The following is a 60,948-nucleotide window of genomic DNA, read 5'->3' as shown; positions in this document are numbered from 1 at the left end:
GAATCAAAGAGGTGCTTAAAATACTCAGATTTTCTTTGGTTTATCCCTCCAGGACAGGACTAGAAATTGGTGGCATGCCAGCAACACATTTCAACCAGCAGAAGTAGATCAGGTGATTACCCCTCCACCCAGCTCGAGTCTCAGGCCAGTGTCTCCAAAGGGGTATCCCCCTAGTTTGGGGAGGTTGGGACTAAGCATCCCAAGGCACCCAGCTTGGCTTGGGATGGCAGAAGTCTCCCATTCCCAATTGTGAGGCCCCACCAAGCCCAGGACCCATTCTACTCCACAAAACTATCAACTTGCTAACACTGTCCTGCAGTGGAGGGGAAGAGACTAAGAACAGATAGAAATAGATTCTTGAGTTCAGGCTTTGACCTCTCCTTCCTCTGGAACCCAGGAATTCCCTCCTGGCCTGACTCCCCAGAAAAATCTGCCTGAAGGCCAAGCAGAAAGGAGGACCCATACCCAATTGGTTTAATTAAAAAAAAAAAAAAAAAAACTGGGGTCAAATTGATTTGTTATCTTTTCTGGCCATGTTTCAAAAGGCGTTGATATGAAAACTCTCAAATTACCTTTTTTTCTGGCAGGACAAACACCCAGAGAGCACCTCCAATATGAAATGCTTAGAAGAGAACGATGACATCTCATAATGCAACAAACAGTCATCTAAAGATCCTAAATAAGCATATGTCCTGGTGTTATAATTACAGTGTCTCTAAGCGGTATACTTATGAGCTAAGCCCAATGCATAGATTCAAAGTTCATTTCAGGTCGCCAGTTAGAAAGATCTCTGTGAGGCCATTCAGTATTTTTCCTTCTCATTTTCCCTCCCTCCTTGAAACAGGAAGAGAGGCATTCTGAAAGAACACACAAGTGTAGGTTTGGGAGAGAGTGAGAGAATTAAGGTAACCTTCTTTCAATATCCAACTGCTTAAACTCAAGCACTTTGCAAGGAGGGATAGGAGTTTTTAAACTCCCTCTAGTCCTGGCCCATGGTTACTGGACTCCAACTGCCTGGACCCCACCTGAGGGTTAGGAATCCCTGAAAAACTAGCCTGCCTGGAGGGAGAAGGAGCTGGGGGATCCAGCTATTTTGCCCCTTTAGAGGAAGCCTGATGGGGCTGGTGTGGGTGGGAATCAGGAAGCCTTGGAAGGCTTCCTTGGCCCCACCAAACGTCCTACAAGGACGTGTGGGTAATTGGATTTTTAAAACGTGTGCGGCTGGGTAGGTTTTAATTAAATTTTATATGGCGACTCAAAGGTTATCTTTAGGAAAGAATATTGCGTAGAGGATTGGCCATGCCCAGAGCGCTTTATTTTGTGCATCTCCCTAGCCCACCAGAGCCAGTCTGGGGAGGAGGACTTCTTCCTTCCGTTCTCCTTCCCCAGATATCTGCCTCTCCGCTCTCAGCGCCGCTACCCCACTCCCCGAGCCCACGAGTCTTCCTTACCTCGAGCATCCCCAGCTTGCTCTCTTCTCTCTTCACACACACACAGCCTCCTCCCCTCTCCCACCCCGCCCCCGCCGCGGCCGGCTCACGCACGCTGTAAACTTTTGACCCTCCAACTTTGCGACCCCTCCGGCAATAACACTGGCCTCTCCGCCCAGGGTCTCATTCTGCCGCTCCGGGTGCAGAAACCCAAGCGCAAACCATTTTCCCTGCCCTTCCCCCGTCGCCCCCTACCCCCGGACTCCCCTTCCGCCGCCCCCCGCCCCCCCCCCTCCCCGCCTACTACCCCCACTAAGGGCCTTAGACCTGGGAAAAAGGAGTCAATCTTTTTCCATTATTAAATAACTCCTCGGGAAAAGATGCCAACTGCACTTCCGACTTTTTTTCACCACTTCCCGCATTTTCACCATCTCTCATGGTAGATGCCTGGAAGAGCTTCTGACGACCCACCCCTCTCCATTCTTGTGTCCCCTAGAGTGGGGGCGCCATGGCTTTTGCCAGGCGAAAGGACATACGGCAGCCATAGAGTGGGCTGACCGAGAAGGGTGTTTCTGGGCCGAGGAGTGGATAGAGCTTGGAGGAAGGGTTCCTTGGGACCGGAGGGGGCCCAGGCCCCAGAAGGCTGGAGAGAGAGCTCAGGGTCCAGGCTCTGCAAGACCCAGCGGGCCCCGGGCCACCTTGCCGGACCGCTCGCTGGCGCCTGGAAGGCTCCAGCCTGGCTGTGAACTTGGTCTAAGGCGGACTCTGCTGGCAGCTCGGGGACGTTACAGCCTCTGCCTCAGCTAATGCAGCGGCCGCGTAGCGACCTGCCCTCTTTCGCTTTCCTTTGCTCCCAAATATCACCTCCCAAGCCCCCAACTCCCACAGAGAAGGATTTTGTTCCTCCTTCCCTAGGGACCCTTGGGGATCTGTAAACAGAAAAGAGAGAGTTAAGACACATATACGGAGAAAAAGAGACTAGGACAACCAGAAGCTCCGATATATCGGGTTTATGCTCCATCGTGTCCCCAAGGCCCCAAAAGGAGATGTTTCCACATGCAAGGACTTTCCCCCTTCTGCTCCCCTAAACGCTCCTTTTTCAGGCTGAATCCACACTCCCCTCCACCGGGCCTTCCTGGGTCATCTCTTGACTAGGCAAGCGGTGTTGGGGCCTTCGAAGTACCTTCCTCTCTAGACACATTCGTCCCTATCCTACTCGGCTCCGGCTCCGGGGGTCAGGCATGGTCAGCCGCTGCGTTCAGAGGCCGCAGCGGGGCCGCAGCTAGGGAGGCTCAGACCAGAGCGTGGCTGTGCAGCGGGGGCCGGGGGGTGGGGGTGGGGGTGGGGGGAAGCTAGAGGAGGCCAAGAGGAGATTTAGGGAGAGAACAGATAGGACAGAGGACGCCTGAAGCATCGAAGGAGAAAGAAGCGGGAGAGAAAGAGATTAAAACTTGGGAACGTGCTGATCTATTCGGGGTCCGACAGGTCCAGAATGGCCCGAAGTCCAATCCTCTCCAGTCTCCTGAATCCCCCACTTCCTCTTGAAGCCCGAAATCTAGGTCTCAGTAAATTCGCCAAAAGGAGGAAAAAATCGGCCTAAACCTGTAGGAGCGCTGAAGGTGACGGCGGTGCGGCCGGCGGCGCTAATGTATGCGGCAGCGGCTCGGAGCCCCAAGTAGGCCGGCGCTCGGCCCGTCTGCTGACCTCTGCGTGATCCCGGACTCTATGAATTATTGATGAGATATGAGCGTTGATTTCCCCTTTCAGGATGCAAACTCCATTATATTGTTAAAATGGCGATTTAATCGTTGAGAATAGCTTTGGTGTGGGTTTTTTCCCCCAACTCATTTGCGCCTCCTTCCTTTTCATTTAATTCTCTTAATTAAATCCTTTAACAGATTTTAATCACTTTTTGGAGGGAGGGATAGGAGGAAGGAGAAGGCCATCACTACCACCACCAACAAACACTAAACACAACCCGGAAAGCCATAAAAAGCTTCTACCTTGGGGAAGTTGAAAGGAAGGTGGAGAGGGGATGTTAACCCCTCTAAAAATGTCCTGCTGGAAACAACGACCATCGGAGTGCTGGGGCAAGGTAACTCTGAAGTGTTTGGGCCTGGGAAGTGTTTAATTCCACCCTGAAGAAGTGTGTAGTCCGACTGTGAAGAGTAAGTCAGGCTTACCCTTCTTGCTGAGAAGTCAAGGGACACGCAGCTTGGGGAAGACACGTGTTTCTTGTGGGGAAGTGATTCTCCAATCTGAGCCCCAGGGCATGAATTACTGATAAATGTCCATTTTCCTTAAAGGCCCCCAATTTCTCCCCTCCCCCATCCCAAACAGCTTGGTTTCCAGGCGGTGTCTGGGTTAATTAATATGGATGTGTAACAGCGCTGCAGCAATCGATAAATCCCGCTGTGGGCAGATCCCAGCCTCGAAATCTGATTATTCCGAGAAACTCCAAAAAATGGAGACAGTGACCAGTGGGCTCTGCTCTAAAAGAGGGGAAGTGTTCTTGCTAGCCCTGTTCTCCTTGCTTGGATGGGCTGATCCCAAGCTGTGAAACCCATACAGGCAATTGCCTTCTCTGCTCTGTCCCAAAAGGGACTGAGTTTGGGGGACTCTGCTGAGCGGTCTGCTTCTCCCTCATTTGGAATCCTTGGCATCCACCTCAGCATTCAAACCCCAGGATAAAGGAGCCATCCTAAGAGAGGAGCTTACTCTTGGATCCCGCCCCCCCCCCACCCCCCCCACCAGACCCCAGTGAATACTTGTCACAGCCAGGGAAGAGTTAAGTGTCCCTGCAGCAGTTACAGAGAGGAAGCTGCCAATGAAATATGGGCGCTTGGAACTCCAGGCCCGGCTGGCTTTCCTGTTTACACTTCTTTATACTTCCTCCCACACCACAGCCTCAGAGAAACAAAACAAAAATAATAATAAAAAATAACCAAGTAAAACAAAAAACTAAATTGTCTATTGAGTGGTGGTCAAGCTGGCCTCAGAGGGAAAAGGGAATCTATAGCCTTACCCTCCGACTGCCAGTTTCCTCTATCCTGCCCCAGGTGGAAAGTACCACAGATGGGCATGAGGATTGGGCTAGTAAGTTCCAGCCTGCAGCTCAAAAGGTTGGGGCCTGAATGCAGCCGGGGAGAGGAGAGAGAGGAACAGCTTTCTTGGAGAGTGTCTTGGGGAAGGCTGGAGAGCAAGACACGGCCTGGGGCAGAGAGAGCTCCTTTGCATGAGAAATCCCTGGGAAGCTCTCATCTTCTCCCCCAACAGATCCTTGCTGGGGTTCAGGGAAGACAGTTACCCAGAGAACCTGAAGTGGGGAAGAGGAAAGCCCAGCTAGGATGGGATCTTCCCCAGATAGGATCTGCTCAGAGCAAGAGGAGATCCTCCAAGAGTTTTGGCTATTGTGGCAGAAGTGGGCACCCTCTCCAGAGCTGCCCTTTGCCATTCCGGAAAATCTCTCTAGATATGCGGAACAGATGTCCCTGGGCTGCTGGCCCCATACATTCTTTATCAGAATTTGCAGAACTGATGTGGAACGGGGCCAAAAAATCTTTAGCAGCAGGCCTGGTGGTCTGGGGTTTCTGAGAGGGTGGCTGGTGGCATCAGAGTGAGACCAAGGGTACCATAGGAATGGGGTCCCCTCATCAGATTCTGTGCCCACTACACTCTTCCTTTGCATCTTTATTTAACTCATTTGCCTTGTCCAGAGTGGAAACCTGTGGAAGTCATGCCTCCGGATTTTACTAGTATTTTAAATGGTGCTTGATGTCCTCTGGGAACTGAGCAGAATCTCCTTTCCATGGGACACAGATGCCCCAACATTCTGGGAGAGATGTGTCTTCACACCAAGGGGAGGACACCTTTGCACTCAAAGCCTCTGTCCTCTGTCCTCTTTGCACTCAAAGCCCATGAAGGGTGACCAGTAAGTTAGGCCTGATCTGAGAGCTCAGGGAATAGGGAGCAGCTGCTGGAGAGAGTGTAGATGTTCTTTAATGTGAAAAGGGGAGGATCTTGTGAACCTCTCCTGGTCCCAAAGATCAGAAACCCCTTAAGTTGTCACAGATCCAATTCCAGGGACAACAGGAGTTGGCGAGCTATATCTAGAGATGGCAAAAGCAGGCATGAGGGGATGGTTGATCCGCATGTGTCTTAAAAAATGGAGAGGTCGATTTGGTGAGGAAGAGGCCTCTAGCTTTCAGAAAGAGGGTGACTTATCCTTAGAAAATAACGGGCCCCCTGGGGGTCAAATAAGGCAATCCTTCTGGTTTGTGGTGCCACAAAACAAAGGGCCTCTAGGCTCTGGTAGGGAGAGAAGAAGAAAGGAGAGGAAAGAGAACACCTTTCCAATGTTCTCTCGCAGCTCCTGAGACCCTTTTACTCTCCCGACAGTTGGGAATCTGCGTTCTTCAGCAACTTTTATTTTTGGAGGGATCGCTAGGGATCTGCTTAAACACACAGATCCTCTAGACATAAAAAGAAGCTCTCCCCTTCTCCCCACTCCTGGCCAGGAATTAGGTTTTGGATTTGAGGGAAATGCCCTCCTCTGCTCCCCATTGGGACCTCAGGACCCTACATAGAGTCAAGTCAGCAGGTTGGCTTGGAACCAAAAGTCTGAAGTTGGGTGCAAAGGCAGGCAGGCGCGGCACACCCCATTCCAGATAGCCCTGATGAAGGCATGGAGAACTCAGGTACCCCCTTTCATGGGTTCAAAGATCTAAAAGCCAGAGAGTGCGCCAGTGCAAGGCAGCCCACAGCAGCTGCTTAGCCTTCCCCAAGCTTTTTCTCAGCTCAGATGTATCCAGATAAAAGTGCCTAACGGCGCGCCCCCACACACCCCTGACAAATGAATGTCATAAAGTTTCTTTCCTAGGGGTGGGGAGGCGTCTGTTTGAAGATGGCCAGTAGTGGAGTGCCCCCCGCAACATGGGGCCCTCCTATCAGCAGTACACACCCCTCATTTTTGCCCCCTAAATTTCCAAGAGGACTGAAGGAACCCACACAAGCCTTTTGCCCACAAAAAGTCAGGCACTCCTGCAAATAAAACCAGGCACCCAACGACTGCGGAGGCCTTATCACATTGAACTAGATGCCCCACTTCAGACACCCAGCTGGTCAGAACTTGGTGCAAAACCAGGCTAAATTTCTCCCACTTATTACCCTATAGCCCTGCTGGAGGCACGGTTTCCTTCCCCTAGTTTCAAGCCCCACAGTTTCAAGGGGAAAAGCGAAAGCTGGAAGCAACTTACTGCGGGAGAGCTGGGCCTGGGCTGCCGCCACACCACCGCCTTCTGGGCCCGGAGAGCGCTCACCTACCTCTGCCCCCTTCCCCACCACAGCGAGCAGTTAAAGTGTCACTTAACATTCTGGAGAATGTGAAATATACCGCGCGGTGTCAACTCCCCAAAACCATAAAACTAACTTTATGGACCTCACGTGACTTTCTCGAGCCAGTGAGGGGTATCTGTCTGACTTCTCCGCGATTTTTACGATCTAACTTCAAGATAAAACCCCTATCCATTTGACATCTAAATGTCATAGCGACTTTTGGGATAGTTTGCTATGGACAAAGGGGGACAAAGTCAAGGGGGAAGGGGGAAAGAGGGCCCAATAGAGCCTCCAAGACCCTCGGCTGCCTCCTCACCAGCTCCCCCTCCCCTCCCCCAGCCCTGTAAGAAGTTGGGCCAAGCTGGAAGGGACGGACTGGGTAAGTGTCCAGACTTGACTCTTGTACTCAGGGTGGAGGCTGACTTGGATGGAAGAGGACTGGGCCCGGGCCCTGGGCCAGTTCGGCTGAAGGGGAAACCAAGGGCCTTCTAGGAGGGAACCCAGCTCCTAATCAAGAGGGCAGGTCAGTTGGGCCCCTGGAGAGAGGAAGCCCTTGATAAATGTAGAGAAGACTGAGGGTAAGAGGAAACCTTTGAAATTGAGCTGATTTTTTTTGGAGGGGGTGGGGGTTGCCTACTGGGTAACAGGGTTGAATTGGGATTTAGACTAGGGGGCCAGGGGGCTGGGCAGGCCTGTATCTCTTCCAAGACCAGGAGCCTCCTGCTTAGGGCTTAGGCCCAAATTACTTTTCCTGAAGAGGTTTCCAGAGACTTTTCTGGCCAGCTGGTGGAAGACCAGGGTGGAGTCCAGCTCAGCCTTTCCCTTGTCCCTTGCTTCAGCTTCAGGTGGGATTTCTGGGCCTCTCAGTCCCCCAGGCATGAAAGCCTGTCCCCTGGCCCAAGTACCGCTGGACTAAGCAGAGACTTAGGAGGCTGAGAGGGGCTGCTGGGGAGCATCCTACTCTCCCTTCCCCACACCCCAGATCTATCAAGAATGGTCTAGGGTGTGCCTGGTGATGGGAGAAGCAGGTCCCCAGAGAAAAGACAAGTGGAAGGGCAGTGGAGGAGGGGAGACATTTATTTGACTTCAAGGAAAGCTACAAACAAATACCAAAAGCGAATCACTGAGACAGGCCCGGCAAAGACAGATTTCACACGTAGCACAGCATCCACTCGCTCACTACAAATGGTCTTGGAATCGAAATGGGTAGGGAAGAGGGGATAGGTCTGACCCAGACTATCCCCATATTTACAAGCTTTGGGCCCTCTATACCAGACCCATGGATTCACAGAGAAATACACAAGACATTTTACACTGAGGATTATTTTTGTTTTCTGAGGCTCCCAGACCAGGCCTTGTGGGGCCTACCCAGGCGGCAGGAACTTAAATCTCACTATGTACCTTTCCTCTTTTCAACATCACCCCTTTGGTCCCCCTTAGCTCCCTCCCACCTCAGGACCAAGCCTCAGGAAACTTGGGCCTGGGAGTGGGGAGAGAGGAGGAAGAGGAAGGAGGAAAGAGACACAGTCATGGACTCCCGGTCTCCGAGGCCAGCTCAGCTGGGCCCCGCGCTGCGGCACTATCCCACCTCAACTGCTGCCCCTTTTAGAGAAGTTTCCAGCTGAAACTCAAAATACAGCGATCATCCTTTTATAAATAAGTTATAACACAGATGGGGAGGGGAAAGTTCACATTAAACATGCGAGTTTCTTTTTTTCCTGGGGGAAGGAGTGCAACCACAGACACGAACATTCAGAAACACTGGCGGATTGGGGGTGAACGCAGGGGAGTGGGGAGCATGGAGGGAAAATAATAATTATCATTATTATTACAATAATAACAAGATTAACCAGTCCAGGAGAGAGGGAGCCACAGGAAGACCTAAGACCAAACGAAAAATCGTAACACAAGGCCCGGGCTGAGGCAGGCTCGTGGGAACCGGTTCCCAGCGGGCGGCGGCAGCGCGAGGAGGCTTGGAGGGGCCAGGGCTGGGGGCGGCATGAACTCTTGGGCCGCCCGGGCTCCTCCCGGCGGGCTCAGGGCTGGAAGGCGCTGCCGGCTGTAGCCAGGCTCATACTTTTCAGTTTGTTGTCTTTCTTCCACTTCATGCGCCGGTTCTGGAACCAGATCTTGATCTGGCGCTCGGACAGGCAGAGCGCGTGGGCGATCTCGATGCGCCGCCGCCGCGTCAGGTAGCGGTTGAAGTGGAACTCCTTTTCCAGCTCCAGGGTCTGGTAGCGGGTGTACGCGGTTCGGGCCCTTTTCCCGTCCGGCCCGGTCATGTCTGGAGCAGACAGAGCAGAGCGGCGAGGCCGCGTTATTCTGGTTAAGGGAGGGGGCACTGGGTGGGAGGGGGGCGTGGAGCAGGACCCAGGCGTCCCCGGCACCCAGCTCACCGCAGCTCCGATCCTCCCCACTCCAGATGCCCGCATCCGAGCCTGTTTCCTGATGCCCCCTTCTCCTACAGCCCCCACTTCTGCCCGCAGCGAATGCGCCCGGCTTTGTCTCTTGCTCCCTCCCTGTGCCTCACCCTTCGCTGGGCTCAGGCGGCCGCTCACCCCGGGAGGGAGGAGAACGGTTGCACTTTTGCCCTGGAAAGCTCGTTTTACTGCTCGCCCCTCCTCTGCTAAAAGCAGTCTCAAAATTTCGGGGGCAAGCAGGACCCTTCCCCATGTTACATAAACCCCATCCTTCATCCTAAAGCTAGTACAGCTGGGCAAATAAAACCTAAGGCGAATCTGTGAACAAATTATTAAAAATACTCCTCTTCAACCCCCCAGCTAAGCCCTCTTTTGGCTCTGTCCCTCCGAGCTTTTTCTCCCCCTCCGAAAAAGAGAAATCTATATTTGAGGAAAAGCCAAGCTCTCCTCGCCGACTCCCCCCACCCCCAAACGTGGAGAAGGAAAAGCCGAGAAGACAAAAAGGGGAGCGAGAGCGAGAATTACCATGGCTGATGTGAAGCTTCCTCATCCAGGGGAATATCTGCGGAGTCTGCCCCTCGGGCGCGGCTGTGGAGGTGGCCATGGGCTCTGGCTGCGCCCGAGCTAGGCTTGGGCTGCTTAGCTGGCTCGCCGCTTCCTCAGGCTCCGAGGACGCGCTGGCCTCGTCTATTTCGGTGAAATTGGCGCTGGAGCTGGCCGGGGTCGCCTGGTCGGAGGGGGACGAAGCAGAGGGCTTGGCGCCGTGGCTGTCGCCGTTGGTGCAGGGCAAGGACTCGGGCGAGGACAGGGAGCAGCTCGACGCCGCTTGCCTGAAGCGGGGCTCCTGGGCGGGCGCAGGGAAGGCGCGCGAGCTCTCGCCCACCGCCCCAAAGTGGCTGGAGGAGGCCGAGGAGCGGTTGACGCTGAGGTCCATCCCATTGTAATTGTAGCCGTAAGAGCCGGTGTGCATGGCAGCGGGATCCCTGTAAGAGCCGCTCAGAGAGCTGCCACTGCCATAATTTAGCAACTGATAGTCCGGGCCATTTGGATAACGCCCCGAGAAGGAGTTTACAAAGTACGAGCTCATTTGGGTGATTTTGGAGGGCTTGATTTGTGGATCGTGGTCGTTATAACCCTGTGCTTCACGATTTATGATGTATTAATGAATTATAGCGATGCACTGTACTTCGTTTTGCTATGTATGCGGCCAAATATGGGGGGGGGGTTGGAAGGGGGATGGGGGGGCGTTAGGGAATCACGTGCTTTTGTTGACCAGTCGTAAATTCTCGCTGATGACCTCAAGAGGTAATTCATGCTCTATGGTTACAAATAATGACGATCCGAGAATCGTTAGGGCCGATTCAATGCGAGCCTCCGAGAGAGGGGGAAAAAGGAGAAGGGGGAGAAACAGGGAGAAGGTTGGTGGCGGCCTCTGAGCAGAGCGCGCCACCTCCCGGCGAACGGCGGGAGCGCGGGCCGCTGACTGGCATGGCGGCGACGACTGCCTCCCTGCTGGCTCCGTGCAACCGCCGGGCTAGAAAGAAACCCGGCCTAGGCTCACCCGAAGGGTTGAGTCTTTTAGAAGAGAAACCCGATTAAGCCTTTACCCACTTTCTCGTAAGTGGAGTTTGTCTATCGTTCGGTACTTCTCCCTGTCGTCGTCGTTATTATTATTATTATTTTAACTGAAGGTGACCAAAGCTTGATTTGCTCTTCCTTTACTCGGGCCTTGCAAGTCTCCGAGTTGGGGGCAGAAATGGGGGAGAGGTTGGAAGATGTGTGTGAAAAACAATTATTGCAAAGGGTTTCCCTTGTGAGCCCGGCCTGGTCTGCTTCCTGACCCGGCTGCAGTGGTCCATCCACAACATCCAGGCCAAGCCCGTGGGGCAAAGCCAAGGGTTCGAAGGAGAAACTTTCGCTTCTCCGGGTCCCCTGAGAACTTTGAAATACTCTTCCTCATCCTTAGCCCAGGACGGAAGGATGGCAGAACAGGATAGGGACCCCAAAAGAAGAGCCCAGCTGGGGCCAAGTGGCTTAGATGGGAGAAAAACGGTAGAGGCCACCGCATCAGGGACTCGGGTTTGGCTATAAATGTGGTCCTGAGATTCTGGGATCAAGGAAGAATCCTTCCGCTTTCTCACCAACTGCCTGCTATTGCCTTGGGAATCCCTACTTGAGACCCCTTGCTGGCATGTGGGTAGTTTCAGAATTTGCCGGGCGGCTCACGCCTTCCCGGGAAAGGAGTTCGGAGGACCAGCAGCGCCTTGCTGAGCGCGCTTGGCGGCCAGAGACCGCCACAGCTGGGCCCCCTCTGCCGGACGGCTATTTTCTTTAAAAATAAAAAAAGGGAAAGAGAGGGAGGAGGAAGAAAGGAAAACAGTCTCCTCATCTTGTCGCCTGGGTGAGGGTGGGGGTGGGGGGTGGGATGGGGTGGGGACAGAATGGGTCCGTTATAGTTGATGGGATGTGACCAAACTGCCCCATCACCTGGCTTCCTGCCCTCAGGTCTCCAAAGAGCAGGGGAAAGTCTTGCCCTTCGCCCAGGCGCCTGCCGGCGGCTTCACATCCCCCTACTTGTCGCTAAGCCGCTACTTGAGGCAGGAAGGGACGCCTGGAGACTGCAGCTGTGGGCAGGGAGACAGACACCCGGTGGCCCCAATTTAGGCCAGGAGCCGAGGGCCAAGGCCGGCGGAAATCAGGCCATGTGGGCAGGCCAAAGATCATCGGCCTCAGGGATCCTGCGGACATAACCCAGCGCTGAGGCACAGAGACCCGCCTAGCTCAGTCTCTGCAGGAGCTCCCGGCTAGGGGGCCTCGGTGGCGTTCCCTCCTGCCACGGACAAACGAAGAAAAGCTAGAGAATAAAAGGGGAACGACTCTTCTCCGTCCCCCAGTTCTGCACGAGAAGAGGCTGTTGTGAGCCTCAGCACCGGCGAGGCGCGGCGTTGGAACCTGGGCCGGACCGCTGCAGCCTTTATCTCAACTGTAACTTCCGAGTCGCCTCTGGCCCTCTGGGGCCGACCAGAGCTCCGGCCTTCGCTGCAGAGTTTCCGGCACCGGGACGCAGGGGTGGCGGTGGGGGTGGGGGAGTGGCAGGGGAGGAGCAGAGGTGACTGAGCAGCGAGGTTTTACGTCTTTATTATTATTATCATTATTAATAATATTAATATTATTACCGAAGTATTTCACGTCCAGAGCTAAGACACGACTACAAACACAACACATAGAAAATTAATAAAATAGAACTTTGTTTTCTTCTGAGGCTCCTCTTCTTACTTCTAGGTAGTATGTGCTCCTTCCAGTGGCTTTGGGGAGGGGCTGGGAGAGAGGTCTGGGGTCAGGGAGTCTTCGAGGCCCCCGCTGAGGGGACTGCGAATCTACCATTGAACCGTGCACGGGCGACATGGACGAAATGAGACGCGACACGGACAAGAGCATTTTGCTCTGCTTCCAGGAAACATCAAGTGAGTCCGGTCCTCAGTTCTCACGCGGGAGCCTGTTCGGGCGGAGGCGGTTGTGCGGGCATGGAGGCGGCGCTGGGGTGCCGGCTGGGCTCAGGCAGCACGGCCTCCCAGCGCCCAGGGAGCGCTCTGCGGGCGGGGGCGTCCAGGAGAGCGCGGGGCCCCGCCTGTCGCGCTCTGGAGAGCAGGTCCCCAGGCTCCCCCGCCCGCAGAGCCTTTCCCGGAGCTCTTCGCTGCCCTCCGTTCCCCGCAGGCCTCTCCCTTCGCGTCCCCCCGCCCCCTGCCAGCGCCTTCATTCGGCCGGTTTTTCTTCTTCCTCCTCGGCACTGAGCTGAGACGCGCTGAGCAGTTTGCTCTCCTTTTTCCACTTCATGCGCCGGTTCTGGAACCAGATCTTGATCTGCCGTTCCGTCAGGCACAGGGCGTGCGCGATCTCAATGCGCCGCCGCCGCGTCAAGTAGCGATTGTAGTGAAACTCCTTCTCCAGCTCCAGCGTCTGGTAGCGCGTGTAGGTCTGGCGGCCGCGGCGGCCGCTGGGCCCAAAGGATGAACCTGTTACGCAGAGAGGAGATGTTGAGGCCTGGGGTTACCAAGGCCAGAACCCCCCTCCCCCATTCGACCCTCAAATGGGGACTCTAGCCTGTCCCGGGATGCCCTCCACTCTCCCTGGTTCCTTGCCCACCCCCTCCTTTCCTCACTCCTCCAGCGCCCCCTCCAGATTCCCTCCGGGTCTCCTAGGCTTTTGCCTTCTGTCTAGATTCTTGGTGGGGGGATGGGAGGAGCAGTTTTAAATCCCACCTGAGCCTAGGGGGAGGGGCTGGAGAAGCACTGGCCAGGTGTGTCTCTTCCTAGACGCATCTTTTTTTTCCATCTGGCTCCCCCACCACCCCGTGATAGATTCCGGCCCTTAATCTGTAATGACGTGGATCGATCCGTAGTCAGCATTAAGGGCTCCTCACTTTCGTGTCCCGTTAATGGACATCAATTTGGGATTTAAGACCGACAAATAATCCAACCTGAGACCCCGGCGCCTGCTTCTCCCTCTCTCCGACTCCGCCCGCTCCCTCTCTTTCTTCCCCTTATTCTCCCCCCCTCCTCTGACTACCACCCCTTTCCGGGTGCCTCCTCTTTCCCCAGCCCCCGACCCCCAGGGAAAACCAGTCCGGGACAGACTCAACTCTCCCTCGCCAGCGTCACGCCGCCCCCCTTCCCATGACGTACTCCGTTTTTAATGAACAGTCTTGGGGTGGGGGACCGGGCCAGAGCTGGGGGCGCCAGGGAGAGCCCAACCAGTGGCTGCGCGGACTCTGCCTGCCTCCCTGACCCGGATCTCGGTTGCGGCCTGGCCCTCGCAGAGAACCCACTCGCTCCCCCTGGCTCGGAGTGCATCTGGGACTTTGCAAACTTTGCAACTCTTGAGGGCGTGAGGGCAGCGCGGGAGATCGAGGCAGGCGCCCAATCTTCCCTAAGCTCCAACCCGAGATGCTTTCTCCGTGGAAAAATTGGGGCTCTCTAGTTCTGACGCTGGTGGGGGGGGGGGGGAGCCCGCGGGGGTCGCGGCGGTCGCAGCAAGTCTCACTCACTGTTGCATGAATTCATCCGCTGCATCCAGGGGTAGACCGGGGTGGAGCACTTTTGCTCCTCGGCCTCGCCGAACACGCTCTTGTCCTGCGCACAGTCGGACTTCCGCGGCTCCGGGTGGAACGGGGGCGGCTCGTCGGCGCCCGAGAGCGCGCAGGCCGACTCCTTCTCGCGGTAGAAGGCCGGCGCCGGCCCGTAGTCGCAGGGCGCCGCCCGGCCGTAGCCGCCGCCGGCCGGCGGGTAATAGGAGGAAGCGGCAAAGCCCTTGTCTTGGCCGGGCCCAGGCCCGTAGGGCGCGGGGTAGTGCCTCAGAGGGTCCGCATACCCCGACGAGTAGAGAGGGAGCTGGCCCAGGAAGGACTCCTGCCCGCTGGCCAGAGTGACGGGGAAGGTGGAGTTCACGAAATAGGAACTCATTGGGAGGGGAGGCGCGCGCGGCCGCTGCTGCTCCGCCGGGTTTATGATTTGTTGTGTTTTATAGTCCGAGCGCCGCGCCTATTAGTAGTATATCTGAGATTGGGTTTTAGCTGAGGGGGGATGGCGAGGTGCCAGTGAGGGCCAGAAGGAAATACAACCATCTGATCCAACACTGACCAATGGCAGAGGCAGGAATTGTCAAATAGCACCCAGGAGGAGCGCAGCCCGCGCGAGGGACCCGCGCACAAACCTATCAACCTTTTTTCCTCCTTCTCCTTCTGCTTTCTCTCTCTCTCTCCCCAACAGCACAACGCGTCCCGTTCCACCTACGTAGGATCTGCGAAAGAGGCGTCTGTGCCTTTGAGGGAGGAGGGAGCACTTGGATTGAGACCACCCCATCCTCCAGTGATTAAATAAATATATCCCTCCCCTCCCCACGCAGAATAGGAAAAAGTTAATTGTGTTTTCAGAAAAGTTAACCCCTGACTTGCTTGAGCCCCATTCCCTCAAGGGAAGGTGGATAAATATCTCGGAATCTGGAATCTCAGTCTCCCTAGAAGAGAACTAAAGGAGAAGGCTGGTTTCTCGGGTTTTGTGTTGGTAGGAGGGGAGAAGAGTTCTCCGCTGATTAGCATCGCTTTCAGAAATCGAGAAGCAAAACAAGAAGAAACCATCTCCTTCCCAGGTTTTGAAAACCGTTTTTCCTGTTTCTCAGACCTACTCCATCTCCTCCAAGCCTGGGCTTATTATTCCTGCCTCTTTACAGCTCTTGTAGTCTGAGAGGCAGGCCAGAGGACCCAGAAGACTGGGAATTGGGAGGAGGGTCTGAGCCTAAAAGCTTCTCCCTTTTGCTGTGCGGTTAGGCTAGGAGCTTCTTGGAAGGCTACCGCTGCCGCTGCCCAAGATATCTTGCCTGGTTCTAGTATGTACTGCTTGCTCTTGGCACAGGAAGGGGCACTGGGAAGAAGGGGATAGGGAGAGGAGGGGTGAGAGGATTGTCTGATCCCTATCCTGCCTGAAACCCTCCCTCCACCCCACTTCCTACCCCAAAAGACGTTAGAATATCCTGGGCTACAAATTCTTAGGTATCAAAGGTGCCTCAGTAAGTACAGGAAAGAAAATTTTTCCTCCTCCAGTTCCAGGTCTGCAGACCCTCCTGATTTTGGAGACAATGAGAAACCACTGGGAAGAGAGGAGCCATCGCTCCTTTTCCAGGTCTCTCCAGAAGCTGACAGTTCTTTTTTAATTAATTCTTTCTCAAGACAGTTTTTGTTTCATTTTATAAAGGGGAGGGTTGGGTCCTCCTGGGGCCGCAGCAGGCAGCTTACCACTATCATTCCGTATCCCCTCTCCAGATGCTCACTACCCTTCTGTCTCTCAGCATCTCTACAATCCCTCCCACCTCTCATATATGTATCACCAGCCTGCTGCCTACAAGCTTTGGTGTGAAAGAGTGTGTACATCTCTGACTCTTATTTTAGGAAAATGAGCATTGGAACCAGCCTGGAAGACTGAACCACAGTGTATTTTCAACATTCTAATGCGCATAAAGGATGACAAGCTTTGGACCTGGGGCCAGGAATGGGCCAGAATGTGGGACAAAACCTGATGATGAAGGGACCAGGCTGACCCTTCTCTGACTTGTTCTCTGGACTCCTTTTTGTAGGCCAAATCTGCCCACTGAAGATGGCACAAGACACTAGGAAAAGTGGTAAAGGATTGAGGTTAGTGACCAGGGATGGAACTGGGTTGTTGCAAAGCGGCCCACAAGGCTCCCTAAACTTAGGACAACTTCTCTGCTGTGCCTTTATGGTTAAGTGGCTATTCCTGGTTGTCCCATCAACCACTTCCTAGCCCCTCTTTGGAGGTGGGGGTTGTCAGATTTTAAAAGATAAACTCTAGCCTCCTAATGATGCAGTCATAAGTGCTCAAATCCAGCTGTGATTAGGCCCACTCCTGGAAAGGAATGGAGAACATTTGGGCTGGAGGAGCAAGGTGGAGAGAGTGCCTTGTGTACCTCCCTCCTCCTTGCTACTGAGGCTGGGCCTTGGGCCTCAGCCCTCCCTTCCTCCTTTCTGGTCACAGTGTCCTCAGACTAGGACTGTTTGGTATGGCCTTTCCCATGAAGCCTGGATAACATAAGATTCAGTAAGAGATGAAGACTTCCCCTATGATAGAAGCACGAAAACAATCGCCTTATCCTTAGAGTCATAGCCCCAAATTAACCTCACCTCTGCAGGTTGCCTGTCGTGAGATGGAGCCGCAAAGGCAGGGCCTGGGCGCCTGGAGTCGGGCATGAAAGGAAATAGCGCCTCATCGCTCTTATCTAAGCCCAGAGGTATTTATGAGCGTTTATTCGTCTGATCCGTTTGTTTGGGAGAAAGAGCAGGCAGGCAGGGCTGGGCCAGAGGCTGCCTGACTTCTGGAGTCAGATCTCTATGAATCTGTCTGTGGTTGCATCCACCGTCGTCGGTCTGTCTCCAAGAGGGAACATATAAATACACAGTGGGCACAGCCATCTGCTGGTCTGGGATGTCTCTCCCTGCTCAAGGAGGAGGTGTGTGTACGGAGAGGTGGATGTAAATGTGTTTTAAGTCTTGCGTACACAACAGAAGGATTGTATAGAAATCCCATTGGCAGGACTTATAATTGTAATTTCCTGAGCTGTGAATCTGTGGTCCTGTGGACATACACACATTCCAGCTCCCCGGTAAATGTCGAAGTTGTGTTCAGCTCCAGAGTAGAATTCTCCTGCACTGGTAATCTCAGGGAGGGTATGTGCCAGTAGGTGTTTGGAGGGGATGGGTATTAAGACATTGTCCAGGCTTCCCACTTCCTCTTAGCTGCAAAGCTCCCTCCCACTCCCAGCTCTTAAGAGTTGTGGGCAACTTCCCCCACCCCAATCTCAACTCTGATTGGGGTGGGGTGAATTCAAACATCTCAACCCAATTCTTCCTCTAGATTCCACGATTCTCTGGGCTTGGGGAACATATATGTTCCCAGAGGAGCCGTGTGGCCTCTCCCAATCTTTGAGAGCAGTTTACAGGGAACACTGCCTTAAAATTGGCTCCTCCAAAGCAAGGTACAAAGACATTTCCATTATGCAAATGAATGGCATCTTCTCTGTTGGAGAGGGGAGCAGTGGCCCTCAGCTCCCTCTCCCCAGGCCCATGGGCACCCTAAGAGCCCTTAAAGGTTTCAACCCTCTGTACAGCTGCCTTCCCCTCTCCATCTGTCCTTCCGATTGTCCGCAAGAAAAACCTCCGAGGGGCCCAAGACTTTCAGGGAGCACTCCCTTGGGGGCTCCTGCACTGGGCCGGGCCTTCCAGCCGCCAGAAAGTCACTCTCTGCTGAAAAGCTGAAAGGGCTGCTCCTGCGAGGCAGACTCGCAAGGCGCCAGAGCCTCGGGCCGCAGAGACCCCGCGTTTGCCCCTAGTACCGCTGGGCCCCTCCACTTCGGCAGCTCCTCCAGCTCCAGACCCCGTAACACCTAGGCCTGACTGGCACCAGAGGCAATTTCCTGGAGCCCCCCGCCCAGGAACTGGGGCCACAGCACCTTGAAAGGAGCGGCCAGAGCTTCCTCCTGCGGCTTGAAAGCCCGAGCTAATCAGTAACCCGTGAGACGGGCCAATATTCAAACTCGGCGGCAGCGGCGCGTACCCTCGCCCTCGCCACCCCCTCCTGGGAAAGCAGTCGGCTTCAGCGGGTGTGAGGAGTCGGGCAGGAACGGAAATTACAATGGTTTGCTTCCTTAATGATTGATCCCCTCTCCCCGCTTTTTCCCAAAGCATGTTTGTGTCGATTTCGCTTGAAATGATTGGGAATGGGGAAGGGGACACACACTCGCTCACTTGCAGACACCAACAATTTCCAGAAAGCTCGGTTCAGTTCTTTCACCATACACTCAACCGGCCAAGGAACTGGCAAGACCCACCAGTCAACCCGGAGAACACAGACTCGGTTTGTCTTTTGACAACCGAGTGGAACTGCCCGGGCCGGCGCCTCCCTTGCAGGACCCCTCCCTTGGCCGAAAAGAAAACCAAATAAACCTTGAACAGCCTTGGCCTCGGATGGATCTCCCTAGCGGCCCTGGTGATCCCCTCTTGAGTTTGTCGGGGACGTCGGGGAGAGGGCTCTCGACTCTGATCCCCCAACCCTTTGATTCAGGGCCCCATTCCCGCCAGATGCAGTATTAGTCCTTTTAAAATATGCCCTAGAAAAAAGCCGCTTCCCCCAGCCAGCCGCCAGGTTTGGAGCTGGGATGGGCCTGACAGAGAGAGGGATCCTCGTTTTCCAATCCACATGTGGGCGAGCTGGAACCAAGATCCAGCGGAAGGTGATAATCTGGCCCGAAAGTCCCCGGAATCCCGCCGAACCTGAGCGGCTGGGGGCTCCGGGCGTGGGGCCGGGTTCAGGCAGCGTCGCCGAGCTTGCGGCGCCGAAGCCGCATGTCTCCAAACCGACGGTAGATGGCAGCAAACCGCATAATTTGGGTCAGAGCGAAGTGTCTAAGGGATGATTTATACCCCGGCAAGACTACAGGAGAAAAAGACCTTTAGTCTGGCTAGGTTTGGGGAATTTTTCCTTTGAGAATAGGCTCCGAGTGCCGCGGGTGCTGGCCGAGAACTTCTCTGACTTCGCAGCCGAGGGGTCCCTTCAGGCACCCATAACTGGGCCTGCTTCCAGGGCATCTACCTGTGCCACCAGGGGCCCCCTCCCGCGCCACAAGTGGCTCTCTCTCTTCTCAGCTCAGTATTGAGAAGGCCAATATTCCCCTATGCGCATCCAGACCCTGCAATCCCTGGGCCACCAGAGACCCGAGATTGAAATCTCTGCATCTGGTCCTTAAAAAGAGGAAAGCAATCACCCATTTCTGCAAACCAAACTAAATCACAGTCTCTCCTGCTCTACGAGCCCTAAGTCCCTTATCTCTCAGCTGGCAGCTTCCCCAGAACCCCTCTCTATTTTTAAGTCTTCACCTAGCGACTGGCGCCTTCTTCAACCCCACCAGCTACTTTAGGAATCTAGGCTTCCCGCCCCACGGTTTTTCTCCCGGCTCCCCCCACCCCCTACCCCCTACCCCCTACCCCAGGCCTGGCTCAGGAATGGAATCAGGCGCCGGAGGGACAAGACTAGCTGTCTGAGCTCAGTGCCAGGCAGCTTTCTAGTCCAGACACTATCAAATCCCCTAATGGGAATTTCTTTTAATTTTCTTCTCTTTATTTTTCTTTTTTGTTTCCATACCTAAAACAACAACGTTTTAAACAGCTTCTTCACAATCACCACATTTGGATCCAGGAAAGTTTGAAACGTTTCCACATCAGACACACATGGCAATTTTCTCCTCCACAGAAATCCACACATCCCATACCAATACAGAACCAGTATTACACAGAAACCAACACGCTGTAACCTACCGCGTTAAAAAACACAAAATTGTCTCCTTGCAGAGCGAGCCTCCCTCCTACGGGAGTGGCCAAAGAACTGAGCATTTTCAGGCAGGCTTCTTGGGAGGAGGGGGTTTCCCTCAATTTGGGTGCCTCCACCCACAGCCCTTTAATTTCAGAAATGTTTCCGAAGGGAGATAATGAGTATTTCTCCGTGAATTGTTCTTTCTGTATCTCTCTAGCCGCCTGCTCACCCTCGCTGGCCTCAACGGAGATTCCAGGCCCTCCAGAGACCAGGACGTCTCTCAGCGCCACCGCCCCTCGTGCCAACGGTGCCGGAAAGCCACGGAGACCCGTACCCGCACCGGGCAAGAGAACTGCGCCGGGGCAATTGGGGGAGGCCGGAACAAGGGAGAGATGGTGGGAGGGGGAGGGGGCGCAAACCCACAGAGGCCGTAGCAACCGGCTTTATGCCGGCACCCCAAGTCCAGACACCCCCTATCTTTTCTTTCGCAGCCCTCTAGCTTAAACGTCTTCTCCCAGCTTAAAAAGGCCACTTAGAGCTCGCCTCCCGTGGCCCCTTTCGGTTCCTCCGACCGTCTTCCCTGCCTTGCTTCTCCTCCAGGAAGCAACCACCCCTCTCTCAGCCACCGAATTTCCTAGGAAGCCTCTCCCTGCAGCGCCCAGAGGTGGGGTTCAGCCCTGTCTTGGAAGAGGGGGGAGAGAGACAAACCCAAGCCCCACCCCCTACAAAACCGATGCAAAAGAATAAGAAGAAAATTGTAGAATCTCCCTTACCTTTGCAGACCTTGGGGTTTCTTTCCTCCGATTGAAAGGGGTGGGAGAAAGGGGGGCGGGGAAGAGCGTTCGGTTTCTTCTTCATCTTCCAGATAATATTGTCCCAACCTGAGAGCCGTTGCTTCCCCTTCTCTGACTTGGGAGAGAGGGTGTTTCGCTTTTCTGATATTTGCATAGAAAATGGAGTAAGTTCTGGCTTTGAAAAATGGTATCAGGCTGCAGTCCTGGGCAGATTGTCCATTTACTCTCCATGATGACTAAAATCCCAGATCAGCAAGCAAATTAACTTAGAAATTAAAATTATTTTTGGTTCTCTCTTTTGTGTAATTCCCACCCCTCCTTCTCTCTCTCTCCCCCGCTCTCTCTTCTTTTCTCTCCCCCTCGGTTTTCCTCTCTCTCTTTTGCTTTATCGAGCTGATACTGAAGTATAAAAATATCAAGAGGCTGGAGCCCTGAAGGACGACAGTGCTCCGACCTAGGTGTGGTGTCCAAAAGAATGCTGCATTATAACCACCAGGGAAATGATAAAAAGTTCATGTTCACGATCGCCTGGCCACATGACCGGCGCTGGCCAATCGCTGGATTCAACCACTCATAAACTTCTATCACAAAGTTGTAAATTTTCATAAAACAACAAGGAATTTATTGCATTTCTTCATGGCTGCTCCACCAGCAACCCTTTTCTCAGTCGCCATCTTCTTTTCTTCTCCTTCTCGATTTTTGGGGAAACCCCAATCTGAGAAGGTGTGAGTTTTGGGGTGTGGGGAATCAGACAGAGGAGGCACAAGCATCCATCTGGGAAGGGGGTTCTTTTTGGAACCTCCCTATTCTCACTGGAGCTCTGTCCTTCTTTTCTAGTAAAAATTCACCCCAAAACCTCCACACAGGGTCTTTTCTAAGGCAATTTGGGGGTGAGTTGGGAGCAACAGCCAATGCCCAGAGCTGCCACTAGCCTCGGGGCAAAATGAAAGCGTCAAAGCCCCCTTTCCCCCTCTGAATGCCCCCCTCACTCCCAGCCCTATAGATGGCAGGACCCCACCTGTGAGGGCTTGTAGCACTGCGGGTGTGGGGGCCGTAGATTCCCCTAGGGCCTAGCTTTTGTCCCAAGTAAGGTGGCCCTAATGGAGGCCAAGGCAGACACTCTAGCCACCGAATGATTGCCTCTGCATCCCAGGAATTGGAGGAGAGCAAAGCCGGACCCAGACACTTGGCTCTCTCGTCCAAATGTGCACTTGCCCAGGTTCCCAAGGACAACTCCCCATGCTCTCTGCGGGGGGAGGGGGTGGTCTGCGGTCCTTAATGTGGGTACCGCAGGCTTAGGAGCCTTTTACTTACAAATTTAGAGTAAACAGATTCTCCTAAACCTTGCTTCCTTCCAATCCTCTTACCCTTTCAGTGCCCGACGCCTGTTTTTTAAATTTAAATAAGCCAGGATTTATAATCGAATAAATACTAAAAATCAGCTCCGAAGGTCTAGACGGCATCCTCCGGTATTTCTCAATCAAGGGGATGTTTTGGAGCCAAACAACCCAAATTCACCCCGGGTTTTCCCAGGTCCTCTGATATACGCCGGTATTTTGAATTGAGCTACCAGCGCCCAAATTCAGGAAAGGAAATAACCTCCCTCGCAAATTGTTCTTCTTTTTCTCTTTCTCTGTACCCCGGAGATTTCCAGGTTGCCGGCAGCGCGGACAGCGGGCAGAAAAGCGCGGAGGCAGCCGGCGGAGCCCGGGAGGCCCGGCGGCCAGGCGGCCGGGCTCAGAGCGACCGGGATGCGGCCACAGCAGCCGGCTAACTCGCACTGCTCGGCCTCTCGCTCCCGGCGCTCATTTTTTTCTCCCCCAGTTTTAAGTTTTATTTGGGTCCGTGGATCAATTTAAAATGAGGTAAATTAAATGAAAGTAAAATAAATTGAAATAAAATAACCGAATAGCTCTTGCAGAAAATATTTGCGGGCTGAGCGGAAAGCCGGGAGCATCTCGAGGTTGGAGGCCTGTCTGGGCGGTCGGGAGGTTTCTGCTTGCCCGCCCGGCCTGTGCCCAACGCCGCCTGCCCACCCACTCGCCGGCCGGAGAAGGAGTGGATTTGGGTGGTCACCTTCCCTTTCCTTCTGCTCTTCCTTAGCTTGGGGCCTAGAACTTTGGATTTCAGCTCTGTATGTTTGTGCCCCGTGGCGGTGCCGAGTCACAGCCTGGTGTGAAGGCTTGGACGAGGAAAGGTCTGTGGAACTCTGGGGTTTGGTTTGGCTTGGTTTTGTGAATGTGTGTGACTGAGCCTGTGGACTCAAGGACGTGTTTACTAGGGGGCAAATGTGAGTCTGTGTGTTTATAAGCCAATGTGTGAGTGTTATCCTGGTATGTATAAATGTGTCCGTGAGTGAGTGTGAATGTAGGTTTACTTGTGTGAGTGAATGTGAATACATGTGTTCTGGAAAGGGTTTAGGATGTGTGAATGCTTGTATATTTATTTGTGAACATAATGAATATGGGTGTTTGTGACTCTGTATGACAAGGTATATATTTATGTGCAATGTCTGCCTGTAACTAAGTGTGATTGTGTGCATTTGTGTGTCAATATGTGTAAAAAAAAAGGGGGGCTACATATGTGTGGTATCTGGCCAGAGCAAGGAACCCAAGGAAAAAGAGAGCAGATACCAGCACATTAAGAAATGAGCCGCAGCAGAAGCTGGGCGCAGGTATGCATGACTATCTCTCACCTACTCCCAGCCTTAGAGACACAGAAAATAGGACATATGTTTATTTTTAATTTTTTATTTCTCCATCTTTCAGATATACATAGAATGGAAAGAGGATCACAGGGCTGGCAGGAGCAAGGAGCAGTGGGCAGACCAGTTGCACAGAGGGTACACTTGAGCTGGTTGGTGGGTCCTTGGGGCTCCCTAAGGCCCCTTCAGTGCCACTACTGGGAACGCAGGGTGCTCAGGAAGACAGGGAACCACACACAGTCCAGACCCACAGACCACAAAGACAGCATCAAAGAGGGGGCTTACAAAACAACAAGATTTTACCAAAGACCTTACAATTAGCGACATAAAAAAGGGGGAGGCAAATTCCAGAAAGCTACAGAACAGGTAGATGATGTCCTTTCCATATAGTACAAAACAAACCTGATGGACTTTCCTATAGGTAGTATTTTTTTTCAGTGTTAAGAAACCAAAATTTCACCTTCTCTTCTTAAAAAAAAATTAACTGCTTTCCATTTAAATAGTTTTGTTTTTTGCTTTTTTTCCCTCTCTATTTGACTTGAGTTTCCTGGTTCAGTTCCCAAAGCTGAGCTTCTCTCTCTCTCTTCCTCTCCCTTTCTCTTCTCTCTTCCTCTCCCCTTTCTCTGTCCCTCACTCTTCCTCATCCTCCTCCATCTCGGCCTTGTCCTGGCTGGCGGCCCCGGGGCCTGAGGTCTTGTTCTCTTTTTTCCACTTCATGCGGCGGTTCTGGAACCAGATCTTGATCTGTCTTTCTGTGAGGCAGAGCGCGTGCGCGATCTCGATGCGCCGCCGCCTCGTCAGGTAGCGATTGTAGTGAAACTCCTTCTCCAGCTCCAGGGTCTGATAGCGGGTGTAGGTCTGGCGTCCTCGCTTGCGGTCGGTCCCTGCGCAGAGTATTTACGGGAGAAAAGTCAGTGCGTGCAGAATAAGCCATAACAAGGAAAACCATGCAAGTGACCCTGGAGTGCGACTCTAGGCCTGCCCTGAGGGCTTTTCGCAAAAAGAAAAGGAGACAAACCGCCTTACAGGTCCAGTCTACCCCCTCCCCCATCCTGTTATGGAATGAGGAGGAGGTGAGAATTTGCAGATTTCCTTGGCGCAGTGGAGTTGGTCTGAGAGCAGTTGCCCTCTGCTACTTTCCAATGAGTGGCTGAGGTTCAGGCTGTCCTGCCTGCCCACCTGCCCAGACAACTCAGCCCTCCAAAGCAATCTTTGGGCCTCTGGGAAGGCACAGGAGGAGAGGAGAGACAGCAGCCTGGTTTGGGGTGGAACACTCAGTACCTGGCTGGTGGGGGCAGATGGGCAGGGGAGAGCTTCCCAGGTTAGGCCCCAAACCCTGAGGAAGCTGGAGGGAGGTTGTGCTGGGGGAGGTGCTGGTGCCAGCCCTCCTAGGAAGGAGACAGTGGGAGGAGGGGTTGGGGGCCTAATTTCAAGTCAGATAAAAGCCAAGCTGAAATGTTTATGAGCAGAAAAATTTGGGCTTTAATAAATCAGCTGGAAAGGCAGTTGAATTATGGAGCAGGTAATGTGAACTGTGACCACTAATACTGATGGAATAAGAGCTGGGCTTCTCTTGGCCCTCAACCCTGGCTGGACTGGGAGCCTCTGACCACATATCTTGGGTTTCCTGGATCTTGAGAGAGGCCTTGGAGTCCAGGGCAACACAAAGAAGGCTGTCTGGGACAGGCTTGTCAGGAGACCCCCACAGTGCCTCTGGTCTCTTGGGGTTTCTGCAGTAGCTGCCTCAGCGGCCTGCACTCTCTAACTCTTGATTTGACTTCTTGGAGTCCTTGTTTCTCCCCCAAGAGAACATCCATCCTTCTGGAAGGACACTGGAAAACTTGTTGGCCAGTTCTCCAGGGGTGCTAGGAAGGGCACCTGAGGAAGTCAGCTGGGCTCCCCATGAGGCCTCTGCTCCATTCTCTAGTTCTCCTGCCTCCCCCTTCCCAAGTTCACTGGGGAGTCAGAAGCCTCTCTCTTTTGGCCTCCGCCCCCTTCTCTCCACCTGCCTCTGTGTCCCTGACTGAATCCTCAGCTCTTCTCACACCCCCTCCTCCCGCCAGGCCTCTAGAGCCCACCTCTAATTGTCCAGAAGGGAATAATGGGGGAGCGGGTTGGCTGGGAGGAAAGAGGGAGGGGAGAACCGCTCAGAGCTACAGCCCCCTCCCCCAGACCTCATCCAAGCTGGGGCTGAGGGGACACACCCAGAGATGAGATCCCCGCCGGGGGAAGGGTGAAGGGAGGGGGGGAGACCCTAATGGCTATTCTCTGCAAACCCCAGCCTTCCTCCGCAAGACAAACGGCCTCGTCTCCAGCCCGTGCCGGCGCGGCTGATAAATATTTAAAGCTAAAAGGCCAGGAGGAAGAGTGGGGGGTGGGCTGGGGGCTCAGAGCGCCGCGGCGTCGGCGAAGAGGGATCCGCCAGGGAAGCAGAGCGAGCCTGAGAGCACCAAGCAAAAATGGGAGGGGGGCGGCGCGCCGTGTCGCGGCTCAGGGGGGGCCGCGTCCCCAGGGCCGATCTCCTACCAGGAGCACTCTGGACGCGAAGAAGGGCGGTTGGCCGGGAAGGGGGCGCCTTCCGGGATATGTGCCCGGGCCACTGCGGCTCGGGACGGCTCGGTGCGCGGCGTTACCTGAGCTTCGCATCCAGGGGTAGATCCGGAAGTTACTCTCGGCCGCCAAGTCCGAGTCCCTCTGCTCCTTGGCGCCCGCCGCCTTGGCAGAGTCGCCGGGACACACCCCGGAGAGGTTCTGCTCAAAGGGCGCGCAGTGCATGTTGAAGGAACTCGGCTCGAGCCCGTAGCCGGCCGCGTAGACGCCGGCTGCGCTCTGGCCCGCCATGCCCCCCCCGCCGGGGTACAAGCCCTGCATCGAGGCGGCGAAGGAAGCGCCCGAACCGGCTCCATAGCCCGGGCGCTGGGGGTTGGAAGCAAACGCACAAGAAGTTTGTTCGGGGAAGGCTCCGGTAGCGAAAACCGAACTTGCGGCAGGATATTTAGAAAATAAAGCATTCGCATAATACAATGAACTCATAATTTGGCCGGATGATTTGTAGGCAGGGACGTTTTAGTGTCGGTTTTACGAGATTCCTTGATATATTACAGAATTAGAGTCCAGATTTACACCAAAAAGGACCCCCTTTTTCCTCTCTGGACCACGTGACCCCGCCCACGTGACGTCCCCTCAGCCAATGGCCGAGCAGCCTCCCCACGGCTCCCGGTAATGTGGAAAAAATTGTGTGGCGTTGGATTTATAAAATATGATCAATAATGAATGGGAAAGCCAGGCCCTATGGATTGGGGCTGGGGGGCTCCAGGGCCGCTGTCGACCCCCGTGGGCTGGAGGCAGCTTGCAGGCGAGATTTGGAGGAGGAAGGGATTGAGTGGAAGGGAAAACAAATAACCTGAGAGGGATCCGAGTTGTCACCCACCCCCGCCCCATCCTCCCCAGCCCGTTACCCAGCCAGAAACAAACGCAGAGATTGCACACAACCGGTGGCTGGGGGCGGGCAGGCCAGGTCTTTATTAATCTGGAGCGATTCAGCCTGCCTGGCCCTTTGGGGAAACTTGGTCCGGACTTGGTCCGTTTCTCCTGAGGTGAGGCGCGAGGTGAGCCTGGCCTCACGCTTTCTCTGTGTGCGGCCCAGACAGAACGGGCAGGGATGCAGCGAGGTTTCGTGGGTGCTCCCAGCGGTGCGGGATCCAGCCCCTGGGGCGTTGGATGCTGTAGTTTCTGATGGCTTAAAAAAAAAAAAAAAAGGTTTGAAAATAAAAAAAAGGAAGACGGTGGGGTGGGTGGGAAGAGAAAGGAAGGGAGGAGGGTGCCCCGGTATGCTGCTCTGATTCTGGGAGGCGGATGCCTCAGTCGAGCGTGGCTGCTGGAGAAGCAGAGCGAGAAAAAGAAGGCAGGCAGTGAACCACCACCTCGGCGCTGGGCGAAGGTAGCCAAGTCCCAGAAAGGGAGAGGCAGGGAAGAGCATCTCCCTTCTCCTTCTCCCCCCACCAGAGTACGAGAAAAATAAAAATATAAGTCAGTTTAGCAGCTCGGTACTGAACCTCTACCCCTGCGCGCGCGCGCACACACACACACACACACACACACACACACACACACACACTCACACACAAGAGAGAACACGCAAAAACAAAGGGGGAGGTGCGGGGGGTGGGGTGGGACAAAGTCAACAGCCCACGCGCATCTCTCCAGCGTGGCCTGGGCGCGAGGGTCTCCGGGGCCCGCAGCCTCGGAACGCGAAGGGAGGGGGTTTCTCTCGGCTCCCCTCCCTCGTTTCTCTCTCCTCCAATCGCGCGCAGCCGCCTCCCTCACCCCCTGCGCCCCTGGGCCAAGGGACTGCACCACCTGCCTCCAGCCTCCGCCCCCTCCTCTGCGCGGCCGGGCCTGGCGGGCGCTAGAGCCGGTAGACCGGCTCCCCCAGCAAATCTGCAAGGCGCTGGGAGCAAATGAGGAGAGCGGGTCGGGCCAGTCTCGGGTTCTCGCTTGTAAACTTTATTGTAACTCTTCCGCCCTTTTCAGGCGCAGACAACAGAACAAAGTATAGAGGAACAACAAAATATATAATTAGCCCTCCCTCCCCCCAATAAAGCAATTCACGGATACAGGATACATTCTCTTCACAGTAAACCTAAGAACACTTTTAACAATTGCCCACAGCGCGCATGCTAACTAAAGTAACCTCTTTTGAGAAACACTTAAGACGAAATTGTCAAACCAAAGCGGCGGGCGCGGGGGGGTGGGGGGGTGGAGGAAAAGAGAGAAGCCAGAGAGAAAGCCAGCGAGCTAGGAAGGACAGCGGGGAGGGGGGATGGGAGGGGAAATGAGGACAAGGCGAGAGAGAGAGAGAGAGAGAAAGAGAGAGAAAAGAGAGGGAGGGAGACAGAAAGAATTACGGCGTGAATAGGCAGTTTCATGTTGTTGGGAGAACTTAGCAGAAATCGGTACCTCGGTCATTACAAAGAAGCACGTTCAAAGGAAAAAAAGACCATTGCACAAGGAGGCTTTTTACACGGGGCGGGGGCGTGGGGGGGGGTGCTCAGCCAGGCCGCAGCCGCTTACCCTCGCAGGGCGAGGGAGTCCATGCTTAAAATTCTTTTCTTTCCCCCTGGCCCCCAAGAGAAGGGAAGGAGATCCACGGTAGCTCACACACAGAAGCTATTACGAGATACTACCACTAGCGGGGACTGGCGCGGCGGGGACGCTGCGGTGGGAGGCCAGGCTCCGGGCCCCGCTCGCGGGGCCAGAGCTCTCTCGGGCGGGGGCGGGCGACGGTGGCGCGGTCGGGGGACCGGCGGCCGCAGGGCGGCCGCGGCCCTGGCAGTCCCAGCTGGAGCCTACTTCTTGTCGCCCTTCTGCGCGTCTCCCTCGTCCGCCGCCTCCGGGGCCCGCTCCAGCTTCTGTTTCTCCAGCTCCTCCTGCTCGCATTTGCTGCTGGGGAACTTGTCTTTGTTGTTCTCTTTTTTCCACTTCATCCTCCGGTTCTGGAACCAAATTTTGACCTGTCTCTCTGTCAGTCCCAGTGCATGCGATACCTCGATCCGCCGCTTGCGAGTCAGATAGGGATTAAATAGGAACTCCTTCTCCAGCTCCAGGGTCTGGTAGCGGCTGTAGGTCTGTCGGCCTCGCCTGCGTCCGGCGGCTGCTGGCAATAGGGGAAAGGGCGAGACAGAGGGGAGGGGAGGGTGGGGGAGGGGGCAGAGACGGAGAAGGTTGGAAGATTCGTGAACCAGCCTAGGAGACCAGTATATTAAGGGCAGGGGACCTTCTACCCCGCGCAGGGGCGGGGGCGCTGGGAGGCCGCGGTCAGTGGAGGGGGGGGGGGGATGAGGGGGATCAGACACCACTGAATCTAAGGGAGCCAGAAAGGGGTCCCCCCTCCCCTGGTAAGCAGCTCCAGAGAGTTGGGCGGGGGTGGTTGAATCTATTAAAAGTGCCATAAACTTTAGAAGGAAGGATGTGAAGGAGGGGGAAAAATAAGAATAAAAAAAGCCGGGATGGGGACGAATGGACCCACCTTGAAAAGCCCCCAGAGCCTCTGCCCCAGAAGAAAAGTTTCTTCAGGGTAATTAAACTATAAAGCAATTGAGAAGTGCAAAAGTTGAGCGCCCCCACTCCCGCCACCCTTTCTCCACTACCCCCCATAAAACAGTAAAAGGGGGAAAAGGAGGGGAAGAAGAAAAGTCAGGCAGGGTGAGGGGTTTATGGATTCAGGAAATGTCGCTTAGCGACCTCCTTCGAGGGAAACAAAAAGAAGAAAAGGAAGGAAAGGGAGGAAGGAAGGAAAGAAGGGGGAGGCTATCTGAAACGGAGCGAGCACGTCTTCCAGGAGCTGGGGACACCGCTGCCCGGCCTGCCCGGCCCCCTGCCCGTCCTGGGCCCCGGGTCTCCCTTCCTCCCCCGCCCCCCGCCGGCCCCCGACGCGAGCTCACCTTGCGGGCGCATCCAGGGGAAGAGCTGTGTGGGCGACGGGCTCTGCTCGGACCCCTCGGCCTCCTCTCCCAGGCCGCTGGCGGCGGCGAGCTTGCAGTCGGCGTACTGCACCAGGTCTGGATCCTGCGCACCGAACAGGCTCTGCCGCTGCAGCGGGTCGTAGCCGTAGAAGTTGCCCGGGTCCCCGTGGCACGCCACAGCGCACGGGTTCTGCTGGTAGGGAGCCGTGGACAGCGAAGACGGCCCGTGGTAGAACTCCTGGATTTGCGACGGGTGCTGGAAGCTACCGCCGCTGCTGGGACCGTACACCACGGTGGGTCGGCCGCCCAGGTCCTGGGCGAAGCCGCAGTCATAATAATTGGGGCGCAGGGACTCCCCGGTTTTGTATTTGGAGAACAGTGAGTTGACGAAATAAGAGCTCATTTTATTGAATTTTGAGGCGGCGGCGGCGGCGGCGGCTGTAGTTGGGGGCTGTTGGGGAGGGGGTGGGGAGGGGGAAAGGGAGGGAGAGAGAGAGAAAAAAACGCGGATTCGCCGGCTCCTAGTCACCCTCGCCAGGAAAGGAGACGGGAAGGGAGGAGGTGGGGGAAAGAAAAGAAAGAAAAGGCGAAGAAGATCTCGAAGCCACCACACTTTTTGTGATTTCCAGGAATAGAAAAGGACAGCGAAGCCTCCAAAAGTCTAAGCTTGCATGGCAGCCGCGGCTCGCTCGCCCTCCCCCCACCCCCCACCCCCCACACAAAAATATACCGCCACTTAAAGAGGTCCTCGCTTTACATTTCGAAGAAGGGATGCCAGTTCATAAACAGTTTTCGGTGATTTACTTCCCTGCAAATGAGTTGTTTCATATTTTGCACTGTCTTTTCATGATCATTTGCATCCATTAGAGACCCCGCATCCTATTGGCTTCTCCGTACTCCTCCCGGACAGAACGCAGAGCGAGGGTGAGAGCGAGGGAGAGCGAGCGAGAGAGAGAGCGAGAGCAGAGAGCGCCAGGGAGTGAGGAGACAGCGGAAAAAAAAAGGAGGGGAAGAAAAAAAAAAAACACCCAGGGAGAGAGAGGGGGAGAGGGGGAGAGAGGGGGGAAGGAGAGGGGGGGAGAGAGAGAATGAATACGGATTAAATCTGTTTAACTACCTACATTAATGAGATATCTCTTGCCTCACAACAAATCAAATACCTTCGCAGACCACCCCCAAAGACTGATGTGGGGGAGTCACGGAAAAAAACACGCACACACATACACAACGCGCCAGGCGTAGGCACGCTGTTAATTTCGCGATTTTAACGAGGCAGTTGGAGTCTTTTTAAATGTCAGGGTCGCTTCGGAAAAATGTAAAAGAACACGGTTTAATTGCGCCGAGTTTTAAAAGGTCCTATAAATGTAATTGGTATTTTAATACAAGTTATCAAATCATACAGCTTCCTCTCCTAAACATATTTTCAAACAAACGAGGTAGTCATATTTAAAGCTTTAATGATCAATTTCCTTATTATTGATAAAGGTTTAACTATCGTGTGGAGGGAATTGGCTGGGTAACCGGCCCCCAAAAAAACGGCTGTAAACTCTTTAACAAACTATAAAACGCAATAAAGCCGAGTCTGTTGTTGTTTATGCCGCAGCGCATAAAAGCTGTTAGCATTTTACGAGTTCTTTCCTCTACAGCTATAAAACTGCAGCTTCGATCGCCCCCGCCGCCCGACTGCAGCACGGTGGGGGTGACAAAGCCGAAATGAGAATGATTATGAGGTTTTTTTTTCGGCGCAAACGGTGACTTTTCTGAGATTTTCCGCCTCCTTCAGCTGTGGGAGCACCTGCCCCCACTCCCTCTCTGGAGCCCCCAAAGTAGCCCTCTCTGCCCCACCCAGGCCACTCACCAACTTTCCTTCGTTAAACAAACAAGGTTTTTCTTTGGAGAAGGGATTCAGGAGGGCTTGAGGAGGCATCCGGAGGAAGAGCTGAAACTTTCTGGTTAATGGGCAGTGGAGAAATCCTGAACAAAGCTCACCCTGCAATTCATTCTGTAGTTTAACACAGCCTTGGGTGGCTTGGGAAGGGGGTGCTAGAATGAGGAGGGGGTCTCTAGAAGGCACTGGGGCCCAGTAAGCAAGCCTTTAGGAGACCAACTCTGTATGATGGGAGAGGGGCCTGATGCCACCCACAGGATAACACCAGCTGGGCTGCCCTAGTCCTGCACCCAGGCCTTGGGACCCAGTAACCAAGCCCAACTGGCTCCCAACCTTCTCAGGCCAGTTCACTACGCCTTCCACATCACCACTAGGTGAGAGGGCACCACCGGGCCAGCAGCACATCAGAGGGAGGGGAGAGCAACTGAGGCTGCCCTCCCGGTGTCTGGCCTTGGTGCCCGAAGTCTTGTGCTTTCCTTCCTCTGCCCTGGGCAGTGACTGCAGAGGGTGTGTGGGGAGGGGCACCTTTTAGCCTTCACTGTCCTTTCAGCCACTGTCACTGCCTCACCTGACCTTGGGGTGGAGGGATTTGGATACAGCAAGGCCAGAGTCCCCCATGTTCTCTCCTTTCCCCTTGGGCGCCTCTAGTTAAACCTGGCTCTCCCTCCAGACCTAAGGACCTAGGGCCTGAAACACAGAGTGCAGAACCCAGCTGACTGGGTGCCACCCTGTCTTGCCAGTTGCCTTTGCCGGCCTACTGGGCCTAGTGACAGTGGTGGCCAAGCTTTAGAAGGCCCCAAACTGAGAATCTGAACCAATGGCTTCCTGAAGAGGCTCCTTGACCAAGGAAAGGAAAGAAGGAAGGAAGGGAGACAGAAAGACATTTTCTAGCAACAAAGGTGGAGGCTTTATAAATACATTCAGTCTATTGTTTATTCATGAGAGAGTGGCTTGCTTTTGGAGGGGTGTTTTGGGGGGTTCCACTCATCTTCCCCTTTGTAAAAATGAAACCTATTACCTCTTCTAAGGGGAAGGTACCACTGGGGCCACTTGATCCTTCAAAAGTGAATCTGAAGACTGGAGAGGGGCTGATAGGGAAAGGGAGAAAGGAGAAAAGGAGAGGAGCAAACCAGGGTCTTGAATGTTTACCGCCTGGCTGATAGGTGGTGAGGCAGCGGGAGGCAGAGTTAAGTTGTTGCCGAAGCAAACATTTTTATCAAGTGCAGGGGATTTTATGGTCATGATTTGAGGACTCACCGGTGAGGTAGAAATTCAATGGCTTGTTCTAAATCATCCCTACACCGTGCCAGAAATTCCTGATGGAAGGAAAATGTTTCTATTATAAGAAAAAACAAGAAAGAGCGAGGAGATAATTTATAAACACCCAACGGAGCGCAGATTTATTAGAGAAACTCAAGTTGAGAAACTCCGCTTTCCGCTTCGCACCGGGTCCAGGGGGAGGAGAGGCGAGGCTGCAGAGTGGCTAATTTTAAGGAGAAGGGGGGCACCTATTTCTCGCGCAGGTTTGTCCGAAATGGGGAGCAAGGATCGGGCCGGGCCGGGTGGGGAGGAAATGGGAGATTTGGAATCTAAGGGGCTATGGGCAGGGGCTGACAGCGCGCGGGTCACCGAACGAAAAACGCCTGGAGCCCAGGCCTCCAGCTGCTAACTTGAGAAAGGACTGGTGCTCTCCAGGTCTGCCTGAGGCCGGGGCCAGGGCGCACGGAGCCGGAGCTCTCACCTGGAAACCACGGGACGCGGGAGAACCGAGCCCGTGCTTCCTGCACTGCGCCTGTCCCCACAGCCACGCAGAAAACGCACTCTTTTCTGGCGGCCCAACTTGGCCCAGAACTACTCAGGAAATACCCGAGCCTTTCGCACCTCGCCGTCCTGGGGAGCCCCTGCCCCAGCCTGGATCGCCCGGCGCCGCCCCGCCCAGCCCCGGCCACATACAAAGGCTCTGGAGCCTCGGTCCTTGCCGAGCCGCAACGCCGGCTCTGGGCACCTCCGAATCCCCGCCAAAGCCACGGATCCGTCCCCCCTATAGTGCCCCTATGCCCCACCCGGCCTGGCTCACCCGGTTCCCTCTCCCGCCGATCTTGCAGCAGCCTGGGGCGGCTTTCTCTCCATCCGACCCGCTTCTGCCCGCTCGCCCTCTCACCTGACCTGCTCACCCGTATCCGCAGGCATTCTTCTCCCCCCCATCCCGGAAAATCTCATTTTTCTGAACCAATCCTCCTCTTTTATTTGGATTCACTGGTTCTATAGCTACTATTATTCCCCATTTTCATGCATTTGTTGTCCCACGGAACATAGAAACTGGGTGAGAAGCCCTGAGCCCTCCTTCTGGGGGAAATAAAATGATCATTTGAGGAGAGGAGGTCAATCAACATCACTATATCTTAAATCTATAAAATGGGGGAAACGGCCATAATGAACCCTATTTTTATTCTGGGCAAATACTTCATGACTTTTGGTAGCGCTCAATTCATAGATTTCAGGGCCGACCGAGGTGCGAGGTGCAGCCGCAGCGCCCGAAGCCGCCGCACCGGGGATTTTTCACGTGGAGCAAGGATGCCATCTAGCGGCCGTGTTGAGGAAAGGCGCCGCCGCCACCGCTCCCTCCTGCCTCTCCGAGAACCTGCCACCGTGCCAACAACCCCGAGAAACTTTCAATATTAGCCTAAAAGGAGAGGAAAATGAGAGCGTGCGAAGGGGAAGGCGTCGGAAATCAGGAAATGGTTCATGAAATTGTGCAGTTAAGTTAGAGATTTAAAAAAGAGAGAGAGGAACAAAAAGAGAGGGTGGGAAGGGAAAAATAAGTCAGCTTTTCTCTCACCCCCCACCTCAAGCCCTTAATTTCGGGCGGTGACGGCCGAGCAGTGCGCCTTGTATGGCCCCTAAAAGGGGGAGCCGAACACTTTTCAAACCCAACACGATTGTTTCAAATTCTGAGGGAAAACAATTGGGCTTTCTGTGGGGGGAGAGGAGGCCCGAGAGGGTGGGACAGAACTAAAAGGATCAAGAGGCTGCTCGCGCCCAGACGTCTGGCCCCGCCGGACCTGCGTGTGTGTGTGTGTGTGTGTGTGTGCCCGCGCGCGTGTGCAGGGGGCTTCTCTTTATGACGCCCGATTGGGGGGGGGGGGCGCTTACGAGGAACAAAGACTAGAGTCTCAATTGCGTTCTGTGAAGCGTTTGTGACAACAAAGTGTTCTTCCCTCGCCCCTCCCTCCTCGCCCCTCTTTGCCCCCTGGGGCCCCCCGGAAACCCCGCGCCCCGCGCTCCGGGCGGGTGTAGGTGGGGGCGGCCGAGCCCAGCCCACCCATTCGCCCGCCAGGCCGGGAGCCCAGGCCCAGCTGTGGCTCTCTCAGCTCCGGAAAGTTTCCCCTCACTGTTTGCTTTGCTGCTGTTTAGTTTCTTAACCTTCAGAAATTTATACGCTATAAACTTTTATAGCGGTCATATTCTTTTATTGCTGCGCACACGGCATTGAATTCCTCTCCCGGCTTCTCTCTGGCTCGCACTCTCCCGGTCCCCCTCTCTGAATCTCTCTCTTTTATTACAGCAGATTTCCCCATCTCCGGCTTCCGAGCCTCTGCATCTTCGTCTTTGTTTGTCTTTAAAGAAGCCACCCGGGGCTGGGGACCCAGACGCCGCCGCCTGAGGCTTCCCGGGGCGCCCTCGCCCCCCTACCCGGCAGCACTCCGTTCAGTTCCTGCCTCTCTTTTTGCGTTTTCCTTTTGGCGGAATCTGGCCTTCTCAGCTCCTTCTCAGCTCAGGCTGGCTCCTGGGAGCCCAGGATGGGGAGGGAGCCTAGTCTACGCAAGCTCTAAAGGCAGATTCACTTGATATACCGACTGGAACCCTCGGAGGAGGACGCGGGTTGGGGCCCCGGCGTACCAGGAGCTTCGCGTTCTCCTGCCTCCGGCTGTCTCTCCGATTTTGCGTTCGCTGGAGAGGGGTAGGCCTGGCCTTTTCGCTTCCAGGCCGATTTCACAAGGGCCAGGCTTTGTCCCCACCTCTATCCCAACCTCAGGGTCTCCGCGGACTGCAGCGCCGTTGGGTGGGCCCGGTGGGAGGCTCCAGCAGGAGACCGGTGCCCAAGAGCCAGCCCGGCAGAAGCGGAATCCCAGCGCCTGGATGAGAACCGCCTGGCGGCAGACAACAGCGCTCCTCATCTGAGGCTTTGGTGGTGGACCCGCAGTCTGAGAGGGACAAAAAGGTGCCTTTTGAAACCGAATTTAGTTTTGGGGTCCGATTGGGGAAGGGACTCCCACCCCCCGCCCCGCCTCAACTATTTCTGTTCGACACACAACCTTCTCTCCCAGCCTGAAAGAGCTGCCTCCCCAGGCCCCACTCCCACCAAACTCCACCCGCGTTACACCAAGGCTGCGACCCCGAGGCTCAGATTGGAGCCTCAGACTCCAGGTGGGGATTGAAAACCTAGGGTTCACTCTTTTTGAGGGGTGGAAGAAAGGACAGCCTGGCCTTGTAGAGACCTCTATTTGCATCCTGTCCCTCTGCTGCAGGGAATAGCAGAAAGAAGTTACTGCTCTCTTCACTTGTGTGGCATTTTAAAGTGGCCAAACCAAGGTGCCTTTCTCAGCCAGCTGAGAGAGGACCTGCTTCCAGGCATGGCAGGGCAACCTTGCCTTTCCTCTGGCTCTGGAGGTGGTGGGGAAGTCTCCAGCATAACAAGAGGAAGGTCTCATTGCTGCCTGCAGACCCAGACCCCATCTCTAATCTTTCTTTCCTTTTCTTCCCCTCCAGTCTCCCAGCCCTCCTGTTGGAAGGTTCTTCTCAGTTTAAGCAGAGGTCCTGGGTCCAGACCAGCTCTCAGCTCCTGCAGGAAGCCCACCCTACAAAGTCTAAGGAGAAATCTCTTGGGCACAGGACTTTTCTCTTTTTTTCCAAGCCACCCTCTTGGAACTAGCACCTCTACTCTGGTCAGGTGAGGAGAGCCAACACAGAATGACACACGAGAGGCTTATTGTCTAGAGTGATATATATTTTTTGTTCTTTTTCTTGTTTCTTTTTCTTCCAAAACAATCAGAGCTCTAAGCCCTTCACCCTCCCCTCTCCCACCCACAACCCTCCCTTGTAAGCGACAACTGAAAACAGGCGAGACGATCACCCCCAAAGAAATCACAAAACACAGCACAATTTCACGACTGCCACCGACGAAGCAAAAAAAGTTCTACTGGAATGTCCCCTTGCAGGGTCGGGATTAGCAGGAGCCAGTCTATGAATTGAGGGGGGTTGGAAAGGGGGGGAAGCAGGGGGAGGAAAGGAAGCAGAGAGTAAGCCCTAGTCTAACGCTTAGGTGCGATTTCGGCCTCTTTTCTTAGCAAGCGGGACTGCTCCCCAGAAGCCTGCGCGCGCAGGTCGCCATCCAGGCGGGTCTCAGCGCTTCTGCGCTGAAGCGGCAGCTGCCAAGCCCGAGGCTCCTCCGCAGGGGTCGGACTGGGCAGGACTGGAGGAATAAGTCAAGCTCCGCAAGCCCAGAGTTTTTGCTCCTCCCTGTCCTCCACGACTTGCTCTGGAGAGGAGCCCAGGAATCGATGCACAATAAATTCTCCATCGGGTTCTCCTGACCTGCTTTCCCGCCTAAGGAGTAGAGCTAGCAGAGGATGGAGGGTGGAGAGGGGGGTTCTACAGGGGTGACTTGACTCGCTGGTGCAAGGTGGACTGGCCGAACAGAGTTGATTTCAGAGCTGGGGAGGATGCAGAAGAATGCAGCAGGGCCGGTGTCAAGCAAGAGAAGCCACAGTCTCTGTCAAGCAGGGCACAGATGAACGGGAGGATGACACTGTCAAGGCTTATGACCCACGATCTGACCTCCTTTTGTTGGAAGGATAGGAAAACAACATGCAGAATTAAACACTTCCTGCAGCAAAACGTGTGTATGTGGACTACTTTCATAAAACCTAAGAGACTCTCCTAAGACCACCACTGCCTTTCCTTGCCCTTTCTAGCCCACCAGCTGGGGAACTGAGTTTATCCCATTTGGCCTTGAGTCCATGCCTGGGGACAGTTAAGGAGTCCATGGGGGTGGTGGTGTGATGCTGGGCCCCTTGAACTGCAGCGCCTCATTCAGGAATGTGTCTTGAGACATCTTCTTCGTGTGTATTGCATTGGGGGTAGACCCTGGACTTTTCTGATGGTCTAGGGGCTATTCTGCCAGACGTGGGGTGTGATGGCACTTGGGGTGTCACTTGAGTGTTGACTGTGGGCTTTTCCCATTGTTACTGTGGGCTCCAGGCTTTATCCAGGCGGGCATCTGTTGGGCTGTGTGCATTTGGAGTGTCCCCAGGTGACTTCGGGATAAGTATGTGGGAAGGAACAGGCAGGTTGGAAGTGAGGAACTGGGGTTGCCCAGAAAAATTAGGAGGGTTACTAGGGACTCTACTAGGGGTTGTCTTTCCTTGTGGCCCATCACCTTCTTAGGAATCAACTACATCTACCTTCTAAATCAATAAAAACTCCTCCTGAGACCCAGGGAGAAGAGAAGGACAGGTGAGGGCAAAGGAAAGGAGAGAGCCTCTAGATACAGAAAAGGACTTTGAAGAGAAAGATCCCCTTCCCCATTCACTTGAATACATCCCAGACAGCACTGGCTCTGCAGCCATCACTTATAAATAAGTGTGAGATGGAGAAGGGGTGGGGTGGGCTAGAGGAATCTTTACTCTTTGCCCTGTTCCTTATTCATTTTCTTCATTTTCATCCGCCGGTTCTGAAACCAGATTTTGACTTGTCTCTCACTCAGATTGAGGAGTCTGGCCACTTCGTGCCTACGGTCCCTGGTGAGGTACATATTGAACAGAAACTCCTTCTCTAGCTCCAGCGTCTGGTATTTGGTGTAGGGACAGCGCTTTTTCCGGGAAGAGCGAGCGTGCAGCCAGTTGGCGGAGGGGTTGGCTGAAAGAGAAGCAGCGATAGAATCAAAGAAAGGAAAGGGGGTGAAGGGCCCCTGTGTTCTCCTTCCAAGAGGGTGCCCCTTTGGTCTCTACTCCCCATTTTGCATTAGAGAAAGGGCCACCTGGGCCTTCAGCTCCCAGAAAGGGTCTCAGAGATGGGCCAGGAGTTGCTATAGACATTTCCAGGTGAGAGATTTTGGGACAGGATAGAGCCAAACCTGTGCCAGGCATCCCACAACTTCCCAGGCTTTCCCTGTCCCAGGCCCTCTCTCAGTCTCTTTCTCGGCTTGGGTCAGAACTGGTTAGGATTCAGGTCAGAGCCCAGCCTGGCTGAAGCCCCCTCCCCCACCAGCTCTACAAGACTAACTAGGCTGACTGAAGAGTACTAGCTCTAAGTCTGAGAGGTAAGAGAAAGACTGAGCTGGGGGAGAGGAGAGTGGCTTCTGCCCAGCCAAACTGAGGGGCCTCCTGACCCTCCAGTCCAGTGCACCCTCCTGTCTTAATCACAAGCGTGGGTCTCTCGGCCACATGGCAGCAGGCATATGTGTCTATGTGATATCTCGCTGCCCACCCCCCCCAACACCACACACCACAAATATGGTTTGCATTTAGAGACGCAAACATTCAGCACACTCCAATTCACATGCAACCCAATTACAACCATTTATCACCTCCAGCCTGTGGACAAGAGAGCGCTGGGGGCTCACAGATAACTTATGGTCGCAATAGTCTCCGTTTCCGCTCCTGCTCATCTCGCAGTTTGGTTAAAGCAAGTTCAGGGAAATTGGGACGCAAGATTGCTCCAGTCCCAAGGTGGGGAGCCATGGATCATGTGGGGGTAACAGAAGTCCATCACAGCACACCTAAATCCAACTGGCTCCACCCGGTGAGAGGGAACAGAGAAAAGGGTGACTGAGGGGAAGTGGGGGATAAAAAGGAAACAAAAATATATGCAAGTTTCTCTTCTCCTTACCCCTGAACTCAGAAAAGTTGCCAAATAAAGCAGAGTTAATTAAAAATAGCAGCCACCCTCTGCTAGATTTCTTCATCTCAAATGAAAAACACTGAATTTTTTTTTTAAAAAGTAATAATAATCTGGTTCATCCTACACTAAGTACCCTGTCTTACCAATTTGCAGTGCTATTTCCTTAATGTGATTGCCTGGGATGAGACCCGCAGTCACATTAAATATGAAAGAGGAAAAAAAAAAAAAAAAAACTGTTAATAATTGATCCTAGCCAAACTGCTGCCTTGCAATAATGGACTTTCCAGGCAGAGTTTGGGGGCCTGGGGTGGGGGGCCTGCTTGGGTGTGAGCAGGGAGGCTTTGGGAAGAGCCGTGTTACCCAAATGTCAGCTCTTGTGATCCCACCTGGCAGGTTGGAAGGGGTGACCTGAGGGAGTAGGGCAGCTCTCTTCCCTCCAGCAGGCAATAAACCCCAAAGGACCCGTGGGTCACTCTGTTGGTGGGAAATCCGGCAGGGCAAGCAGAGACTTAAAAAATCTGACCCTCACTCTTGAAAAAGAGTAAGGGGTGAGGACTTGTCCCCACCAGCCTGCAGGTTATTGTTTGGGGCCTAAGAGCTCCGACCAACTTGCCCTTCTCAGCCTTAAAAAACGAAAAATCCGAGACTCTTTCTGATCCCCTTAGGGAGCAGCACCTCCTGGAAATTGGGCAGACTGGGGTTCCTGGAGGGGGTGCATTTGGAGGGGTGGGAGACGGTGAGAAACTACCTTCCGAGGATAAAGTTCTCCGCCTCTCCGCAAGCCTCTCTTCCCCCCACCCTTCCTCTCCCCAGGGTCCTTTCGGGATCTCTCTCCACGCCGCGGGTCGGCCCTGAAGTTCGGAAGCGATTCCTCGACTCCCCGCGAGGCGGACAGCTCCGGCTGGGGCTAGGGAGCCCTGCGGAGAGCAGCGGGAACCGCAGGAAAGGAAGCCGCAACCCGGGCGAGAATGCCAAAGGAGGGGAGGGGGCGACCGGAGGGAAGGCTCCTGGGGAGGGGCCGGCGCATCCCGGGAGGGGGCTCAGTCTCTGGGTCCTGGGCTTCCCCCGCCCCTCCCGGCGCCGGCTGCGGACCCTGAGCGGCTACTGAGCGAGATCTGCTAGGAACAATCCTCCGCCAAGCTGTTGCATCGCAAATAAAATCCTAATGAGCCCCCTCCCACTTCCCCTTGGCCGGCTTTTACGGTGTGCGCGTGGCGCGGGGAGCCCTGCCAGCCGTGCAGGGCCCGGCTTCCCGGCGCGCTCCCGCCCTGGCCCGCGCGGGCTCTCGGCTTCTCTGGCTGCCTCCCCGGCCCCGCCAGCTCCTCTTCCAGCCGGCGGTTGTCGGCCTCTTCCCGGGCTTTCGGCGGGCCTCCGGGGGCGTGGGGGAAGAGAGGCCGAGAGAGCGGCGAGCTGATCCCTGAGCCCCGGGTTCCCGCTGGACTTGACGGAGTGGGGCGGCGCGCCTCCGGCGGCCTCAGTCTCCCTTTCTGGGGCACCCAGCTGCCTCCCTTCCTTCCTCCGTCTTCCCTCCGCCCTCGCCTGCTCTCTGGCCAACGCCGCGGTTTCCCTTCACATTGTCCGCAGTTTATTGCCTCTCCCCTCCCCTCCCCCTCGCCTGGCCTTCGGCCTGGGTATTTCCTCACTTTTTATAACTTACTTTGATCCGGCCTCTCTTTGTCCTCGCTTCCTTCGCAAATTTTATTGTCCCCGTAGCCGGGTCTTTGATTAGACAGGACGGCCTCCCTGCCCGCCGAAGTTTCCAAACTGTACTCGGGCGTGCCCTGCTTGAGCAGCTCCCCAGGCGCGCCCAGCAGCGGCTCCGCCTTCACAGCCGCCTGGCCCTGCCCCGGAGCAGCTTCGCCGCGCGGCGCCGGCTCCAGCCAGGTGCGGAGGTACCTGCTCTCGGCCGGCGGGACGCCCTGGGGCTGGATGTAGGGGTGGTAGACGGACGGCAGGCTTCCGGACGCGTGCGGGCTCAGCGGCGCCCAGGATGCGCCGAACACCGGCGCTTTGGGCTGGAAGCTGCACGAGGGGAACTCCAGGTGCTCCGCGTGGCCCGGCTGCCGGGGGCTCGCGTACTGGCCGGAAGGAAACTTGGCTGGAGGCGCGTCCTCACTCTCGTGACTTATGATCGAGTCGACATAATAGCTGCTAAGCGTCCCAGAAATGGACATTCTCAGACATTATCCGGGCGCTCGCAGGGGGAAGGGAAACGCTCGCGCGCGGCGCTCAAGCAGGGAGAGGTGGCACCCGGACCGGTGTGAGGGCTTTCGGACGCGACCCCCCCAGCCCCCCACCCTCCCACCCCCACCCCCTGCTCAACTTCTCAGCCAACAAAGTACAGTGGAGCAGCCCGGCTCAGCGCTCCTTGCAAAATGATTGGTCAAAGTTTTTCCGACTGCCTGATAAAGCGTCAGCTCCGACATAAATCAATCGGGCGAGGGGGCTGCGCTCTCGCTGTCATACGTCCGCACCGCATTCCATATCGAGGATGGATTGTTTTATGCTGATGCAATGTGCTATCACGTCAGGGCTCCGGCGGCCACGTAACCTCAGCCCAAGCTGCCGGCCGCCCGCCCCCCACCCCCGCTTTTGCAAGAAGGGGGGCAGTTCTCGACGTGGGGCGGCGGGGGCTGAGGAGAGGCGGAGGGAAAGCAGCGGGCTGCCTCGGGAGGGACGCTGGCTGTGGAGCCCTCTCCCCAGGCGGGTCCGAGAGGGAGCGCAGGACACAGGGAGGGAGAGAGCTGCAGCCAGGGGAGCGGCCCGAGAGGCCCGGGGCATAATTAAAGAAAGAGGAGGTGGTCCCGGCCAAACACACCTCCACTCCACCCCGCCGGCCCTCGCTTCCTCTTCCCAGTCCCTTGACGCAATATGTTTATTAAACAATAGCGCGGCAGCAAGCCACTGGAGATGAAGGAAAGGGGATGGGGGAGAGTTGGGGTTTTATAGGAGGGGACTCTGTAACTAGTTTGGGATGTTTATAGGCCTGGGACTTTCTCCTGACCCCTCAGTAGCTGAGGGAGGAGAGAAGGGAATAAAAGTGCCTGAGTGTCCAAAGATACTGTCCTAAAATCTAGCTGTCTTGAAATTAGAGCCCATATGAGGATAAAGGGATTCATCAGGCAGGCCCTGGAAAGTTGATCCTCTGAAAGAGTCTAGTACAACTAGTCAAAGCTCCTTTAAATTTCTTGGGCCTCTCTGGCCTTGATCAGAGGAAAGGGAGGTGCACAGCCATCTCTCCTTTCCTCCACTGAACACCAGACCCTTAACACTGCCCATGGGGGAGCCGAACGGGAGAAAGGGTTAAGGGAAGTTCCCTAAGGCGTCAGCAGAGCAGAGCTGTGAGAAGGGGTCCAGAGTTATCTCCCCTTCCACCCAGTGGGGAAGGAGGTGAGTCCGGGAGTTTTCGCCTCTCTTGACCGCTCTTCCCCAGCATTGCCCGCTCCGAAGGATTTCCAAACACGCTGTATTGGGCACCAGCATAGACTGGGAACCTGCGGGTCAGTCTCCCGCTCACCCGCCGCTTTTCCTCCTGCAGACTCCTGCAAGGAGCTACCAAATAGCCCACTTGATTGGTATCTACTCAGCGGCCCTGCGCCGGGACTCCCCCGGGGCCACCGGCTGGCTTCCTGGCCCATCTCCAGCCGTCGCTCCTCTGGCTTCTGCCCTCGCTGCTGTTGCTTCTGGTGGTGTGGACGCTCAGGGAGGGGCGGCCCCTGGACAGACCCGCTTCTCTCCGGTCAGGCTTCAGGCAGGCTGGGGACGATTTTCTTAGCATTCTCCGACCCTGGGCCCTGGTAAGACAGGCTGTCCCAGTCCTGTCGTTTTAATAAAAGCGGGACCATTCTAATTTGCGGTTGTATCTGTTTGGCCATGCACCCTTCTGCCATGCAGAAGGCTGAGGATCACCTCCACACACGCACAGACACACTCCCGCCCGCTTTTCTTTCCAAATGAAGCCATCTCGTGTCATTACGTGTGAAATACGAGGGCAAAGCGCCATATTTCTTCACATTATGGCGATTTCAAAATGATTTTTTAAAGATCAATGCCAGCGCCCACTCGGCCCCCTCCTTTTCCACCCCAGCTCTCTGAGGGCGACAGCCCAGCAGATCCGGAACCAAACAGCGTGAAGATCTGCTCTTTCCATGGGACCCAAGTGGGAAAACAGAAATTTGATGCAAATTCTTCTAAGTAGCGTTTGGACACTGGGGAAAGTCGAGGGAGCTCCCCAGACTCGCTAGCGAAAAAGCTGGGCACCGGGCGAATGAATCACAGTTATGGAAAAGCACCTGTTCTCCATTTGCCAGACCTATGCCTATGCCGTCTGCTGTTGGCTTTACCTGTGATACAGATATTCTTAAGAAAAAAAAAGAAAAGAAAAGAAAGAAAAAACTCCTCTCCTACTGTAAATAATGGTGTTATGAAGCATGGCGGGCTGAGTATATGACTTTCCGTAATATATAAATTAGGGCCCCAAAGGACATGAGGTCTGTGGCCAGGGACTTTTTTATTTATGGCAGAGCCACAGTGCACTGGGCTCTTCTTAAGACCCAGGCTGTGCAGACGCTGGGCTCCCGCCCTTCTGGTTGCCATTCTGTCTCTGGCTTTGCCGCTGCCTCTCTTTGTGACAAGAGAGAAGTTGAGAGAGTCACTTAGTTTAGGGAAGAAGTTTGAGGAAGAAGAACATTTAGGCTCATGACCTGTGCCCTACAAGGGTGGGGTGTCCCCACAGACAGGTTTGTGGACTGCAGTCTGTCTGGTGAGTTGCCCCTAACCCCTGGTGGCTCCAGGGTGCTGGGTGAAGAGGGGACTCAGACCTCTTTTCTGAGACCAAAACTTAGCTTTTGCTCACAAACAAGCTGGAGGGTGGGAATAATTCCAAAGTGACAGGTTTTGGAGGTCTTGTCATCTTCTCAGGAGAGGTGACTCTGGAGGAAAGAGAATGAACCAGCACTCAAGCCCTGGAGTCTGCACCCCAGCTCGTCTCCTCCAAGTGGGGATCCAGATACACCAAGCAGTAAGTCCCACTTCAGCCAGGCTTTCTAGAAAGCACTGCTGCTCCAAATTGGAGCTCAATTTCAGCTTAGGCTTCCTCTCAGTCAGCTGAGAGAAAGCTCCTTGTCTGGGTGATCTGAGGGCTTGTGAACCGCCCCCCAAACCTTGTTTTCTCTCCCAGACAATGATACCCACCATGAAGAAGAGAAGCAAATAGGATTGTGGCCCCTGGAGCCCAGCGTCTAGTGCTGCTGAATAGAGGGTTGCTTGAGTGGGGGTCACTTCACCCTGAGAGACCAAACTGCTCCCCACCTCCCCCCAACCCTAAAGAGAAAGAAGGAAAACCCTCTTGAAGCCTCTTGCCATTCCCTGCACCGGAGCTGTGCCTGAACACAGCTGGGGCCAGTAGCTGATAGTTCCGGGAAGGGCAGGCAGGGAAGAGCTGCAGCTTCTGCCCACAGTGGGGCCCAGAGCAGCCAAGAACCACGAAGGAGGCCGAGGTGAGAAGATGAGAGGCCAGCCCTGGCCAGGACCAGCCGGTGAGTGCCTGTGGTTTAAGGGCTGTTTTAGAGGCGCCCTTCACTCTGAGATAGAGAGAAAATCTAGACAGAGGGAAGGAAATAAAAGCAAGGAGAAAAACAAAAAAGAAAAACAGTAAGTGGAAAAGGGGGAAAGTTTTTTAATCAATAAGCTAAGCTGAAATCTATGCATGCGTATTTGAATAGATCTGTTTCCTGTACCTATATTTCAAATCAATATTTCCATATGGGGAACCCAGCGTGCAAATGCGCTGTGCTCTATGCTGTGTACAGAATATACAATAAATAAATCTGCCCAACTATAATACTATATGTGCTTGGGCATTTGTATATAAGATCTAACGGTGCATATGTAGATGTGTGTATGATACGGGTTTGCAATTCTGCTCACATAAAAAGATCTATAACCCCAAAGCTTGTGTGTACATTTTTATAACCATCACACACTTATAGACAGGGCAAAAGCTTGAGTATTTGTGTACTCGAATTGTGGCGATAAGACATTAGCTGATTCAGAAGCTTCACTATATTCAAGCAAAATATCCACAAACGCGTGTGACCTAAGTCTGGTTTCTTTTACAACTCCATTCTGAAATATTTCTCTGAGAGGTGAAGGAAATGCCTCAACTTGGCCCAGAGCGGGTTGTGAAATTTTGTGACTTTTCTGTCTGACCATGACATCCTTTACTGCGTCTCTTACCCAAAAACCACAGGGAGAGTGTACATTCTGTGATGCTTATTTCATGGTTGTGATGGACACGGGGATGAAGGCACAGTTCCTTGTGCACAAGTGTGTCTCACACAAGTGTGAATCTGACCAGTGGTCAGAGATGAGTTGAAATGTGAAAGCTCTCAAGTAACTGTAGAGGTCACACAAAAGCACTGCTGTGTACAATGAAATCAGGAAAGTCCCCATGGCACCTGGAGTTTATTTCTTCTGACCCACGATCAGAGTCCAGCCCCACTGTTGGAAAGAATGAGGTGTGGGAACACTTGTTCCAGGGGATGAAGTCAAGATTCCCCAGAACCTTCACCCTTTACACACAGCAGCCTCCAAAAGGAGCTGCATCCGATCTGCAAACATGGGTTCAACCCTTAGTGCTTCCACACCCTCCAAGTGGGGATTTTAATTGTAAAGTAACGAAATCTTCTCCCAAACCTCCCTCCAGGTTGTCAGAGGTGAAAAGAAGAACAGACAAAGAGGTCAGTTGCCCAATTACATCCCGGGAATTTCTAACCAGCTACCAGCCACCAGGAATATGGGAGGCCATGGGGTGACTGACTCTTTGGGAGCGCGTATCCAGGAGGCCAAACGGGGTGGGCGGCAGGCGGGGCGGAAAGGAGTTGAGCAGGTAGAAGGTTATTACGGAATTGCTTCCATAAAACCTGTGGCTGTTGTAAAACTCTCTGCTTTCCAAAGACTTTATTTCCTCCTTTCTCTCTAACATCCCCCTTTTTTCTTTTTACAGCACTGTTCCTGGGAGGGGGTGGCCAAGGGACACCAAGGGATGGAGGACAGTCAGGCTCTGAGTGGCTGGGCAGGTTCCTGAGAGGCTGAGGAAAAGGAAGGTAAGGCAACAAGACGCTCCAGACCTTCTTCACCCAAACCCGAGGACGAGGAGGAAATGTCAGGACAGTGGGCTGCATTTCCTCCCAGGCTGAGGGTGGGTCTCCCAAGGACCTCTTCCACCCTAGCAGGGGCCCCTTATTCAGAGACACCCTTCACCCGCCCTCCAAGTCAGACCCGGCGCCAGAGCCCCATCCGGTCAGGCCTCTTCCCCAGACCCCCTTCCGCCATTCCTCTGCCTCAAGCAGGAGGAAAAAAGTTTGGGAACAAAAGTTAGCTTATGCTTTGGACTGTCCCCCTCCTTCCACCAGCACTTGTAGTCACTCCTTTCCTGGGCAGAGAGCCAGCAGCCTGGAGAAGGCTGGGGTCAAAGAGGGTATCACAGCTTTGCCCCTGCCCCCTCCCCATCTCCTGTCACTCCATCAGTCTGGGCTGAACTGTCCAATAGTCTGGGGTCCCCACTAGCCTGCAAGACAGGCCCCTCTGGGTGGGGGTGGCCCTCCAGACTTGGGATACCCACAGCCCAGCCCAAGGGTCTACAGGGGAACCCTGGCCACTCAGTGCAAAGAGGCCAGCTGAGGGCCAGGGAAAGGAGGACTGTTTTGGACCCACCTCTGTCTCACTAGGGGGAGGGTAGAAAGGACCCTGGGAGCCTGGAGGCTGAGACTGCAAGAGATCCTGATGTTTCCTTTTCAGAATAGGATAGGCTGAGCCCCACTCAAGGACACCTGAAGCCTCTTGTGGAAGTGGAGCCCTGTCCACCCGGCAAAAGGTTACAGAGACCTCAAGGTCATCCTGTGAATCTGTTGAAATCAAGTGCTTGCCAAGTTGGGGAGACTTTCTTTGGGAAGTCTGAATGTAGCCCAAGCAGTTAGCTTGAAGCCCTGACTCAAATCCTTCTGGCTCTGTAGAACAGCCCAGAAAGGTGCCTTTGGAGAGTGGAACACTCTTCAGTGCCCCTTCCCCTCCCAACACACATGTAAACGAATGCATAAGTGGGAAGACACCCTAGGGCAGCCCAGATCTCCTCTCTGGGGAACATTCTTGCTGCTCCTGGATTAGGAACATCATACCTCTTCACGTGTTGCAAGGGTGAGACTAGTTCTGAGTCTGCTTCCCCACCCACCCTCCACTCCTCCAGCTAAGCGAGGAGCAGTAACTGCCGTGAGTCGGGTGGTTTAATGTCGTTGTGTTCAGAAATCCAGGCCCAACAACATGAAACTACCTAATTCACTCAGCAGTTCCAGTTCACGCTCCAGGTCAAGGGCTCACTGGGGACAGGCCCCTGCAGCCATTTTTGTGGGCCCAAAGGGCTGGCCAGCTAACTTCCTTTTTCTCCACCTCTTCCCAAACAGAACACAGCTGCTAGTAAACAACAAGTCCAGAGAACTGGAGGCAGGACTCCAGGCAAAGCCTCTGGAGCTGGTTCTGGCAGCTCAGATTCCAGGAACTTTTGTTCCCTTTCAGGAGCTCTAGTCAGAGGGGAACCTGGGCCCCGCCTGGGCAGGGCCTTGTGGATATACCTGCTTGGTCACTGCCTCTCAGACTCTGTCTCTGAAGCTGGAGGTTTCAGCAGCCAAAAAAATTTCTCTCAACTTCAAACTGTTATCATGGTATGTGTGTGGTCACCATCTGTCTAGCGCCTATCCTCCAGGGTCACCCAGGGTAGTAGCTCTAAGAAGCCGAATCCTCAAGCCCTACATCAGACCCCAACTTTGAAACGGGCACAGACAAGAGAGTGGAGAAAAACTGACAATCGGAGCGGGAGCGGAAGAGCAGAGCATGAGAAAGTCTCAGGAAGACTAGGGCGCAAACAGTAGCCCAGAACTGGAAAGGCAAGGGGGTTGACCTGAGCAGCCTCCAGGAAGTTACCCTGCCCGTCTCCGCAGAGGCAGAGCTGTCCCAGGTAAAACAACCCATTCTGAATTCACAGATGAAACCGGGATACTCGCTCCTTCCTTCTGGACCTTCTCTCCCCGGTCCCCACCGATGTTCCCTGCTGCCACTTCCGTCCCTCCGGACCCCGCGCCCTCACAGGTGCCCGGGCGCACACGCCGCACCCGGCGGCGGCCGAGCGGGCCGAGCGGCGGACTTACCTGGGCGGCGGCGGCGGCGGGAGCGGCCGTCGGAAGGGGCGGCAGGCGCGGAGCCAGCGGTCCTGTCCCGCCGGGCCGGGCTCCCTCCCGGCCTCGTCCGGGAGGCCAGGGTCCCAGCGGCCACGTGTCAGACGGGGAAGTCCGAGGGGGCGCAGGAGTCTGCGGGGCCGCCCGCTCCCCCTCCCGGGTATAAATCTTGGGGACCGGAAATACAATAAAACTTCACCGTGTTGATGAACTTCAAATGGTTTACATCCCCTCCTGTCCTGAAAAGAAAGACGGCCGGGGGCGGGTTAAAGGAAGGGGAAACAAATTTACGAGCCGCGGAAGCACCCGCTCGGCCCCTTTCTTTCGCCGGGCGGCCGATGTCCGCGTGGAGAGAAGCGGTCTGGCCTCGGACTTGGCCCGCGGTCCCCGCCGCCCCGCTCGGCGTTCACGGGGTCTGGAGGCCACCTCCCCCCGGAAAACACACCGAGGCCTCTGCTCGCCTCCCCGCTCCTCGCGAGCAGAGCTAGGCGCCGGGCCTCCTGGTTACGGCTCTGACTGCCAGCCACGGCCTGACCTCGGTTCTTTGCATCTTTCCGCCGAAAGCGGGTTTTTTCCCTTTTTTCTCTCTAGCCGCCAGATCTTTGCCCTGCCCATCCCTGTTTATTGCCTGGAACTTGCTGGAAAGGAGGAGAAGAGAGTCAGAAGGTCTGAGGGGCTGAGTCGGGCAAGGGCACCCAGAGGAGAAACCGAGGGGCCGGTCTTCGCCGGAGTGGCAGTGACGGCCAGCGGCTAATAGTGTCCCAAATCGTCTTCTCTCTGCTTTCCTAAAATACTCAAAATCAAACAAAAATGACCACTACCCAGCCCGCCACTAATCCTCTCCACAGTTCTTTTCTGCCCTGGGCCATTTTTCTGTTTTGTTTTGTTTTTACAAACTTTGTGGAATCCAGATTTGGAAGGGCAGTTCGGCCGTGTTAACCAAAACTGAGAAAAATCCCTTTCACCTTGGGCTCCAGATAACTGGGAGTGAAGTTACTGATTTCTTGCTCACTTTGATGAAGGGGTCTGGTTAGGTGCACTTCAGGGTGGGAGAGCAAAGGAATTCCAGCGTGACTCACTAGTTATTCACAAAACAAAACAAGAGAAAACAACCAAGGATTCGGGTCTGACAGGCTCTGGGGAGGTTTGTGTACAGGACTGAGGGCCGGCTGCAGACGGAGGTGGGGGTCTGGTGCACTGATGCTCACCTTCTCGCACAGACACACAGGTATGACCCTGCATGACTCATGAACTCCACCACCTACCCCTCCAGGAAAAGGCCCCAAAGCATTACTGGGGATTTTTAAAAAATGGATTAAAAGTGGTATGGACAGGAAAAATATGAGGCTGTGGCTTACAGTTTCCAAATTTTCTGAAAGGCCAACTCTGCTTCAGGCAGTCCCACTCTGCTTTAGCTGGCAAGGGGTGGGGAATGCCCTCTGGCCCCTTCCCGTTCACCAAGGAGGAAGAAGCTGGGAGCTCATTAACAGCTGGAAGACAGGAAGTAACTTGTTTCTATCCCAACATCCATATTCCAGGATATGCATGGGGTGCCCCTCCAGCATGCGCCCCATTTCCCTCTTTTCACTCCTCATCTTGCTGTACATTTTTTTTTTTTTTCACTAAACAGTCATTCCTTCTATCAGGATTTGCCTCTGAGAGTTATTAGTGACAGAAGAAGAGCAGACCAGAGGGGCGGCAGTTTCCACAGCATTCTAGAGTGCCGTTGCCCACCCCTGCCCTCCTAGGCTGTGGGGTGAGGGCGGGCAGAGACGGGTCAGTGTGCTGGCTTCCTGCCCATTGCTGACCTCAGTCTCTGGAATCTGGAAAAACGGAAGAGACTACAGCCTTAGAATGACATACCTGAGCACACACTAATTTTGCACACACTTTTCGGGGGGCTTTCTGGTTTCCCTTTACCCCATCCCAGGAACCCAGGCCGTGGATTTCAGTTTAAAAATTAAACTCTGCATGGGGCCTCCAGCACCTGAAACCATAGATGCTGGGTAGCCTTTTTCATCCCGAGGTCACCTGGCCCCAGAGTCAACTTTCAAATGCTCACCACAGATACCCAGCAACAGGGGAGCTGGTGCCAACAAGCAACCTCCTGAAAGTCTCTCATACACTAGTTGATGGTATGAGTGAGTAAAGGCCACTTAGGCAATGTTTCCTTTCACCCTCAACAGTTTTTCCAAAAGCACGTCCATTTCCAAGTTATTCTGAAAATTGAAAATGTAGATGATCAAGCTGTTAGATTTGGGGGAGGCTTTTCCCTACTGCAGTCCCTCCTGGAAGACACAGCAGAGTTCTAGCATAATTGGTGGAGAATGGACAATTTGGATGGCGAGATAAGACAGTGAAGACGAGATGCCCAACACCGGATCCTCAAAGGAACAGAAATTGCGACACCACCACCCCCTCCCATTTAGTGAGAATTACAAGAATAAATATTTTTGGGCCTTCCAGGTCCGCGTCCCTTCCTAGGGTTCATTAAGCGGGGGCTGTCTCAGACAAGTCAAAGGTGCCAGAGGCCGTGCTCCTGAAACCCGAGCTGAATTCGCTCCCTGCCCACCCCAATTTGTGGGTCGGCTGCGGAAGCAGCTCTGAGGTCGCTGGCGGATGGGGCTGTGGCCGCCGCCGACCTCTAGGCGGCGGCCTGGTGCTGAGTCCGCGCTGAAGAAGATCCTCCTCCCGCAGCTTTGTGTCCTTCGCCGGGTGAAGGGGCCTGCAGACGGACTGGGCTTGGCCTGGAGCTGGCCGCCGGCGTGTCGCCTTTGGCGCCCTCTGCCAAGCAAAAGAAACACGATTAAACGAGTGAGGGCTGGGAAAGGAATCCACAGCTAATCATGGCTCCATCTGCTCCCAACCCCCTACCCCATCCCCGACTCTAGGGAGCCTTCCACAGCCCAAATCTCCTTTGATCTCTCCGGAAGCCGGTTCAGGGGCAGCGCCAGAAGCTTTAACCCGCTCCCATAACTTGCAAAAGAAGTCACTGAGTCCCGAAGAAATTAAGTGGTTAACCCCAAATCAGAGCAGCTATTTAGAATGGTGAAGGAGGGTTGGAGGACATGTCCTCTACTCCAAATGTAACGTTTTTATTCCAAACTATGATGGCCCCAGCAAAAATGTCTTTCTTGTAAGCAAAGTTCATCTCCAGAATAACAGACTTTGGAAGTTGTCTATATTGGAAGTTTGGTATTTCCTGGATTTAAGATTTGGGGGGACACATAGGGAATTAGAGACAGACATAGGAATGACTTAGCTAGCATCAGGAGCCAAGACAGGTCCTGCCCCTTCTCTTCTAGGACTGGTCAGCTCAAAGCTGCTGTCACCTCCCTAGCTGTGTCTGATCATGGGCAAGTGCTTTAGGCTTTCGAAGGCCTGGATGAAAATGACCTACTAGACAGGGATATTGTAAGGTCTGATCACGTTGTAAAAGAGACCCCATGATTAAGAGAAGATGCTTGATATAAGACTGTCCCATAAACCCCAAAGAGAGGGGCTTTTAGAGTAGGCAGTTGGGCCACTCTCCTTGGCTTGAATGGGACCAGTTATAGGGGGTAAGGGAAAAGAGGGGCTTCCCTCATAGCTCAGTTGGTAAAGAGTCTGCCTGCAATGCAGGAAACCCTGGTTTGATTCCTGGGCCAGGAAGATTTGCTGGAGAAGGGACAGGCTACCCACTTCAGTATTCTTGGGCTTCTCTTGTGGCTCAGCTGGTAAAGAATCTGCCTGCAATGCAGGAGACCTGGGTTTGATCCCTGGGTTGGGAAGATCCTTTGGAGAGGCTATCCATTCCAGTACTCTGGCCTGGAGAATTCCATAGAGTGTATAGTCCATGGGGTCACAAAGAGTCTGACCGACTGAGCAACTTTCACTTACGCTTAGGGGAAAAGAGGCCTGTTCAGGACCCAGTCCCTCTGAGCCTGAGTTCAGAGACATCCAGAAACCCGAGAAGAGGAGGTTGGGAGGAACTGGGGTTGCTCTCTCCCAAAGCAGAGATATCATTTTATACTGCAGAACCCTCTAAGAGAAGATTCTCCAAAGTTAGTCTTCGGACAGAATTCCCAGAGACTCCCCTGTGGGAAAGGGAGGGAAGAAGAGAGGCGAGGTGGCCATTGGGGCCACAGCAGCAAAGGGCACGTGCTACCGTGGAGGAAACTGCAGGATGCAGTGCCTGCCCAGGTCTGGGCCTCAGGGGACACTGTTCTCCCAGACAGGCAGGGGTTCTTGCGGACGCCTAATTACTGAGCACACATCTGGAGCAGCTGCGCCCCACTCAGCCTCGGGCACATTATTCTGCTCCAAATTCTATTTTCATTCCTGAGGCTGAGTCATAAAAGACTCTAGAGGCAGGATAAAGTCGGGTCTGTGTGTGTCAGCATTCCTGTGTGTGTGTGTGTGTGTGAGTCTGTGCGGGTAGGGTCTGCGAATCTCACTGTGATTGCCCAATCGATTTGCAAAAGTTGGGGGGGAATGGAGCAACATCAGGCGAATTCAACTGCGAACATACTGTGGGCCTCATTATCCGCCCATTTCAAGGGGAAGCATTTGGGGCTCGGAATTAGCCAGTTAATTGCAGCACTTCTTTGTTCATTTTAGGGCAGGAGGAACTGCATTCTATGAAAATATTCCAAGTTTCAAAAACTTTTAAGATCTTTTCATTGTCATTGTTCTTTATTTCCATCCTCATTATGCCACTTGAGCATTCAGATCTGCCAGTATCACATCAACATTATTTTACACACACACACACACACACACACACACACACATGCTTCATGCCTGGAAAAGTAACTCAGTTTCTTTGCATCAGCAAAATCTGCAAGTCTTAACTCTTTGGATTGTTGTAAGGTTTAATTAATGGACAACATGTCTAGGATTTAGCACAATGCCTAATGAACAAAGAGTAAAGAGGAACTGTTAATAACAGAAGGAGGAGAAAAGAGGTGGAGGAGAGAGGAACCGGAGAAAGAGGAGGAAGTCTGCTTTGTTCTCAGAGAACCAGTCTAGATTGGAGGGTGTGCGTCTCAGCCTGTATATGTATAATGTATTCTTTTGACTTACAGCTATGTCCATAAAAGTGAGGCCCCTTGAACCCCTTGGCCTGTAACTACCTCTTCAATAAGGAACAGAGAATTGGGGCAATTATCTGGCTCATTTCAGGTTCAAACTCTCTTTAGCCTGAAGTATCTGGATCTGGTGGGGGAAAGGTCTGGGGAGTGGTGGCATATTCTTTTTTTTTTTTTTTGGCATATTCTAATCTGACTTCTCAATGAGCCTTTTCCCATTGCTGCAGTGAGCAAGAGCCTGCCCTAGAGAACGGGTAGAAAAGAAACAGAGGCCCCAGAAAGCTGAAATTAAAACAGAACATCTGAGAAATGCTTGAGAAAAACCAGGTCTTGCTTGTTTCCTGGGCAGCTATGAGGCCTTGGAGCTCCCTGATGAACCAGCCTCAGAGGCTCCCCAGACAAGCCACAGACATTTGCCTGGTGGGAACTTTCATTCCATGTTCAACAAACATTTCATGAGTGCCCACTGTGTGCCCAGCGCTGGCTGAGCTCTGGGGCTCCAGTGGGAGTTGCCCCCCACCAGTTAGCCTTGTTGATTTGCAGCCATCCAGAAGTCTCTGCTCCCAGAAACTAGTCCAGAGGCCTGGGAAGGGGGATAACCCTGCTGGGCAAGAACTTCTGGCCAATGACAGCATTGCCTTTTCAGAGCCAAAGTCCCCATGCAGGGGAGGAGCCAGATGGTCTGGGCATCCCCCTCCCATTGTCTGTCAGAAAGAGGCCAACTCCACGGTGGGGATGGCCTTGTGGGGGGAGGGGTGGGGCAGAGGGGCATGAAGAGGGGAGGAGAGATGACTACAGGCTCCTGACCCTCAGTCGGAAGTTTTTAAGAACACCAATTAGCTTTTTTAATTAGTAAAGGAGAGAACAAACAGGCATATATTTCTTCTGCTCTGATTAAAAGCATTTAGGTCAGGTGTTCACAGCCAGAATTATTCAGTTTAAGTTGTCCCAAGCAGAAAATGGTTTATTTTTTCTTTTATTTTCAGGCAGGGGTCTGAATACTATTAGCCAACCAGTGGCTTCTTGTTCCAGCCCAGAACTGCTTTGGCTGGTAGGTGGTGGTTGTGCCCCTCAGAGAGGGGCAACCAGGAGTGGGTTGGGAATCTGTCCTGCCCCCAGTCACATTTGCTTGAAATGTGTAGGCAGTTGAGGGGTGGAATGTGTGTGTAGCGGGAGGGTGCAATAAAGGTAATAATTTCCAGTTGCCTTAATTTGTCTGAACATCATCCAAGAAGAAGGAAGTTTCTTCACCTCCCAGACCCCAAAGAAACCTGATTTTTCTTCTGGGAGGTATGGTTTGGTCAACTGAAAGGAGTGAAGAGAAGGCCAGGAAGCTTTTACTATTAGTAGACTGGAGAGAAAGAATAAAGTCTAAACAAGTCTCAAACATCCAGTGAGTTTAGATGAAACTAGGAGGTCTCTGAGGCTTGTCAGGGACCACCTGCTGCTTGGCTCCTACTAAGGGTTACAAAAGTATTTGGGAGCAAATGTCTTCCCCTTTTAGCTCAGTGTCTAGTATCCACCACCGCCTCCTCTCCACTCCCCACTAGCCCCGGCCTTCTCGGCCTTCTCGGTCTTCTAACCTTGGCTGTCTCTAGCCCCACAAAGAGTTGGGATATCCAACAAAACTGAATAGGTAGATCAGTAAGGGACACAAAAGAACATTTGCTGGGCTCACAGACAGCATTATCTAGGGGGTTGTTGTCAAACAGCCTTCCCTTCCCAGGAGTTCCAGCATGTTTCTTATTTCCTGGGAGGCTGCTCAAGCCTGGTATCGCTCAAGCAGTTGGTCCCACTCTTGGGGGGGTCCAAGATCTGCTTTGCCCCAGCACCCCACCAAAGTTTCTCCACACTTTCTCAAGCATACAGATCCAGCGAGGGAAGAAAGACCAGCTATACTGGGAACCCAGACCCCGCCAGTAGTGGTGGGGAGAGAAGCACTGCGGCATCGGTGTTCTTAATGGTGAAGGCTGGCCTGGCAGCCACAGCGGGAAGCGAAGATCTGAGTTAGCTGACCGTATTTGGTCTCAGTATTTTCCAGACACTAGCTTCTTTAACTGATCTAAATAGGAGTTCATAACCTGGGGTCCAAAGGGTCTGAAACCCTCTGAAATTGTGGGGTTTGGTGAGTACTGTGTTGGTTCGTTTTTTCCCTGTGGGGACAAGGAAAGCAACAGCTTTTTTTTTTTTTTAATTAGATTTTAAAGTATGGGCAACTAATTCCCAAAATGCTAGGAACTTTTTATTCACTTGTGCTTGTGCTAAATCGCTCAGTCATGTCCAACTCTTCTCGATCCACTGGACTTTAGCCCACCGGGCTCCTCTGTCCATGGGATTTTTCAGGCAAGAGTACTGGAGTGGCTTGCCATTTCCTTCACTATTCACATACAAGTACCACAAATAGGATGCTGAGGGAGGCAGTGAAATAGACTTGAGTATCTGACAAAATAAATTAAAGGAGCCGACAAACAATTGTGTGTACCAAGGTCACATGGATAGCCTTCCACAAGAGGTACCTGTTCACAGGGGTTGAGAACCCCAGGACTGAGACAGGCAGCCCACAACACCCAGTCCCCACCTCTTGTGTGCTCCCTTGCCCACGTAGAAGGATGTGCAAGGTCTGTGTGTCTATAATAAAAATGAAATGGAGCTGTACTCCTCTGGAGCCTGGATCTTCAACCATTTGCTGCCTTGTCCATACCGAAAGAGGGCAGAAAGTTTCAGGATCTGTTTTCCCTTCACAAACGCCCTCCTCTTGGAGGGATGGGGTCCGGGAGGGGAATATTGCCGGATCTCCAGCTCCCTCAGCTTCAGCCAGGCCTATAGTGCCCCGTCTGAGCCCGCCAGCGGCTAGCCGGGGCCACTCGCCATGACCTTAAAGTTCTCTTGGTGCAGGCTGGACGCGGAGAAGGGCGCGAGATTCAGCAGGACAGGTAGACAGAAGCAGACACAAAGAAAGGGGCCTCGTCTCCTGTATTGCAGGCGGATTTCTTACTGTCTGAGCCATCAGGGAAGGGCCAGAGAGAAGATGGAGACTCACAAAGAGTGAAGTGAAGCAGACGGGCAGGAAAGCGGGAGCTGGAGCGCGGCGCGCAGGTGGAGAGGCCGAAACCCGCGTGCTGAGAAGGACCCAGAGGGGCCTCGGAGGCGGCCGGGCGCGTCTTCCTCCCAGCTTTACAGGGAGGTTAATGAGCGGCCCCTCGTTCTAAACCGCCTCTTACAACTCCTAGATCTCCTTAAGGCTCTGATTAATTAATCAGCCGACTCGAGAGGAGAGAGGTGCCCCTCCGCTGGGACCCGGCAGGTTTCGCCAGTTCGTTTATTAGTTGTGGTGAGGAAGGGCAGGGGAGGGGAAATCCCGGGCCAGGAAGTGGGGGCAAGTGGCACGGGCGGCCGGGAGGGAGCAAATGGACTGTTCCTGAGGGGCGGCTGAGCGCGGGGACCCAGAGATTAGGACCCACGCCCCCTTGGAGCAGGAGAGCGAGAACACCCCTCTCCCTCGGAAAGGGCGCCCCGCCCCAGCCTCCAGGGCGAGTCGCTCCCTGAGACGGAGGCTGGACGGAGCCCCCATCCCACCGCGTCTCCTCTCCTTAGACCGCGGAGGTTGTGCACCTACAGGCCCTTGGCGTTGCGGCGTCCCGGGGAAGAGGGGGTCACCTTGTAATTGCGACCTCCCTTCGCTCCGAAAATGCTATTTCCGGACGCTTCTGCCGGGTTTGAAAGCCTCATTTCTAATCCTTCAGCCAGGCTCCCGTCTCCAGAGGGCCGAGGCTCGGTGCTAGACCCTCCCAAGATTCCAGATCCCACCCCAGCGGCGCCAACCTGCGGATGGGCGGTCGGCGATGCGGCTGGAGGCGCGCGGAATCCCGAGGTGCCCCTGACCCTCCTCCGGACGCCAACTCTGCGGCTCCGGCTCGGCCGCCTCCCGGCCTGGCGACCTTCCTGCCCTCCTGCCCACAACCAGGCCAGCGCCCGGCACTGAGAGCTCCACCCCGCGCGCAGCCGGGAGGCGAAAGTGCTGATCCCCAGCCGAGCACCGCAGGATGCGCGCCGTCGGGGGCCGCCGCGCTGGCCCAGCGCCAGGGAGCCTAGCTAGGACTTGGTGTGTTCCGCACAATCCCAAATACGTCCGGAGTCGGGATCTAGGTGCGTAACGGAGGCAAATCCTTCCGCCACGACTTCTCCAGCCACCCCAGTCCCCAGGAGACGTGGTCCCACTGCAGTGAGCACTCTCTCCCTGGAGCCGCGGCAACTTGTGGAGCCTCATTCCCCCTGGTTCACATCAGAGCTCAGGATCCCGGCTCACCGGGGCCAAGGAGCTAACGGACTGATGAAGAGGTAAGAGGTTTAACAAGTAGAAATTTGGACCCTCTTCCTTTTTATTGTTTCAAAGGACAGGGTCCCTGGATATTGACCCCTCGCTCCAGAAGAGTTTCGGGCATTCTGACCAGTCCTTTCGAGTCCAATGGGGCGGGGGCTTCCGCCGTAGATTAAGGAGGAACTTTCCGGGATGGTAGAGGCTCAGGAGTTCATGGTTATTTTTCTCATTATTGTTACTCATTACTATCCAGTTAATTTGGGATTAAGCCCTCACCTCCACTCCTGCCGAGACAGCCTTGCACAGTAGCCCGGAATGAAAAGGGGGTGACTCAGAGCCGCCCCAAGATGGGATGGGGTGGGGGCGCTTTGGCCTTAATTACCCCTGCAAGGTAGAGGCTGTTTTCCTATAACTAGGGCTGAGGTGGGGACAGAAGGAGAAAGAATGGAGAGTGGGCTGAGGGCAGCCACTTTGGCATCTTCCTAAGAAAGCCCCACTGCTCTTCGTCCTACTCCTTACAGACAGCGGTGAGAGAGGAGCACTAACCTGGGTACTTTGACAGGAGGTGGATGGACCTGGTAAGCACCCAGTTATCATCTAAATAGAAAAAAGTGAAGACCTAACTGACCATATTTGGTCTCAGAATTTTCCAGATACTAAGTTCTCTGATGACTCCAAACAGGAGTTGTTAACCTGATGGTCAAGGACTCTGAAATCCCCTGAAATTGTGGGATTTCATGGCTCTGCAAGAAAGCCTTCATCATCTCCTGAGAAGCTCTGGGAGGAGAAGCAGCAGCTGGGGGTGGCACGGGGAAAGGAGGCCAGAGGCCCCACCTGCCGTCTAGTGTCCTAGACAATGAGCTCTGGACACCCGTCCACATATTGCCAAAACGGAGCGTGTAAATTTGCCAGTCAGCCATGGCGGCAGATTTTCTTCACTGCTTTCAGGACAGGTCGGGGTGCCTAAGCAGATTACAAATCTGGATGTTTTCCTTTCAGTTATTCTTGATTTGGGAGCTCTGGAGCCCTTAGGGCAGTAAAGCAGGAGAAGAACCTGTCCCCTGATCTCACCTCCACCTGGTAAACAGTCCAGCATCCCCTGCCGGCTGGGTCAGGGGTCAAACCTGCCCCACCAAGTCTCTGTCTGTGTCAGGCTTGGCCCCTCAACCCTGTCAGCTCTGAGGGCTCATTTCTCTGTGAGCCCAGGTCTGCTCCCTCCACACCTGGCCACCTGAATAACTACAGCAATTTTTCTTCTTCTTCCTATTTTTTGAAAACTGCAGAAGCCCCAAATCCTTAGCTCCTCTTAAGGAAGATGGTGCTTTTGGATCTTGGGATGAGGGGCATTGAGGAATCAAATTAACCTCTAAAGCATTGCAGGGCTGGGTCTCCTATGAGGACTCGGTGCTTCAGATCAGTTCTGGGTGCTGCCTGGATGGGTCAAATAGTCCCTCTGAGTTCAGAAAACCTATGGATTCCTCTGTCTTTCTATGTTTGAGAAGAAAAAGACAAAACCCAAGAGTAAGAGAGTGATGAGGGAGGAGAAAATGAGGGAGAGATTCCAACAGATTAAAACAATCAACTTCTCTTTCTAATCCCACAGCATCAGAAGTCTGATGCTTGTTTTAATCAGGCCAGAAAGAGAAGCTGGAGGCAGGGTGGGTGAGAGACTTAAGTTCTCAGCTGACTGAGCCGTGGGGTCAGTGCCTCTGAGGCAGTGAGAAGGCAGAACCATCCTCTGGGGATGGTACCGGTAGGGGTCTGGGTCTCCTCAACTGCAGTGTGGAGGAGTGTGGGGCTCTTAAGGGTCTCCAAGGTCTCCTGTGGTGCCTTGCCTGGGGTCTAGTAAAGGCTTTCCTTGCATTTCCTCTGGGGCACACTGCTTGTTTGTGGGGTATGTGTGTATAGAGGTAGTGGCTCTAAACCCTGGCAGATGGCTAAGAGCAACTGCCTCCCTGGGAGCCCAGGGCGATATGATTGATAGTAGAAAGAGGCTTCATTTTTCTAGGCTGGGGGAGTGAGGAGGGCTCTCTGGACTTGGAGCCAAGTGCTCCAGAGTCTAGGGAAATGGAGGAGCTGCAGCTCCAAAGGGGGATTTAGAGGACAGGTCTTATCAGGAAAAGCCCTGAACTCCCTACTGACTATAGTGTTATAAAGGAGTTTCCACCAAACTCCCTTCCTCCAAGAATCCGGACTTTCTCTAAGGGAACAACTCCTCACCATTATGGGTCTTTGTGCTTCTATTAACACTAGAAAGTACGATTCTGTGTCATATGTTTCCACATTTAACATACATGGAATATGAGAAATACTGTGTACCATTCTTTTTTTTAAGGGGAATGTATATAGGTGAAAATATGAATTTCCTGTCTGCTACCTTTATTGCTGAGCACAGTTGGGAAAACATTATTTCCTGTCTCTTTTGCATGTTTTCATGAATCCTCTATCCTCAACCTTTACAGGACAGCTTAAGACTCTGAGAGGCACAGCTGCCCTGACCCAGGATTGCTCTCTGACTCCTAAGAGT

General features: G+C 54.1%; 5 protein-coding genes and 1 long non-coding RNA gene across 13 annotated transcripts; 1 reads left to right on the top strand and 5 right to left on the bottom strand.

The window, feature by feature from the left end:
* Positions 1–7,818: 7,818 nt before the first annotated feature.
* Positions 7,819–11,581, bottom strand: HOXB5 (homeobox B5). The gene is made up of 2 exons (XM_027517313.1): positions 9,710–11,581; positions 7,819–9,048 (listed from the first exon to the last, which is right to left on the bottom strand). The coding sequence occupies exons 1-2, from the start codon at positions 10,269–10,271 to the stop codon at positions 8,801–8,803; spliced, it is 810 nt and encodes a 269-aa protein (XP_027373114.1). The 5' UTR covers positions 10,272–11,581; the 3' UTR covers positions 7,819–8,800.
* Positions 11,582–12,306: 725 nt separating this feature from the next.
* On the bottom strand, positions 12,307–21,515 carry HOXB6 (homeobox B6). Its single transcript, XM_027517314.1, has 2 exons — positions 14,229–21,515; positions 12,307–13,197 (listed from the first exon to the last, which is right to left on the bottom strand). The coding sequence occupies exons 1-2, from the start codon at positions 14,641–14,643 to the stop codon at positions 12,938–12,940; spliced, it is 675 nt and encodes a 224-aa protein (XP_027373115.1). The 5' UTR covers positions 14,644–21,515; the 3' UTR covers positions 12,307–12,937.
* A 2,068-nt stretch (positions 21,516–23,583) lies between these two features.
* On the bottom strand, positions 23,584–26,711 carry HOXB7 (homeobox B7). Its single transcript, XM_027517399.1, has 2 exons — positions 26,187–26,711; positions 23,584–24,437 (listed from the first exon to the last, which is right to left on the bottom strand). Exons 1-2 carry the CDS (start codon positions 26,584–26,586, stop codon positions 24,184–24,186), a joined length of 654 nt encoding a protein of 217 aa, XP_027373200.1. The 5' UTR covers positions 26,587–26,711; the 3' UTR covers positions 23,584–24,183.
* A 1,325-nt stretch (positions 26,712–28,036) lies between these two features.
* On the bottom strand, positions 28,037–41,552 carry HOXB8 (homeobox B8). Of its 7 annotated transcripts, none has more exons than XM_027517392.1 (5): positions 41,465–41,542; positions 33,163–33,221; positions 30,748–30,916; positions 29,997–30,468; positions 28,037–29,209 (listed from the first exon to the last, which is right to left on the bottom strand). In XM_027517392.1, exons 4-5 carry the CDS (start codon positions 30,418–30,420, stop codon positions 28,902–28,904), a joined length of 732 nt encoding a protein of 243 aa, XP_027373193.1. In that variant the 5' UTR covers positions 30,421–30,468; positions 30,748–30,916; positions 33,163–33,221; positions 41,465–41,542; the 3' UTR covers positions 28,037–28,901. The 7 variants fall into 7 exon arrangements, with proteins under 7 accessions (XP_027373193.1, XP_027373195.1, XP_027373192.1 ...); XM_027517394.1 differs by having other exon boundaries at positions 30,748–30,913; XM_027517391.1 differs by lacking the exon at positions 33,163–33,221 and having other exon boundaries at positions 41,465–41,552.
* LOC113877345 lies at positions 35,084–37,977 on the top strand. 2 transcript variants are annotated; one of them, XR_003506733.1, is made up of 2 exons: positions 35,084–36,127; positions 36,676–37,977. It is a non-coding gene; the product is annotated as an uncharacterized LOC113877345 (long non-coding RNA). The 2 variants fall into 2 exon arrangements; XR_003506734.1 differs by having other exon boundaries at positions 35,084–36,333.
* HOXB9 (homeobox B9) lies at positions 37,069–42,084 on the bottom strand. Its single transcript, XM_027517390.1, has 2 exons — positions 41,465–42,084; positions 37,069–38,823 (listed from the first exon to the last, which is right to left on the bottom strand). The coding sequence occupies exons 1-2, from the start codon at positions 41,979–41,981 to the stop codon at positions 38,588–38,590; spliced, it is 753 nt and encodes a 250-aa protein (XP_027373191.1). The 5' UTR covers positions 41,982–42,084; the 3' UTR covers positions 37,069–38,587.
* Positions 42,085–60,948: the final 18,864 nt, after the last annotated feature.

The sequence above is a fragment of the Bos indicus x Bos taurus genome, chromosome 19 (genome assembly GCF_003369695.1).
Source record: "Bos indicus x Bos taurus breed Angus x Brahman F1 hybrid chromosome 19, Bos_hybrid_MaternalHap_v2.0, whole genome shotgun sequence".
NCBI classification, from domain to species: domain Eukaryota; kingdom Metazoa; phylum Chordata; class Mammalia; order Artiodactyla; family Bovidae; genus Bos; species Bos indicus x Bos taurus.
Note: the sequence above shows the minus strand (reverse complement) of the source record. Positions and strands in the feature narration are given on the sequence as shown.

Coding starts and splice junctions, on each gene's coding strand:
- HOXB5 (XM_027517313.1), bottom strand. CDS start 10,271: ATGAGCTCGTACTTTGTAAACTCCTTCTCGGGGCGTTATCCAAATGGC. Junction 9,049..9,709: donor GAAGCTTCACATCAGCCATG/GTAATTCTCGCT, acceptor TGTCTGCTCCAG/ACATGACCGGGCCGGACGGG.
- HOXB6 (XM_027517314.1), bottom strand. CDS start 14,643: ATGAGTTCCTATTTCGTGAACTCCACCTTCCCCGTCACTCTGGCCAGC. Junction 13,198..14,228: donor GCGGATGAATTCATGCAACA/GTGAGTGAGACT, acceptor TCTGCGTAACAG/GTTCATCCTTTGGGCCCAGC.
- HOXB7 (XM_027517399.1), bottom strand. CDS start 26,586: ATGAGTTCATTGTATTATGCGAATGCTTTATTTTCTAAATATCCTGCC. Junction 24,438..26,186: donor CCCCTGGATGCGAAGCTCAG/GTAACGCCGCGC, acceptor TACTCTGCGCAG/GGACCGACCGCAAGCGAGGA.
- HOXB8 (XM_027517391.1), bottom strand. CDS start 30,420: ATGAGCTCTTATTTCGTCAACTCACTGTTCTCCAAATACAAAACCGGG. Junction 29,210..29,996: donor CCCCTGGATGCGCCCGCAAG/GTGAGCTCGCGT, acceptor CCCTATTGCCAG/CAGCCGCCGGACGCAGGCGA.
- HOXB9 (XM_027517390.1), bottom strand. CDS start 41,981: ATGTCCATTTCTGGGACGCTTAGCAGCTATTATGTCGACTCGATCATA. Junction 38,824..41,464: donor CAAAGAGAGGCCGGATCAAA/GTAAGTTATAAA, acceptor CTTCTCTTTCAG/CCAACCCCTCCGCCAACTGG.